At 42.0% G+C, this 72089-nt stretch overlaps 1 protein-coding gene across 1 annotated transcript; it reads right to left on the minus strand.

Moving 5' to 3' along the window:
- Window positions 1-5975: 5975 nt before the first annotated feature.
- On the minus strand, window positions 5976-31605 carry LOC308285160 (Y+L amino acid transporter 2-like; the record flags this gene model as incomplete). Its single annotated transcript, XM_080725878.1, has 7 exons — window positions 5976-6070; window positions 7521-7704; window positions 8446-8595; window positions 10230-10326; window positions 10771-10874; window positions 28022-28145; window positions 31124-31605. 7 exons carry the CDS (start codon window positions 31603-31605, stop codon window positions 5976-5978), a joined length of 1236 nt encoding a protein of 411 aa, XP_080582004.1.
- Window positions 31606-72089: the final 40484 nt, after the last annotated feature.

Raw genomic sequence — 72089 nt, forward strand, 5'->3', positions numbered from 1 at the left:
CAAACAATATTGAGACTTTTAAAGTATTTCAGAAACTTAGCTACTCATTACATTTACTCAATGCAACGTGAAAAAGATTTACGACGTTCTGAAACTACCAGTATTTATCCCACAATGCAATGCAGTAGCTATGACAACAACAACATACACAAACCTCTGGCGTAAACTCTTCTTTTAAACAATATATTTTACAGTTCTACTAACAACATCGAGAATGCTAAACAATATGTCTTGTTGGTTTAAACACTCACTTGAGGCGAGGTTACTCAGACACAGCTATATTTGTTGAATTAAACTGATAACACATCCAGTTAATATACACTGTGAGGCGTGTGTAAAAGCTCTGTTTTGCCACAAGATGGGGCACTTTCCTAACGTTCCGTGAGGTTTGAGTAAACTGTTTGATAGGCTCCAGTCCAGTCGTCCAGACCCATCATTGAACATTTATAAATACAACCTAAAAACTCTATTGCTTTTAGCTCAGTCTGCGGGCAACCATTGTTGTGGATATCTGTTTTTCCTTAGAAAAATAATCCAAGTTTACAAAATGTAAACAAGGTGCGCAGAAAAGATGCGCAGAGGTTTACTGGCCTACTAGTCTCGCGTAGTCTCGCGTGGCCAGACTGTTGACTACGCGATTTGGAAATGCTCCCGTCTGATTGGTCCAGTCGTTTGCATGATTAGCAGACAGAAATGACGGAGAAAAAAAAGCTAAAATAGAACAAAATCAAAATGCCCCTGGGTTTGTCCATCACTACTGTAATAGGGTTTGCAACTTGAGTTCCAGGACGTTTTAACTTGTTATATGTAACGTGACGTAACTTCCACCAGCACAGCACCGACCGACGCGGCATTTAAAAATCGCTCCACCTCCAACCGGCGCTATGCTCCTGATTCTGATTGGTCAAGCGCGAAGCGCCGCCCCCAATCCTTGTGATTGGCCGAGCTTTGAAAGTTGCGGCGCTCAAATAGCCTCTACGCGAGCGGAGCCGGTGTAGTCGTTACAGAGAGAGGAGAAGCGAAGCAGAGAGAGGAGAGAAGAAGTTATTAGAGAGAACACTACCGAACTAACCAAGACCAACCAACCAAACAAAACCAGCAAACCCAACCAAGTTTAACCAACAAAACCAACAGTTTCTGCAGTCATGGGTCAATGTGTTTCGGTTACCCGGCACAGGAGGACCAGACCGGAGTCACCGGACCCGTTACTACTTCGCATCGCCAGACCTCCAACCGCGGAGGAAACGGGACCAACCGACGACTCCCAACCCTCTGCTCCAGCAGCAGATGAGTCCTCCACCACCCACCACCACCAACATAACCACCCTGAAGACGAGGGTTATGGCTCTAAGACCAGCCTCAGAGTCCATCATCGTAACCAGCCGGCTAGCCCGGCTGCATCCATCCTGAAGAAGGATCGTGTCCCCACCTATGACAGAGACAATGGGCCTCATCCACGGGACGTGCGGCGAGTCCGATTTGACAGCAGAGTTGAAAGAATTCTCTTCACACCACAAGAGAGCTGCTTCGTGTTCTTTGTGGCAGACGGACTAGACAAATCAGCGGGCTACACAGCCTACACTCAGTGCTCTTCATCATCCTACAGTATGTCCGAGCACGCGGTTCTTCAGTCACTGTATGCAAGGTATTTGTGAGGCACTGGACCATCCATGTGCTATGCAGTGATGTGAGGTTCTATATGGGGCTATGTTACACAGACACACAACAGGCTTGGACAACTTTCTGAAGGCTGCCAGCAATTAAGGTGAGTAACATGGAGTCCTGGACCGTCCCTTCAGTTAGCCTGGTTGGCTGTAGGTTGTGAAGACAGTTATAGACTTTGTACAGAAACAACCTACCCATTTCATTTAATCAACAGGTGTCTTCAATCTCTTTTCCCCTCTCTTATTATTAATGACTGTTAATCATTCATTGATCAATTAATCACTGTATACAATTAAGCACTTCTTGTAAACGTTGTACAGTATGTTGTTTGTTCATGTATCTTGTGATTTTTTATTTTATTCTTGTTTTTATTATTCATTTATTCATTACATTTCATATTTCCATTCTGTATATTCTGTGACTAAAATGTTGTTTGTTCATGTGATTATTTTCTTTTCTTGTTTTTATTCATTACATTTCATTTTGCATTCTGTATATTCAGTGAATAAATTATATAATTTATAACAAAAAACATACAAAATGTATTTTGTGGCAATTCTTTCTTTTCAAAGAAATACACATTTCCACATATGCTGAGACAGCAACGTTATGTTCTAGAATAGATAGAATCATACTAACCACGTGAATAAGAATACTGTAACCTTTTCTGGGCGTTTCTGGTGACATTTATGTGTAAAAAGTAGGCAGAATTAGATGCTCACAATTGAGTCACAAGGCTTTGTGAGCTTGCAAATTGGACAAATTCAGCAAAGAGATTTTGTGTAGAGGGGACCAAGCAAAGACCCATGGGGGACCCTGATCAATGAAGCATAGGCAGGGTTCCCACGGTCATGAAATTCCTGGAAATATTTTGAAATTAGATTTTTTTTTTTTTCCAGTACTGGAAAAGTGTTTGAATTGATCAAGGGTCCTGGAAGGTCCTGGAAAAAATACCTATGCATTGTCTTTGGTTATTGATTTTTGTTAATACCTCTGAAATGACAAATTAAACATTGGCCAATTGTCAAATATTAAAGGCAGAAATTGTGAAAATAGCAGATCTACATGCTCACAACGCCTCGTTGCGAGGCGCTGTGAGCATGTAGATCGGCTATTTTCACAATAGTACTGTGTTATACAAAATTCCTCTACTCTTAGTGCTCGTCAGGGTGGGGGGGGGGGGGTCCCCAGTTCAAATATGATTACTTTGGGGGTCACGGCCTGAGGTTGAGAACCACTGGCATACACTACCTGTCTTTGGGCATTGCGCATAGGAGTAAGCAACTTGTCATTGAGTTGAATTATTGTTGAATAGTCCTGGAAATTGGGTTAAATATTCTGGAAAAGTTTTGGAAATTAATTGGTAAAAATGTGTGGGAACCCTGCATAGGGTTTAAGTGGTTAATTAGGGCTGCAACTATACCTATTTATTTACAATTAACCTGTTGATGAATTCTCTTTAGATCATTTGATTAATCTGTGATTAATAATAGAACATCAAATGGTCTGTTATTATGGGAATGGACCCAAGTGAGAAACAACATTGATGTGTTCTACTGCCACAGCAGAGGGCAGCAGTAGCCCATGCAGTGGTCACTGTCACAAGTTCATTCTACATGTGAACAGACTCATAAAGATATTTATCTGTATCTTACCATCCACTTCAATGGAGGCATATCTTTTTTTATCTGTTTATCTGGCCCAGTGGGAATGGGCCTTAAGGGTGGTTGTATTCCATTCTCTAGCCTTCTTTTATCACAACAGTTCACACATCTTGCTGCTAGTTGCTATTTATGTGCTGTTAAAAACCACACAGCCATGGAAAATAAAAATAAGTGCAATATGTGATTCATATAAAAATATGAGCAAGTTTATTAATGATAAAATAATGAAGGAAGAAACGAGAAAAGAACAGCAACAATTTTACCCATTCGATTCAGCCATCTCACACCACCATAAAAGTGCTTACATAAACTATATATTTTTTAGTAAAGAACAAACGTTGACATGGTGAGCGGGTTTTAATAACTTGTGCATGAATTGTGAGACCTGGTGATTACATGGTTACATTATTGGAGAAAATATAGAATGAAAAGAGAAACGACAGATACTGTAAGAGAATAGATAACTTTGTAATTAAGGCCAATTTTTTGTGCTATTTTCGGCATGCAATACCGTCATACGACAGATTATAAATTCTAAATATACTTCAGATGTGGGGATCAGGCTTCAACTCACCACTGTCTGTTTGGGTGGAATTTAAAAAAAAATGTTTTTTTTTAATTGTATAAATTATAAGTATTGTTGTAGGTTAATTTAAATCCTATAATATTATATAGCTGTCAAATTGAAGAAGGCAAGACCTATATTATTTCTGCGTGTGTGCATGGATTCTGTTCTTACCTAAGAACATATCACAGCTAAGAAAACAATTATGAATGTCAGAATCTTTGTGAAAAGTGGGTCTTAAGAAGAAATGTCTTGGTTGGTTGATGAGGCCCATTGGGTGACTCTCACACTGTCACACAACTTGCTCTTGTCTAACAAGTCAGTGGCTAAGGAGGTAGAGCGGTCTGAGTGGTCTTGGAATCCAAAGGTTTCAGGTTCCATTCCCGGCTCCTCCTGGATAAGTAAGGCCTGATTTACACTGCCACCCAAATCCAACCTGAATCAGATCTGTGCCACATCAAAAGTGGAATCCGATTTGTTTAAAATAGTCTAAATGCAGACAGGTCACATGAAATCCAATTTGTAGAAACCACATCCAGAGGTGGTTTCAAATCTGATTCAAATCTAATTTCTAAAGATGTGTCTCAGTCTGAATGCACTAACCTGATCTAACGTGCCAAGTCACATATCAAACTGTCCAAAACCTCACTTGCAGCGTGACCCAAGCGCCACTGATGTCATTACAGAGCGCGAGAAATGCATTTTGATTTACAAGAGCGCAAGGGTGTAATGAAAATAAAACAGTTTTGCATAAGTTTTACACTATACAGAAGAAATGGCGAGCAGCATTCAGTGGACTGATGGAGAAATTCAACACTTTCTAGCACTTTGGGGGGATGCCAGTACAATTAAGGCAATATATGAAAACATATCTGATATCTCACAGCATGGCAGAAAATGGGTTCAAAAGGTCAAAACTGCAATGTCAGAGGAAAATCATGACATGTCATGACACCTACTTTGTTACCACGGTAACCAAAGCAGATATGTCGACGCAGGGCACTTTGGGTTGAAGTTGTTAAAATCAGTCTGAACACACAGATCAGATCTGAGTCACTTGCAAATGCCGTGTGAACAGTTGGGCCAAAAGATCGGATTTGAGAACTAAATCAGATTCAGGCCAGATTTGACTGCAGTCTAAATCCAGCCTTTGTGTCCTTGAGCAGACACTGAAACCCTAACTGCTCCCGATAAGCAGGTTGGTGCCTTGCATGGTTTTGCATGTGAATTATGAATAGAGAGGTTTATGGTTGCCCTTGAGCAATGCAAGGCAGTTTAACTCCCAACTGTTCCAGCAGGGCTGAGGTCAACAACAGTGGAAAACTATAGGGTAGCAGCAGTACCCAAGAGTGAAAGTGTAAACATTGCTGACAATATGCAGAGCAAATACGGTAATAATCAAATATAACCAAATACAAATATAAACAATAGTACAGGTGGAAAAGCAATAAGAGTATTATCAGGAGATCGATAATAACTATCTATGCTTAATTTGCTAAATGTTAAAAACTAAGGTAAGCTACAATCCAGCATTCTTGACAGAAAGCCAAATGTGTTTTATATATCAAATCTTGTCAGTTACAAAATATTCACCATATTTCCTCAGATAAATATACAACTTTTTATTGTCTTTCTTTATTACTACCAGATTGCAAAGCTGGTCAATAGATAGACATCTGATGACGTCAGAATCTCCGAATTATGAGATATAATATATCTCATAATATATTATAATATAATAATAAATATACACTATCATACCATTTATATTATTATAATAAAAATGCAGTTCCCATTGGATCCCATTGCTCCACAAGGCTGGTCCACAAGGCCCACCGTAAAAGTTGGTTCGCGGCCGGTTCGCAAGAACGAACCAAGGTTCCAAGAAAGTTGCCATCCCATAGGCGGGAGAAATAACCTGAACCGGTTCTTTGCCGGTGGAAAAGGCTCCTCAGAGTTATGGGGGTCCTTGTTTGATGTCCATGCCTCCATGGGTCCATACGTGAATGGGATTCAGGCTGGTAGGGGTAGAGTAGAGGGGTGGATGTGTGGGTGGTAGTGGGAGGGTGACCAGTGGCAGCTCACTGGGTTTTGCCATCTGCTGGTTTCTCTGGCTCCACGTCCAGTTCAGTCAGACAGCAGTAGCAGATGATCTGTGTGTATTTGGCGGCGAAGGCTGGAACACAACAAGAGAAAGAGGGACAGAGAGAGAGATGGATTCAAAAACAGAGAAACAGGCCAGGGAGGAGGGGTAGGACGATCAAGAGAGGAGGAAAGAAAGCTTAAAAGTCCAGTAATAGTTGTAAAGTGATACATCACCTTAAAGTCCTATAGGACAGACTGTTTAATGGTCATAATCCAGGAACAGCCTGTGACTTTGTGGGAATGCTGGACATTATTGGTATCGTTCACAGCCAAACCCTCAAATGTATACAGTATGTACTCATGGCTCATGGGCGGACTTTATGGGGATGCAGGGGGTGCACTGCACCCCCAGGCATTTCTGAGCATTTAGGGGAAAAAAAAGTAAGTCTCTAGCCCATTCCTGTCAAGAGTTATGATTTTTTTAAAGAATTAACCAACCAATAGTCACTGGTTTCTCCCCATCACACAGAGACCAGCTGGCGACAATAAATTGATTGATTGGAATGTTATGTGATCAGAGCCTCTCTCTCTCGAAGATAGCATTGCTAAGAATGGGGGTTGTCAGACTATGAATATACCTGAACATACCTGCAATATCGAACTGTACTGTACACAAAGATTACACATATTAGGCTTGAAAAATAATTAAAAAGGGGTTTAAAATGTAAAAATATCATTTCTTTAAGTTATTATTCACTGATATTCCCTTATTACTTAAAATAAATTAAATTACAATAATTATTGTCCTGCATCAAACAAAATGTTTTGTAGACATTTAGAAAGTATAGCTGAGATTATCAAATGATTTATTCTTATTGGCATTTCTTGTAAGCTGCAACTGTGTTACCAATAATGAAAGTACCGGTAGCTATTTTACTTAATAATGAACACAATTTGTAAAATGACACTGCTCTAACCACACATAATTGTACTTGCGTTTTATTTGGTACACTAGTGGTCTGGTGGACACAATGAATTACAGTAGTTGGACAGTGTGATAAGTTAGTGTTGAGGGGTTGACAATTGACATGTTGCTGCTCAAGCCTGCCCCCCCCTAGGGCAAATGGCAAAGTCCGCCTATGTCATGGGTGTAGCCATAATCATCTTTCCCTGGGTGTGATTGTGTGAAATATTGTCCCATTTAAATGCTGTATAAATGTGTGAATCACGTCTGCGGTCCAAATAGCACACTGACCGCTCAACAAAGTTCAACAAATAAGTTGAACAATGCTCAAACCTAGGCCTGTCAGCTGTCACAATTATTACATAATCGTCGCATTGCATTTATTTGAGATAATTACAATTATTTTCTACATGTTTGTTTAATCATCTGAATCAATTCCGTGAATATAACAAAACAAACAAAACTAGTAGATTTAGCAGATCTACAAGCTGAAAACATCAATTCAACAAACAATCATTTTTGTGACAATTAATCATCAGGTAAAACGACAATGGTGACGACCAGACTCAAAGCTTACCGTTCAGCCTGCCTATGAAGCTGGGCCGTCTGTCCTCCGGCAGGTAGATGGTGACGTAGTAGACGGGCACACCGGACAGGGCGATGCCGATGCCGATCAGGGAGTTGATGGTGTCCCCGTATAGAGGCACGATGACCAGGAACAGACTGCACACGCAGTACACCAACGGGAAGAACAGGGTGAGCTGTGGATAGGAGCAGGAGATCACACTGTTATAGTCCAGTACACCAACGGGAAGAACAGGGTGAGCTGTGGATAGGAGCAGGAGATCACACTGTTATAGTTCGTGGCAGGAAACACTGTGTGTTTGCAGCTGCGCGTGTGTGTGCGTGCAGGGGTGTTGCACCAAATTCTGGGCCCTGGGTACAAGGATTCACTGCGGGCCCCCCATGAATGTTCTTCAGAGGGGGAGGGGTTTAACCCATTTAGACTGGGAACGCATTATTACGCATTATTTTGTATATTGAAAATAGAAGACATATAAGCTCACAGCGCGGCACCGAGTGCCGCTCTGCGAGCTTGTAGATCTGCTATTTTTATTTATTTATTCGTGAATATTTGTGCACGTTTTTTTTTAAGAAAACTATGTTTCTATGTCAGTGGTGCTCAAACCTTTTCATGTCAAGGACCCCCAAAATGATATATATTTGGCCACGGACCACCATCTCAAAATATTTAGTTCCAGGGACCACCCCAGAAGCAAAATTATAGTTACAAATCTTAAAAAATACATATATTCAAAGATTTGCACACATTTTCACGACAAGCTGTGAGCTTGTAGATCTGCTATTTTTCAACAGCTAAAGTAAAATAATTAAGGCCCCTCCGCCTTGGGCCCTAGAAACTCAGTCCCACTTTTCCCCCCCTTGTGACACCCCTGTGTGTGTGTGTGCGCTTCATGCGTGTATGTGTGCGTGCGTGCTACCTTGACAGGCCGGTATCTGTCAGGCTGGGTGTAGCGGAGGTAGATGAGGCCGGCCACAGACAGACCCACGTACAACCAGTAGCTGAAGCTGAAGTAGTTGATGAGCTGAAACACGTCCTCCACACACAGGAAGATCAGCCCCATCAAACCCTGAAACAGACCATAAACGCACAATAAATTAATCAATCAATAGTATAGTATATCACCTTGTGATGAGGTCGATGATGTCCTCATCTACCTGGCGTACCACAAATAATACTATACTATATCGTCACTGTCGGGCAGAAACCTTGTATCTCCAAGTTTCAAATGTGTACATTTTTCGCAAAGCAAAGCCCTGCTTCATCATACAAGGCCGTCACACAAAAGTAGTGAAAACAGAAGATCTACAAGCACACAACGCCTCGCGGTGCGAGGCGTTGTGTGCTTGTAGATCGGCTGTTTTCACTAGTTTAAATCATTTTTAAAATGATAAATGCAAAACGAACGGTTTTGGACATACAAGGTTTTCACACGACAATGACGATATGTTGGCTACACAGTGACAGTAGTTGTATTATTCAACACCTACAGTAAGGTCACGTTTCCTGCAAAAATAACTGCGGTTGACAACTTCCTGGACCATTGCACAGCACTGAACCAGCATAGATCTTGTTATCAGTTTTTGCCATGGTACTGTATATTATGTGATGATCATGCTGAATGAAAGTTGACTGATGAAAAAGAACACGCATAGCTGCAAGGCTGCAACTTTAGATTTGCTACAGATTTACAGATTTGCTACTTTTGATGCTTTTGTGTGAAACTAAGTAGGGCGTTAATTTACGAGCAACGATGTAGGTATGATGGTTCTTACATTGAACAGCAGAGCGGGAATGGGTGTGTAACGTTCCATGTGGATTAGACTCAGGCTGTTTGGGAGATGGCCTTCTCTGGCACCAACGAAAAACAGTCTGGTTCAAACAATCAAGGATTAATTAGGAAGAATCACAGAGTCACATCAAGAATGTACATCGAGTATGATTTCATGCAAGATTCCATGAATTAGCACCACTGGCATGAAGTATTACTATCACAAGTACAGTAGAATGATTGTGAATGTATGATCATTGCATTGATATCACATCAGTGATTGTAATGTGTGTGTACCTTGAGGCAGCGATGATGGAAGCATTGAGTCCATCATAGCAGGACATGGCTACTGATACAGGAATGATCCACTTGAATGGACCCAGCACAGCATTTCCAAACGTCTGAGGAGTCAGGAGCACAACACCACTCATTAAGAACTCATTGATCTGTGCTAGGACTGCAAAAGATAATCCAACTAATTGTTTTATTAAGAAAAAATCGTTTAGATATTTTAATACGATAATCGATTTTGCGGGTAGGCCTACAGCACGTCACAATGCGAGTGAGCTTGTCGGTCAGTGTGTTAGGGAATTTCTAGATGATGCGGTGATATCCAAGATACATATTGTACATTGTGTGTATGCATTAATCAGACAGACTAGAGATTAGTTAGTGGGCCACTGCGTCAGGGTGCAACATGAGGACATATATGATAACATAAGCTATATATGATGATAACATATATGATAATGATATATTGTCTCTGTTGGATGGACACCTCATATGTCCAAAACTGTTACTTTTAAGGATTCAAATTCAAAAGTGTTAATTTATGAGAAAATAATTAATAAAAGTTATAAATGGATATAAGAGGTTTCTGTCCAACAGCAACGATATGGTTATGGGTGTGTAAATACTGTGATGGTTCTTACATTGAACAGCAGAGCAGGAATGGGTGTGTAACGTTCCATGTGGATTAGACTCAGGCTGTTTGGGAGATGGCCTTCTCTGGCTCCAACGAAAAACAGTCTGGGGGCACAACGTGGTTCAAACAATCAAAGGATTTTAGAAAGAATCAATGATCATCAGTTCATTGTCACCACTTCAGCCCTATATACATTCCGGCCATTTGAAAATAGCCGATCTACAAGCTCACTGTGAGTTTGTAGATCTGTTATTTTCAAAGCATTTTATGGGATATTCTGCTAAATGGATTGAGGATTGATTTTGGGGTTTGTATTGTAAAGTACAACTTGATGACATCACACATTGTACTTTACAATACAAACCCCAAAATCAATCCTCCAGTTCTAGGCAACACAGAAGGGGGGGAACTTTTTTCTATTTCCACACAACTCCTCTAAGGTATATTAATGACATATTTCAATATTGAAAATGGGTGGTCTTCCCCTTTAAGGACAAAATGTGAGTACTTTTTTATACCACTGCATAGTGATTGTAATGTGTGTGTACCTTGAGGCAGCGATGATGGAAGCATTGAGTCCACCATAGCAGGACATGGCTACTGATACAGGAATGATCCACTTGAATGGACCCAGCACAGCATTCCCAAACGTCTGAGGAGTCAGGAGCACAACACCACTCATTAAGAACTCATTGATCTGTGCTAGGGCTGCAACAGATATTCCAACTAATTGTTTAAATTCATTATAAGAAATAATCGTTTAGAACTTTAGATATTATAATACAATACAAGTCTCCCGATTTTCTTCAGAATATGTATGACACCATGTACTATGTGTGCTACAGGTTGTGGGATTTTAATTTCTTGGGACACTCTAGTTTAGTTTCTAGTACACTGTCTCTGTACATTCTATATGGTTACCAAATAAGTTGGATTGTTATTACAAAACATACATTAACCATTTGGTAACATGTATGTCTCTCAGCTTCTGCCTATTCCTTTTGATCACCTGTAACAATGATTATATGAATGTATGACCTGTATAAATGAATGAGATGATCAAATAAACTAAACTAAACTATGTTTTGTGTGTGTGTGTGTGTGTGTGTGTGTGTGTGTGTGTGTGTGCCTACACTCAGTGCTCCTCGTGTGTGTGTGTGTGTGTGTGTGTGTGTGTGTGTGTGTGTGTGTGTGTGTGTGTGTGTGCGTGCGTGCGTGTGTAAACAGTGTGTAGGGGGAGTGACATGTGTAGGCTTAAAGTTGCTATAAGCAGTTTTCTGCTGACAGGAGCAGGAAACATGCAATTGCTTATTGCTTAAAATAAAAATAAGCAATTGCATGTTTCCTGCTTATGTCAGCAGAAAACTGCTTATAGCAACTTTAATGGTCCAGCCTGACCGGGATCGAGCCGGATTCAATGTCATTCATTTGAGCCCATGTGGTTTGTGTCCTTACACTAACCACTGCTATTGGGTCGGACCAGGAGACTGCTTCTTTCAAGCAACGTGTACCTGTAGCAAGAAGACACCCTCACTTAATAATTACTTAATTACAGAAAGAAAGAGACACTTTGCTGCTGTTTGTCTGGACTCTTCACCTGTGACCAATCCGGTGTAGTTCAACAACCCTGCATGTCCAGAGTTTGAACTCCCACTGGCATAATAGGACCCAGGATCACTGAATCACTCAAGCCTCTCCACCACGGCAAGGTCACAGCAAGAGGAGAGGAAGTGGCCCTTAAAAGGGCCTTTGGTTTAAGAGGACTTTTTTTTTCTTCTTTTTTTTATCTCCATGTTGAGGGAAGCTAAAGCCAATGAAGTCACACATGACGCTTGATTTTCTCTGCTTGATTTTTCGTCGCTTGCACAATGTAGGCTACACTGATATATGTGGCTGTGACCAGTGAACTTAAACTTTTCAATCAGCAGCGCAGATGCTCATTGCAAATTCCATCAATTCCTCATTGAAGTGATCATAAAGTGATCATAATGATATCAAAGTGGGAGCAGGCCTGCAATAATAGGACCCAGGATCACTGAATCACTCAAGCCTCTCCACCACGGCAAGGTCACAGCAAGAGGAGAGGAAGTGGCCCTTATAAGGGCCTTTGGTTTAAGAGGACTTTTTTTTTCTTTTTTTTTATCTCCATGTTGAGGGAAGCTAAAGCCAATGAAGTCACACATGACGCTTGATTTTCTCTGCTTGATTTTTCGTTGCTTGCACAATGTAGGCTACACTGATATATGTGGCTGTGACCAGTGAACTTAAACTTTTCAATCAGCAGCGCAGATGCTCATTGCAAATTCCATCAATTCCTCATTGAAGTGATCATAAAGTGATCATAATGATATCAAAGTGGGAGCAGGCCTGCGCCCACTCGGACATGTTGTACATCATTTCATCATCATCATCTCGTGGACAGGTGCTCATATCCGTGGGCTCGTCTTCATCTGGACAGGCGCTCCAAACCGTTGGTGCGTCTTCATCATCATTATCTTGGGGAAAGGCGCTCACATCCGTGGGTGTGACTTTATCATCATCATCATCATCATCTCGTGGACAGGTGGTCACATCCGTGGGCTCGTCTTCATCTGGACAGCCAGGACAGGCGCTCCAATACGCGTCTTCATCAACATCATCTCGTGGACAGGCGCTCACATCCGTGGGCTCGTCTTCATCTGGACAGCCAGGAAAGGCGCTCCAATCCACTTCATCATCATTATCTTGGGGAAAGGCGCTCACATCCGTGGGTGTGATTTTATCATCATCATCATCTTGTGGACAGGCGCTCACATCCGTGGGCTCGTCTTCATCTGGACAGCCAGGAAAGGCGCTCCAATCCGCTTCATCAACATCATCTCGTGGACAGGCGCTCACATCCGTGGGCAGGTCTTCATCATCATTATCTCGTGGACAGCCATGTCTTTGCCGTGGGGGTCGCAGTTGAGTGTTGAGGCATGACTGAATCAGGGCTTTGCCCGCCTCACCAGAGATCACGGGCTGGAGCTTGTCAGAGGCAAACTCGTAGACACGTCCCGTTTCGCTGGCCACCAGCAAGAGGACCTGGGTTCCCGTCAGCATGGAGAGCTCCTTGACCTTTTTCATCACACTGATCCTACGCTTGCTGAAGGTCTGGCGTCGCCTCACCGTGTCCTTGATGAATTCAATGTCTATCTTCACGAGGCCACGTGACTTCTTCTCCTTGGGTTTTTGCAGTGGGACAGACTTCTTCTGCCCTGCCTCACGCTTCTTCACCCCTCCTCTCATCCTCCTCTTGCTGCTGCCGTCTCCAGGTGAACCCATGGAGTCATATTCATCTGCTGTACAGGTGGATTTGTTATCTGAGTCGCTGCATGAAGGTCTATCTCTGAGTCTGGACATCTTGACTGTGTTCATAAGAAATGCACAAAGACACACCAATGTGACACAAGTGATCACTGTTACCTGTGTGGCTGGGATCTCCTTTTATAGGGCCGAATTCTGCCACGTCACAATCTGTGACAAAGTTCTGATTTGTTGATGATGACCATACATGGTGTTTGGTTACACGCGTAGCCATAGCAACCGTAGTAGCAACGCGCGGCGCGACGCAACAGCTGTTTCCGAGTTCAACACAAATGTAAACAAACTTCACGTTACGTGGCAGCTGCCTCCGCTTCAGCCTTCAGCCAATCACAAGCGGCGGCCGATAAACGTCACCGGTGCCCGAAATTCCATAACAACATACACTACTAGTTATTGACAAACAATATTGAGACTTTTAAAGTATTTCAGAAACTTAGCTACTCATTACATTTACTCAATGCAACGTGAAAAAGATTTACGACGTTCTGAAACTACCAATATTTATCCCACAATGCAATGCAGTAGCTATGACAACAACAACATGTACACAAACCTCTGGCACCGCTAGCGGGGCTATTGTATGCGGTCTTAGTGATCATTACATGATCTACTGTACGCGTAAAATACACAAACCCAAGGCTAGTGGTCACAAAACAGTGGTAGCTAGAAGCCTCAAAAACTACTCCAGTGAGGCATTAAATCACACACTAGCGAATACTGACTTTTCTTCTGAACTGAATTGTACAAATGTCGAAGGAGCATGGTGTGGTTTTAAAACCAAATTGACCAATGCTCTAGACGACGTGGCCCCCTTGCAAACCACCAGGGTTAAAGCCCGCCAAGAGCCATGGTATAACTCAGATATAGCCGAATCAGCTAAACTCAGAGACAAAAAGTACGATGAAAAACGTAAGTGTTGCAAAAAGCTTAGGAAAAAATTCAACCCTGACCTCAAGATCCAAATCAAACATCTTACTGCTCAGTGCAAGAAACTCAGAAACCAGACGATCGCACTATGTAGATCCGCCCAAAAAGACTACATCGACACCAAAATCGACGAATACAAAAATAAACCACGAGACCTATGGAAGTTGCTTAACAACCAATTAGGCTTAAAATCTAAAAACATATGCCACAGCATAAACATCAAAACGGACGCCGCTCTCATTTCTGACAAATGTGAAGTAGCTACCCATCTTAACAAAACCTTTACCACCATGGCCCATTCACTGGTTGAAAGACTGGTCGCCCCATCTGGGCGGTATGGTATAAATTTTGTTAAGAAATACTACAATAAACTGGGTGTCATAAAAGACAGTTTTAAACTTGCCACAGTGACAACTGATGAAGTGTTTAAAAAACTGAGCGCCCTACCTCAGCACAAGGCCACTGGCCTTGATAAAATTCCAGCTAGATTTCTCAGAGATTCAGCCGCCACCATTGCTCCAATCATTACCCACATAATTAACCTTTCCATCGAACAGGGTCATGTCCCACAGGACTTCAAACTAGCAAAAGTAACCCCCCTGCATAAAAAAGGTAGCAAACTAGACCCTGGAAACTACCGTCCCGTTTCCATTCTCAGCTCCATATCCAAAGTCATGGAGAAAATAGTCTACGAACAGATTGCAAGATATCTCGATGAGAATAATCTGATTTACGAGTTCCAATCTGGATTCAGAAAATCTCATTCCACCGACACATGCCTTCTCTATTTGACTGACCAAATCAAACGCGAAGCGGATGACGGCAAATATAGCGGCATGGTCATGATGGACCTCCAGAAGGCATTTGATACCGTAAATCATTCTATTCTGATTGAGAAACTAAAAGCCATCGGTCTTGACAGCGCAGCAGTGAGTTGGATGCAATCTTACCTGGTGGGGAGGGAACAGGTGGTGGAGATTAACGGTACCATGTCCCCCCCCCTCCCAGTAAGCTGTGGTGTTCCTCAAGGTAGCATACTGGGGCCTCTGTTGTTCCTAATATACGTGAACGACATGGCATCTGCTTGTGACTGCAACCTGTTCCTGTTCGCGGATGACTCGGCTCTCCTAGTCTCGGGCAAGGACCACTTGCAGGTTGAGAAGACACTTAACTCTGAACTAAGTAAGATCTGCACATGGCTTAACGACAACAAATTATCAATTCACCTGGGAAAAACGGAGTCCATCCTCTTTGGAACAAATCATAACCTCAAAAAGGTCGATAACTTCACAATCAAAGTGGGTGACAAGGTCATAACACGAAAAAACGAAATCTCTTACTTAGGATGTATCCTGGAAGCTAATCTTTCCAGTGAAAAGATGACTTCTAAAGTAATAAATAAAATCAACCAACGAACTCGTTTCCTACAGAGGATAGCCCCGATGGTCAATTTTAACACACTGAAGACCATAGCTGGTGCAATAATCCAGCCCCTCTTTGACTACGGAGTCCACGTATGGTATCGTGACGCCCCACAAGCCCTGAAAACTAAACTCCAAACAGCCCAAAATAAACTAATTAGGGTCCTGCTTAGCCTTCCCTATCAGACTCACCTCACCGCTACTCACCAATTAAGAGTGGGGTGGCTCAGAGTAGATGACAGAGTACAGCAGCTTGCAATGGGCCTGGTGTACAAGATACACTACACCACTATGATACCCAAGTACCTGTCAAAATACTTTATAAACATTAAGGATGTCCATAATTACAACACCAGAGGCAGCGCCACAGATCACTTTCAACCCAGAGTCAAAACCAACAAAGGGTCAAACTCTTTTTTCTGCTATACCACCAAAATGTGGAAAGCCTTACCGAAGGCCATAAAGGAGTGTGGATCACTTGCATCCTTTAAAATTGCCCTGAAAAGCCACTTACAGGCAGCAGCCGTTCGCAACTGGTAATAATGAACCTAGCCCCAACCCTACCCTCCCCTGCCCCTTCTTTGTATATACTGTTTGTTTAAGAATTACTGTCTTTGTTTTGTTTTTCTTTACATATCTACTGCATAGTACTGTGTTCTATCTGTCTGTCATTCAATGTTATATGAGATACTTAAATGGTTTCCAGTGGAAATAAGCTTAGTCTTTTCATGGATCTCCTTTTAGTAGACCTTGTACCAGTGAACTGTACCGTCATGAAACTGTACCTTTTCCTATGCAAACTTCTAATAAAGTCTTCAATCAATCAATCAATGGCGTAAACTCTTCTTTTAAACAATATATTTTACAGTTCTACTAACAACATCGAGAATGCTAAACAATATGTTTTGTTGGTTTAAACACTCACTTGAGGCGAGATTACTCAGACACAGCTATATTTGTTGAATTAAACTGATAACACATCCAGTTAATATACAGTGAGGCGTGTGTAATAGCTCTGTTTTGCCACAAGATGGGCACTTTCCTAACGTTCCGTGAGGTTTGAGTAAACTGTCTGATACGCTCCAGTCCAGTCGTCCAGACCCATCATTGAACATTTATAAATACAACCTAAAACTCTCTTGCTTTTAGCTCAGTCTGCGGGCAACCATTGTTGTGGATAACTGTTTTTCCTTGGAAAAATAATATAGGCTACAAAATGTAAACAAGGTGCGCAGAAAAGATGCGCAGAGGTTTGCTGTCCTACTAGTCTCGCGTGACTGTTGACTCCGCGATTTGGAAATGCTCCCGTCTGATTGGTCCAGTCGTTTGCACGATTAGCAGACAGAAATGACGGAGAAAAAAAAGCTAAAATAGAACAAAATACCCCTGGGTTTGTCCATCACATAGGCCTACTGTAATAGGGTTTGTAACTTGAGTTCCAGGACGTTTTAACGTGTTATATGTAACGTGACGTAACTTCCACCAGCACAGCACCGACCGACGCGGCATTTAAAAATCGCTCCGCCTCCAACCGGCGCTACGCTCCTGAGTCTGATTGGTCAAGCGCGAAGCGCCGCCCCCAATCGTCCTTGTGATTGGCCGAGCTTTGAAAGTTGCGGCGCTCAAATAGCCTCTACGCGAGCGGAGCCGGTGTAGTCGTTACAGAGAGAGGAGAGAGAAGAGAAGCGAAGCAGAGAGAGGAGAGAAGAAGTTATTTGAGAGAACACTACCGAACTAACCAAGACCAACCAACCAAACAAAACCAGCCAACCAAACCAAGTTTAACCAACACACAACCAACAGTTTCTGCCGTCATGGGTCAATGTGTTTCGGTCACCCGGCACAGGAGGACCAGACCGGAGTCACCGGACCCGTTACTACTTCGCATCGCCAGACCTCCAACCGCGGAGGAAACGGGACCAACCGACGACTCCCTTCAACCCTCTGCTCCAGCAGCAGATGAGTCCTCCACCACCACCCACCAACAGAACCACCCTGAAGACGAGGGTTATGGCTCTAAGACCAGCCTCAGAGTCCATCATCGTAACCAGCCGGCTGCATCCATCATGAAGAAGGATCGTGTCCCCACCAGAGACAATGGGTCTCATCCACGAGACGTGCGGCGAGTCCGATTTGACAGCAGAGTTGAAATAATTCTCTTCACACCACAAGAGAGCGGGTTCGTGTACTTTGTGGCAGACGGACTAGACAAATCAGCGGGCTACACAGCCTACACTCAGTGCTCCTCATCATCCTACAGTGCGTCCGAGCACGCGGTTCTTCAGTCACTGTATGCAAGGTATTTGTGAGGCACTAGCTGGACCATCCATGCCTTATCATTCAGGTGACTAACGTCAGAATGTTGTCCAAGCCTGTTGTGGGTAACAGCCCCATAGAACCTCACCCTCTGCTGCATACTGTTGTGCTATGCAGTGGGGTGAGGTTCTATATGGGGCTATGTTACACATAACAGGCTTGGACAACTTTCTGAAGGCTGCCAGCAATTAAGGTGAGTAACCTGGTGGACATTAGCCTTCATTAGCCTGGTTGGCTGTAGGTTGTGAAGACAGTTATAGACTTTGTACAGAAACAACCTACCTATTTCATTTAATCAACAGGTGTCTTCAATCTCTTTTTCCCCTCTTATTATAATGACTGTTAATCATTGATCAATTAATCACTGATCATTCATCAATTAATCACTACAATTAAGCACTTCTTGTAAACTTTGTACAGTATGTTGTTTGTTCATGTATCTTGTGATTTTTTTTTATTTTCTTGTTATTATTCATTTATTCATTACATTTCATATTTCCATTCTGTATATTCTGTGAATAAAATGTTGTTTGTTCATGTGATTCTTTTTTATTTTATTCTTGTTTTTATTCATTTATTTATTACATTTCAATTTTGCATTTTGTATTCAGTGAATAAATTATAATTGATAAAACATACAAAAGGTATTTAGTGGCAATTCTTTCTTTTCAAAGACATAGGCTCTACATATTTTCCACACATGCTGAGACAGCAACGATATGTTCTAGAATAGATAGAATCATACTAACCACGTGAATAAGAATACTGTAACCTTTTCTGGGCATTTCTGGTGACATTTATGTGTAAAAAGTAGGCAAAATTAGATGCTCACACAGAGTCACAATGCTTTGTGAGCTTGCAAACTGGCCAAATTCAGCAAAGAGATTTTGTGTAGAGGGGACCAAGCAAAGACCCATGGGGGACCCTGATCAATGAAGCATAGGCAGGGTTCCCACGGTCATGAAATTCCTGGAAATATTTTGAAATTAGAAAAATATTTTTCCAGTACTGGAAAAGTTTTTGAATTGATCAAGGGTCCTGGAAGGTCCTGGAAAAAATACCTATGCATTGTCTTTGGTTATTGATTTTGTTAATACCTCTGAAATGACAAATTAAACATTGGCCAAATTATCAAATATTTTAAAGGCAGAAATTGTGAAAGTAGCAGATCTACATGCTCACAACGCCTCGCGTTACGAGGCGTTGTGAGCATGTAGATCGGCTATTTTCACAATAGAACTGTGTTATACAAAATTCCTCTACTCTTAGTGCTCGTCAGGGTGGGGAGTCCCCAGTTCAAATATGATTATTTCGGGGGTCACGGCCTGAGGTTGAGAACCACTGGCATACACTACCTGTCTTTAGGCATTGCGCATAGGAGTAAGCGACTTGTCATTGAGTTGAATTATTGTTATATAGTCCTGGAAATCGGGTTAAATCTGGAAGGGTTTTGGAAATTAATTGGTAAAAATGTGAGGGAACCCTGCATAGGGTTTAAGTGGTTAATTAGGGCTGCAACTACCTATTTATTTACAATTAACCTGTTGACGAATTCGCTTTAGATCATTTGATTAATCTGTGATTAATAATAGAACATCAAATCATGGTCTGTTATTATGGGAATGGACCCAAGTGAGAAACAACATTGATATGTTCTACTGCCACAGCAGAGGGCAGCAGTAGCCCATGCAGTGGTCACTGTCACAAGTTCATTCTACATGTGAACAGACTATAGGGGAGTTGGCCGGGCATCAGTCCCTACTCCCTACCATTTATTTCCCAGATGGACATTTAGGACATTCTATAAGTGTATAAACACAGAGACTGTTAAAAGTTCATTGGATAAAAGGAAAAGCATAGGTCATAGCAGTAGGCGTGATTTACTGGTGCCACTAAAACATCATCCATTCATTTATTCCCCATATACTCTTACAAAAATATTTATACACATTATTTTAAGCCTAGAATCAAGCCATCCAGGATCCTGGTGAACCATGAACATAAAACCTTTGATCATGTGAAAAGAAAAAAACGCAAAACAAAGGGTATTTATTAAATGTAGGCTCGTATATCATATAATTAAATTTAAATATTCAAATCTTTTCTTGTTTTCTTCACAGAATCAAAGGTTTTATGGTCATGATTCACCAGGATCACCTAGAATTTTTAAGTCTATATGGGAAAAATGAATGGATGTTTTTTCTAGTGGCACCAGTAAGCTATGCCCTATGGTCCAAGAGTATATTGATATACAATCCATGCTTAGAGCGACATCATGTTGGCCAGTGGCAAAACTAGACAGGTCAGTGCCCCAATGCGGGATTGTCCAGGTGTTCCCCCAACCCCCACCCCTACTGGTGCTGTCTGCGCGATTCAAACTCATGTCAAGCAGTTAAACCATTGCTGCTTTTCCCCCCTTTCAACAATAGCCACACAGAAACACTGCAGAAAACAATAAAACAATACAGATATTTTTTATCTGTATCTTACCATCCACCACTTGAATGGAGGCAGATATTTTTTTAACCGTTTATCTGGCCCAGTGGGAATGGGTGGTTGTATTCCATTCTCTAGCCTTCTTTTATCACAACAGTTCACACATCTTGCTGCTAGTTGCTATTTATGTGCTGTTAAAAACCACACAGCCATGGAAAATAAAAATAAGTGCAATATGTGATTCATATAAAAATATGAGCAAGTTTATTAATGATAAAATAATGAAGGAAGAAACGAGAAAAGAACAGCAACAATTTTACCCATTCGATTCAGCCATCTCACACCACCATAAAAGTGCTTACATAAACTATATATTTTTTAGTAAAGAACAAACGTTGACATGGTGAGCGGGTTTTAATAACTTGTGCATGAATTGTGAGACCTGGTGATTACATGGTTACATTATTGGAGAAAATATAGAATGAAAAGAGAAACTACAGATACTGTAAGAGAATAGATAACTTTGTAATTAAGGCCAATTCTTTTGTGCTATTTTCGGCATGCAATACCGTCATACGACAGATTATAAATTCTAAATATACTTCAGATGTGGGGATCAGGCTTCAATTCACCTATTATATAGCTGTCGAATTGAAGAAAAGGCAAGACCTATATTATTTCTGCGTGTGTGCATGGATTCTGTTCTTACCTAAGAACATATCACAGCTAAGAAAACAATGATGAATGTCAGAATCTTTGTGAAAAGTGGGTCTTAAAAAGAAATGTCTTGGTTGGTTGATGAGGCCCATTGGGTGACTCACACTGTCACAAAACTTGCTCTTGTCTAACGAGTCAGTGGCTCAGGAGGTAGAGCGGTCTGAGTGGCCGTCTTGGAATCCAAAGGTTCCAGGTTCCATTCCCGGCTCCTCCTGGATAAAGGCCTGATTTACACTGCCACCCAAATCCAACCTGAATCAGATCTGTGCCACATCAAAAGTGGAATCCGATTTGTTTAAAATAGTCTAAATGCAGACAGGTCACATGAAATCCAATTTGTAGAAACCACATCCAGAGGTGGTTTCAAATCTGATTCAAATCTAACTTCTAAAGATGTGTCTCAGTCTGAATGCACTAACCTGATCTAACAAGCCAAGTCACATTTCAAACTGTCCAAAACCTCACTTGCAGCGTGACCCGAGCGCCGCTGATGTCATTACAGAGCGCGAGAAATGCATTTTGATTTACAAGAGCGCAAGGGTGTAATGAAAATAAAACAGTTTTGCATAAGTTTTACACTACAGAAGAAATGGCGAGCAGCATTCAGTGGACTGATGGAGAAATTCAACACTTTCTAGCACTTTGGGGGGATGCCTCAGTAGGCTACATGAGAAATGTACAGGAACAATTAAGGCAATATATGAAGACATATCTCACAGCATGGCAGAAAATGGGTTCAAAAGGTCAAAACTGCAATATCAGAGGAAAATCGGAAAATGTACAAAGAACACATAGAGAGAAAAGTCATTACACCTACGTTGTTACCACGGTAACCAAAGCAGATATGTCGACGCAGGGCACTTTGGGTTGAAGTTGTTAAAAATCAGTCTGAACACACAGATCAGATCTGAGTCACTTGAAAATGCTGTGTGAACAGTTGGGCCAAAAGATCGGATTTGAGAACCAAATCAGATTCAGGCTAGATTTGACTGCAGTCTAAATCCAGCCTTTGTGTCCTTGAGCAGACACTGAAACCCTAACTGCTCCCGATAAGCAGGTTGGTGCCTTGCATGGTTTTGCATGTGAATTATGAATAGAGAGGTTTATGGTTGCCCTTGAGCAATGCAAGGCAGTTTAACTCCCAACTGTTCCAGCAGGGCTGAGGTCAACAACAGTGGAAAACTATAGGGTAGCAGCAGTACCCAAGAGTGAAAGTGTAAACATTGCTGACAATATGCAGAGCAAATACGGTAATAATCAAATATAACCAAATACAAATATAAACAATAGTACAGGTGGAAAAGCAATAAGAGTATTATCAGGAGATCGATAATAACTTATCTATGCTTAATTTGCTAAATGTTATTTGCTAAACTTTTTATTGTCTTTCTTTATTACTACCAGATTGCAAAGCTGGTCAATAGATAGACATCTGATGACGTCAGAATCTCCGAATTATGAGATATAATATATCTCATAATATATTATTATCATACCATTTATATTATTATAATAAAAATGCAGTTCCCATTGGATCCCATTGCTCCACAAGGCTGGTCCACAAGGCCCACCGTAAAAGTTGGTTCACGGCCGGTTCGCAAGAACGAACCAAGGTTCCAAGAAAGTTGCCATCCCATAGGCGGGAGAAATAACCCAAACCGGTTCTTTGCCAGTGGAAAAGGCTCCTCAGAGTTATGGGGGTCCTTGTTTGATGTCCATGCCTCCATGGGTCCATACGTGAATGGGATTCAGGCTGGCAGGGGTAGAGGGGTGGATGTGTGGGTGGTAGTGGGAGGGTGACCAGTGGCAGCTCACTGGGTTTTGCCGTCTGCTGGTTTCTCTGGCTCCACGTCCAGTTCAGTCAGACAGCAGTAGCAGATGATCTGGGTGTATTTGGTGGCGAAGGCTGGAACACAACAAGAGACAGAGAGAGAGAGAGAGAAAGAGAGAGAGAGAGAGAGAGAGATGGATGGATTCAAAAACAGAGAAACAGGCCAGGGAGGAGGTGTAGGACGATCGAGAAAGAAGGAGAGAAGGCTTAAAAGTCCAGTAATAGTTGTAAAGTGATACATCACATTAAGTCCCATAGGACCTATTGTCTAATGGTTATAATCCAGGAACAGCCTGTGACTTTGTGGGAATGCTGGACATTATTGGTATCGTTCACAGCCAAACCCTCAAATGTCTACAGTATGTACTCATGGCTGTAGCCATAATCATCTTTACCTGGGTGTGATTGTGTGAAATATTGTCCCATTTAAATGCTGTATAAATGTGTGAATCACGTCTGCGGTCCAAATAGCACACTGACCGCTCAACAAAGTTCAACAAATAAGTTGAACAATGCTCAAACCTAGGCCTGTCAGCTGTCACAATTATTACATAATCGTCACATTGCATTTATTTGAGATAATTACAATTATTTTCTACATATTTTTTTAATCATCTGAATCAATTCCATGAATATAACAAAACAAACAAAACTAGTAGATTTAGCAGATCTACAAGCTGAAAACATCAATTCAACAAACAATAATTTTTGTGACAATTAATCATCAAGTAAAACGACCAGACTCAAAGCTTACCGTTCAGCCTGCCTATGAAGCTGGGCCGTCTGTCCTCCGGCAGGTAGATGGTGACGTAGTAGACGGGCACACCGGACAGGGCGATGCCGATGCCGATCAGGGAGTTGATGGTGTCCCTGTATAGAGGCACGATGACCAGGAACAGACTGCACATGCAGTACACCAACGGGAAGAACAGGGTGAGCTGTGGATAGGAGCAGGAGATCACACTGTTATAGTCCGTGGCAGGAAACACTGTGTGTGTGCAGCTGCGCGTGTGTGTGCGTGCAGGGGTGTTGCACCAAATTCTGGGCCCTGGGTACAAGGATTCACTGCGGGCCCCCCATGAATGTTCTTCAGAGGGGGAGGGGTTTAACCCATTTAGACTGGGAACGCATTATTACGCATTATTTTGTATATTGAAAATAGAAGACATATAAGCTCACAGCTCGGCACCGAGTGCCGCTCTGCGAGCTTGTAGATCTGCTATTTTTATTTATTTATTCGTGAATATTTGTGCACGTTTTTTTTTTTTTAAGAAAACTGTTTCTATGTCAGTGATGCTCAAACCTTTTCATGTCAAGGACCCCCAAAATGATATGTATTTGGCCACGGACCACCATCTCAAAATATTTAGTTCCAGGGACCACCCCAGAAGCAAAATTATAGTTACAAATCTTAAAAAATACATATATTCAAAGATTTGCACACATTTTCACGACTCCTCAAAAATAGATCTACAAGTTTGCTGTGAGCTTGTAGATCTGCTATTTTTCAACAGCTAAAGTAAAATAATTAAGGCCCCTCCACCTTGGGCCCTAGAAACTCAGTCCCACTTTTCCCCCCCTTGTAACACCCCTGTGTGTGTGTGCGCTTCATGCGTGTATGTGTGCGTGCGTGCTACCTTGACAGGCCGGTATCTGTCAGGCTGGGTGTAGCGGAGGTAGATGAGGCCGGCCACAGACAGACCCACGTACAACCAGTAGCTGAAGCTGAAGTAGTTGATGAGCTGAAACACGTCCTCCACACACAGGAAGATCAGCCCCATCAAACCCTGAAACAGACCAGAAACGCACAATAAATTAATCAATCAATCAATAGTATAGTATATCACCTTGTGATGAGGTCGATGATGTCCTCATCTACCTGGCGTACCACAAATAATACTATACTATATCGTCACTGTCGGGCAGAGAACTCGAATCTCCAAGTTTCAAATGTGTACATTTTTCGCAAAGCAAAGCCCTGCTTCATCATACAAGGCCGTCACACAAAAGTCGTGAAAACAGAAGATCTACAAGCACACGCGAGGCGTTGTGTGCTTGTAGATCGGCTGTTTTCACTAGTTTAAATCATTTTTAAAATGATAAATGCAAAACAAACGGTTTTGGACATACAAGGTTTTCACACGACAATGACGATATGTTGGCTACACAGTGACAGTGGTTGTATTATTCAACACCTACAGTAAGGTCACATATGCAAAAATAACTGTGGTTGACTACTTCCTTGACCATTGCACAGCACTGAACCAGCATAGATCTTGTTATCAGTTTTTGCCATGGTACTGTATATTATGTGATGATCATGTTGAATGAAAGTTGACTGATGAAAAAGAACATGCATAGCTGCAAGGCTGCAACTTTAGATTTGCTACAGATTTATAGATTTGCTACTTTTGATGCTTTTGTGTGAAACTAAGTAGGGCGTTAATTTACGAGCAACGATGTAGGTATGATGGTTCTTACATTGAACAGCAGAGCGGGAATGGGTGTGTAACGTTCCATGTGGATTAGACTCAGGCTGTTTGGGAGATGGCCTTCTCTGGCTCCAACGAAAAACAGTCTGGGGGCACAACGTGGTTCAAACAATCAAGGATTAATTAGGAAGAATCACAGAGTCACATCAAGAATGTACATCGAGTATGATTTCATGCAAGATTCCATGAATTAGCACCACTGGCATGAAGTATTACTATCACGAGTACAGTAGAATGATTGTGAATGTATGATCATTGCATTGATATCACATCAGTGATTGTAATGTGTGTGTACCTTGAGGCAGCGATGATGGAAGCATTGAGTCCACCCATAGCAGGACATGGCTACTGATACAGGAATGATCCACTTGAATGGACCCAGCACAGCATTCCCAAACGTCTGAGGAGTCAGGAGCACAACACCACTCATTAATAACTCATTGATCTGTGCTAGGACTGCAAAAGATAATCCAACTAATTGTTTTATTAAGAAAAAATCGTTTAGATATTTTAATACGATAATCGATTTTGCGGGTAGGCCTACAGCACGTCACAATGCGAGTGAGCTTTTCGATCAGTTATTTGTGCTACACATATTTGTTGTATGACGAATCAGAGTAATAGATTTAGTTGATTATTAAAAAAAAACATCAGTTCCAATTTCTTTACGTATTCGATTAATTGAAAAAAATTAATGGTTAGAATAGAGATAATAATCAATAGCTTCAGAACCAAATCTACACTTCAGTTCAGAGAGAATGCAAATACAATAAAAAAACTAATTCATCAGTAACAAATTGTCATATTACTTCACAAGTTTACACCAGGTATAAACGAGTGGGTAACTGATATTCCCCCCAAGTATAGCAGTACATTCCAAATAAAAAACAAGTATAAGAGTGAAAGTTAGAGTAAAAATGTCAAATATAAAGTGTGTAACAGAGTCGCACATACAGTATGTTCTTTTTCACAATGAATGCTAACAGATGGAAGCATTTGAACCTTGTGGTAGCCAAGTCAGACAACATGTCTGTCTTGAGAGACTCTTAATTGTGCAAATAAAAGACATATCAAATAGCAGCAGATAGCAATCCTACTCTAATTATTCAGGGAATTTCAAAATCCATTTCTATGTTGAAAAGACCATAATGTTCTCATATGGTCTGATCACAGCTTTACACATTGGACAAGAGAGGAGGTTTCCACATTTAAAGTAAGTGATACTATGCTGACTTGGCCATCTAGTGGCCACAATAGGTACAGGTGTGGAAATGTACAAAATGTGAGGCTCTAACATGTAGCTACTAGCTACAGTAGACTCAGCACCTACAGTATTGTGTCTGTCCTTTAGTCTGCTTGTTTGTTCAGCATTTGACTATCGCCTGCCTGACGGTCAGTGGTGGTCAAAGTACTCAACCTCAGTACTTGAGTCAAAGTATAGATACTCATGGTCAAATATGACTCAACTACAGGTGAAAATTACATGCTTTTACAGTACTTTGTACTGCTGTTAGCAGTGTGAACACAACAGATTGCATGAGAGGTTGTCTCTTATGATCCACTTAGCCTTTTACATTCATGCCCTCTCATTTGTGTATTTGGATGAGCTCATCAAATGGGCCTGAACTTGTGAGGAGGTGATCTTTCCCTGAGAACCAAAGAGCGCTCCTATATTTGGCCAAGCATGTAGGTCAGATAGTGACCCGTGGACAGTGACAAAGTACTATAGTCAGGGTTCCCACACATTTTTACCAATGAATTTCCAAAACCTTTCCAGAATATTTAACCCAATTTCCAAGACTATATTGTAACAATAATTCCGCTCAATAACAAGTCGCTTACTCCTATACGCAATGCCTAAAGAGAGGTAGTGTATGCCAGTGGTTCTCAACCTTTTCAGGCCGTGATAATAATCAGAAATAATCATATTTTAACTGGGGACCCTGGCACCCTGACGAGCACTAAGTTGAGGAATTTTGTATAACACGGTTCTATTGTGAAAATAGCCGATCTACATGCTCACAACGCCTCATGTAGATCTGCTATTTTCACAATTTCTGCCTCTAATATTTGACAATTTGGCCAATGTTTAATTTGTCATTTCATAGGTATTAACAAAATCAATAACCAAAGACAATGCATAGCTATTATTTCCAGGACCTTCCAGGACCCTTGATCAATTCCAAAACTTTTCCAGTACTGGAAAAATATTTTTCTAATTTCAAAATATTTCCAGGAATTTCATGACCGTGGGAACCCTGTATAGTACTATGTGACGTTACCACAGCATGTGGGTCATGATGAAGGAAATTACCACGGCCACGGCGTCACTGGCCAGCAGAGACGGCATGTCCAGGACAACATAGTAGGCCACGTTGGTCAACAGGTAGATGATGGTCACTATAGGCATGGAGATGGCAATAGCCAGTGGCAGATTCCTAAAGGTGACAAAAAGAAGCAGAATGTTCTTAATTTACCAGAACAAAAAAAAAACTATAGCCATGATTTAATACATCTCTATGACAGAGGCAATGCTCACTAAACTGTCTATAATACTATTTATTATTGTGTTTTTATTTAGTTGTTTGCGGATCGACAAGCTTTCGAGCTTGCAGATTTGCCACTTTTAATGCTTTTGTGTGACACTGTATTATGATCAAGCACTGTGTTAATTTATGAGAAAATAATTAATAAAAGTTATAAATGGAGATAAGAGGTGTCTGTCCGACAGCAACGATATGGTTATGGGTGTGTAAATACTGTGATGGTTCTTACATTGAACAGCAGAGCAGGAATGGGTGTGTAACGTTCCATGTGGATTAGACTCAGGCTGTTTGTGAGATGGCCTTCTCTGGCTCCAACGAAAAACAGTCTGGGGGCACAACGTGGTTCAAACAATCAAAGGATTTTAGAAAGAATCAATGATCATCAGTTCATTGTCACCACTTCAGCCCTATATACATTCCGGCCATTTGAAAATAGCCGATCTACAAGCTCACTGTGAGTTTGTAGATCTGTTATTTTCAAAGCATTTTATGAGATATTCTGCTAAATGAATACTTTTACTTTAAGTATATTTTTAGGGGAATACCGGTACTTTTGTTTTTGTACTTTCACTCAAGTACATTTTGAATCCCAGACTTTTATTTGCAACAGAGTATTTCTACATTGTGGTATTGCTACTTTTACTTAAAGGGGAAGACCACCCATTTTCAATATTGAAATATGTCATTAATATACCTTAGAGGAGTTGTGTGGAAATAGAAAAAAGTTCCCCCCCTCCCTGTGTTGCCTAGAACTGGAGGATTGATTTTGGGGTTTGTATTGTAAAGTACAACTTGATGACATCACACATTGTACTTTACAATACAAACCCCAAAATCAATCCTCCAGTTCTAGGCAACACAGAAGGGGGGGAACTTTTTTCTATTTCCACACAACTCCTCTAAGGTATATTAATGACATATTTCAATATTGAAAATGGGTGGTTGTAATGAGCTCCGAGTTACTAGATACCCCTTCACCTATTAGGGGACCCCCCGACGCCGTCCGGAACCCTCCTCAGGTCCTAAGCCCAAGAAGTTACCAGATCTTTTTTAACACTAACACTACACTACACCTTTAAGTTCACAAACAATTTCTCATTTGTGTAAACCCATTAAGTGTATTAAGTTCACAAACAGTTTCCCATTTGTGTAAACCTATGTAGGTGTACTAAGTTCACAAATAGTTTCCCATTTGTGTAAACCTATGTAAGTTCACAAACAGGTTTAATAACCTTCCTTGTTTGTGTAAACCTACTATTACACATATACATATACTTATTTACATATTTACATTACATATACTTATTTACATATTTACATTAATACACTTCTCTGAATGAAAGCTGAGCTATCAATGAGACCCTCTTTAACTGGTGAATATTATTACTTTCTACAGCGACTATTTATTTTAGAGACCAAGATATGCACCTTACTTTAGAAATGTAGACCTTAGGTCTGAATGGAGAATGCAAACCACAAAGACCATGTAAAGTATGAGTCTGACACCTAGCTCTCACCAGGGGCTCGGGAGCGACGCCGCTTGACTTATTAGTACAAACCGTCCAGTGTGAACATCAGTTCATCCGGTTTAAGGGGTTTGGAGATTTGTACTTATATTCTGCCAAGCTCGCCCACCAACTCAGCACGCGCTGAGTTGGCTTCTGAGAAGGTGAAAAGACTTTTACCTAAGAAAACACTCTTGTTGATTCTTACCAAAAGCCTCACTCAGTCCCACAGCCAGGAGATGATTCGAGTGCCTGAAGGTGTTCAAAACCTTCCTCCCATGAGTGCAGCCTTCCCCGTAGGGAAGGAGAGAAAGTCAAACCTTTAAAAAGTTGTAAACTCTTAAAAAATGAGTTCAGACAGACACCAGATAAAAGTGAATAATAAAAAGCTTTACTGGTAAAAACAGTTACAAAATATAAAACCACCAATACAGTAATTGGCAATGAAATAATGAAGAAGTACAATATAAGTACTTGACTAAAAACAGAGAATCTAACAGAGTCAAAGTCTCTCTAAGTACAGGAACAAGTGGTGCAGAAATTGCACTAAGTACAAAAAGGTCCATCCCCGACCCCTAACGGGCCGGGGATAGCTGCAACAACTCAACTCTACAAAAAGACAAGAACAACTAACAACACTCAGACTACAACTAACAGGAGACACGAAGCAGCCTCCTTTATACAGTAGTCCGTTGCAGTCACAGTGACGTGATTTACACACAGAACATATTTTAGCACACACACGTTTGCACGCTCTCACGCACTTCTGCATGCACTAACACGCACATCCTTTCATAATCGAGACGGTGAAGGTCAGGCTAGACTCCCCCATCCATGCCAGGTTGGGGAGTCGTCCGTTCTCACATCAGAAGCTTCTGGGAAACACCTAGGATGTCATATCTCATGTTGACGTGATAAGAGATAACAGCACGGCCCGAACGTTAGGGAGGGACGGGCACCTGTCTCACTCACGCTCAGTCCAAGGTTGGTTTCCCAGACAGAGAGAAGATAACAGCTTGTTAGCGTGGCCAGCTGCATTTGATGAGTCATCTCCAGTCCAAGGCCATCTTGGAGCTGGATGCCTCTCTCTCTCCACTCAGCAGACACAGTGCACAGGGTTCCAAAAGACAGGGTGCCATACACCTGGGGTCACAGGCGGGACCCCTAACACCCCCTCTGGCACCCTGGATCCTCTCATCCGCAGCCACCACGGAGTCAGGTGGGTAGAGTGAAGTGTCTCGGGCGATCTTCCGAATCCCAAGTTGGGGCTCCTCCAACTTCCCTCAGATCATCCGGGGTCCTAAGACAGCCCCCAGACAGCCGAAACGGTTCTGGCCAGCCGCCTGTGTCTCGACGGTAGCCCACACCATGCCGTGCTGGGAACGCACCTGTTCCTCCGTGACTTTAAAGATGGACACACAGGCGGGGTTGATGGAGCTCCAGTTGTCTCCGACCAGGCGTGTGAGGATCACAGATCTCTTGATGGAAGCGGCTTTCATCACCCAGTAGTCATCCCAGGGGGGCATCATGAACGGCTCCCTCCGGGGCAGGTGTCCTCTCCGGATACCCACGATCTCCTCCCAATTCTGGGGGAACTTAAGATCATCATCTCTGAGTTTATGGCCATTGGTGCCATAAAACTGCAGTCTTGGCATATTAGAGTCCTCATCGTCAGACAGAGACTCTAATGCAGGCATGATTGCACTCCCAGACCCCATCAGAGGGTCCAGGAAGCTCAACAGGCTCATCCATAGGTGCCGGAGTGACAGAGCCACTCCGGTTCTCCTCCGGCGGGTCCTCAGTGAGCAAGCCAGGCTCCACAGGGTCCGTACCGAAGAGGACGTCATCTTCCATGTCCCACCGGCGAATGATCTGGTCGTGTTTCTCCTTCTATGCAGTACATATAGTGCATATGGTTTCAAAGGACAGGGGGCCATATTCTTGGGGTCACAGGCAGGACCCCTAACACCCCCTCTGGCATTTGCATTCGGCCAGGGCAATGCCCAACCATGAGCAAGAACATCTGACCACAGCTTCAGCGGCCATAACAGGATAGGCTGCCAGGACGATGCACAGTCCATACAGGACGTAGCACCGCGGGCAAACCAATGCTCAACATCCCCTGGGCCCCTCCTTGGGCCCAAAGGTAAAGGCCTCGCCACCAGGGCGAAGGAGAGGCTTGCGTGAAGCCTTCCCTGGCCAACTTCACCACACCATCGGATACGCCTAACCGGCGCTGGCACTCTTTCCAACTCCACTGTCCCCAGGTGGCGGGGACCGTCCTGGCGCTACACAGATCAACACTTCATGTCTGGCACACTCCAAGGCAAAGGGCATCTCCTTACGAGAACAACAGTTACCTGTCCCATGCCTTGGCGCAACCTCTCCATGCCTAACTAGGGGTGTACAACCCGAAGCTTCGGCCATTTCTCAGTGCTCACCTGGTCTTGCGAACTTGGTCAATATGTACTATTACCGAGTTCTCCAACCTAAGCTGAGCCAATGTGGGCTCGCCCTGCCGACCGCTCCCTGAGGTAGCATTATCTAAGAGGTAGTTATTGAGGTAGTTATTTGCGGCGGTGGGATTGGCGAGTCCACGCCCATATAACTTAGGTTGGTCGCAAAGTCGTTAAAATATTATTAGATGTTCTCAACTGCTATTTTATCTAGTTCCTGATGGAGATGTTTTTACCGAACTGGCCGTCGGCTGTACACACCGACCTCCACTTCACTATGTTCAAAATCTCCGACGCTCTGGGGAGTTTTGTGAATAAAAAACACTTAAGCCTTGATAATATTAACTATCCTTTACTTCTGTAGTAAATAACTATACTCCAAGGGTCTCTCGGCTATTCTTTATGTGGCAGTGGACACGAATTTAATCAATCAATTATGCCTATAATTAATCAATTACTAATCAATAATAGTATGCCTATAATTAATCAATTACTAATCAATAATATTATGCCTATAATAAATTAATTACTAATCAATAATCAATAATCAATCAATGCCCACCCAGGGACGCCATGTAATGAGCTCCGAGTTACTAGATACCCCTTCACCTATTAGGGGACCCCCCGACGCCGTCCGGAACCCTCCTCAGGTCCTAAGCCCAAGAAGTTACCAGATCTTTTTTAACACTAACACTACACTACACCTTTAAGTTCACAAACAATTTCTCATTTGTGTAAACCCATTAAGTGTATTAAGTTCACAAACAGTTTCCCATTTGTGTAAACCTATGTAGGTGTACTAAGTTCACAAATAGTTTCCCATTTGTGTAAACCTATGTAAGTTCACAAACAGGTTTAATAACCTTCCTTGTTTGTGTAAACCTACTATTACACATATACATATACTTATTTACATATTTACATTACATATACTTATTTACATATTTACATTAATACACTTCTCTGAATGAAAGCTGAGCTATCAATGAGACCCTCTTTAACTGGTGAATATTATTACTTTCTACAGCGACTATTTATTTTAGAGACCAAGATATGCACCTTACTTTAGAAATGTAGACCTTAGGTCTGAATGGAGAATGCAAACCACAAAGACCATGTAAAGTATGAGTCTGACACCTAGCTCTCACCAGGGGCTCGGGAGCGACGCCGCTTGACTTATTAGTACAAACCGTCCAGTGTGAACATCAGTTCATCCGGTTTAAGGGGTTTGGAGATTTGTACTTATATTCTGCCAAGCTCGCCCACCAACTCAGCACGCGCTGAGTTGGCTTCTGAGAAGGTGAAAAGACTTTTACCTAAGAAAACACTCTTGTTGATTCTTACCAAAAGCCTCACTCAGTCCCACAGCCAGGAGATGATTCGAGTGCCTGAAGGTGTTCAAAACCTTCCTCCCATGAGTGCAGCCTTCCCCGTAGGGAAGGAGAGAAAGTCAAACCTTTAAAAAGTTGTAAACTCTTAAAAAATGAGTTCAGACAGACACCAGATAAAAGTGAATAATAAAAAGCTTTACTGGTAAAAACAGTTACAAAATATAAAACCACCAATACAGTAATTGGCAATGAAATAATGAAGAAGTACAATATAAGTACTTGACTAAAAACAGAGAATCTAACAGAGTCAAAGTCTCTCTAAGTACAGGAACAAGTGGTGCAGAAATTGCACTAAGTACAAAAAGGTCCATCCCCGACCCCTAACGGGCCGGGGATAGCTGCAACAACTCAACTCTACAAAAAGACAAGAACAACTAACAACACTCAGACTACAACTAACAGGAGACACGAAGCAGCCTCCTTTATACAGTAGTCCGTTGCAGTCACAGTGACGTGATTTACACACAGAACATATTTTAGCACACACACGTTTGCACGCTCTCACGCACTTCTGCATGCACTAACACGCACATCCTTTCATAATCGAGACGGTGAAGGTCAGGCTAGACTCCCCCATCCATGCCAGGTTGGGGAGTCGTCCGTTCTCACATCAGAAGCTTCTGGGAAACACCTAGGATGTCATATCTCATGTTGACGTGATAAGAGATAACAGCACGGCCCGAACGTTAGGGAGGGACGGGCACCTGTCTCACTCACGCTCAGTCCAAGGTTGGTTTCCCAGACAGAGAGAAGATAACAGCTTGTTAGCGTGGCCAGCTGCATTTGATGAGTCATCTCCAGTCCAAGGCCATCTTGGAGCTGGATGCCTCTCTCTCTCCACTCAGCAGACACAGTGCACAGGGTTCCAAAAGACAGGGTGCCATACACCTGGGGTCACAGGCGGGACCCCTAACAGTGGTCTTCCCCTTTAAGGACAAAATGTGAGTACTTTTTTATACCACTGCATAGTGATTGTAATGTGTGTGTACCTTGAGGCAGCGATGATGGAAGCATTGAGTCCACCATAGCAGGACATGGCTACTGATACAGGAATGATCCACTTGAATGGACCCAGCACAGCATTCCCAAACGTCTGAGGAGTCAGGAGCACAACACCACTCATTAAGAACTCATTGATCTGTGCTAGGGCTGCAACAGATATTCCAACTAATTGTTTAAATTCATTATAAGAAATAATCGTTTAGAACTTTAGATATTATAATACAATACAAGTCTCCCGATTTTCTTCAGAATATGTATGACACCATGTACTATGTGTGCTACAGGTTGTGGGATTTTAATTTCTTGGGACACTCTAGTTTACTCTAGTACACTGTCTCTGTACATTCTATATGGTTACCAAATAAGTTGGATTGTTATTACAAAACATACATTAACCATTTGGTAACATGTATGTCTCTCAGCTTCTGCCTATTCCTTTTGATCACCTGTAACAATGATTATATGAATGTATGACCTGTATAAATGAATGAGATGATCAAATAAACTAAACTAAACTAAACTATGTTTTGTGTGTGTGTGTGTGTGTGTGTGTGTGTGTGTGTGCCTACACTCAGTGCTCCTCGTGTGTGTGTGTGTGTGTGTGTGTGTGTGTGTGTGTGTGTGTGTGTGTGTGTGTGTGTGTGTGTGTGTGTGTGTGTGTGTGTGCGCGCGTGCGTGCGTGTGTAAACAGTGTGTAGGGGGAGTGACATGTGTAGGCTTAAAGTTGCTATAAGCAGTTTTCTGCTGACAGGAGCAGGAAACATGCAATTGCTTATTGCTTAAAATAAAAATAAGCAATTGCATGTTTCCTGCTTATGTCAGCAGAAAACTGCTTATAGCAACTTTAATGGTCCAGCCTGACCGGGATCGAGCCGGATTCAATGTCATTCATTTGAGCCCATGTGGTTTGTGTCCTTACACTAACCACTGCTATTGGGTCGGACCAGGAGACTGCTTCTTTCAAGCAATGTGTAGCTGTAGCAAGAAGACACCCTCACTTAATGACTTAATTACAGAAAGAAAGAAACACTTTGCTGCTGTTTGTCTGGACTCTTCACCTGTGACCAATCCGGTGTAGTTCAACAACCCTGCATGTCCAGAGTTTGAACTCCCACTGGCATAATAGGACCCAGGATCACTGAATCACTCAAGCCTCTCCACCACGGCAAGGTCACAGCAAGAGGAGAGGAAGTGGCCCTTAAAAGGGCCTTTGGTTTAAGAGGACTTTTTTTTTCTTTTCTTTTTTATCTCCATGTTGAGGGAAGCCAAAGCCAATGAAGTCACACATGACGCTTGATTTTCTCTGCTTGATTTTTCGTCGCTTGCACAATGTAGGCTACACTGATATATGTGGCTGTGACCAGTGAACTTAAACTTTTCAATCAGCAGCGCAGATGCTCATTGCAAATTCCATCAATTCCTCATTGAAGTGATCATAAAGTGATCATAATGATATCAAAGTGGGAGCAGGCCTGCGCCCACTCGGACATGTTGTACATCATTTCATCATCATCATCATCTCGTGGACAGGTGCTCATATCCGTGGGCTCGTCTTCATCTGGACAGGCGCTCCAAACCGTTGGTGCGTCTTCATCATCATTATCTTGGGGAAAGGCGCTCACATCCGTGGGTGTGACTTTATCATCATCATCATCATCATCTCGTGGACAGGTGGTCACATCCGTGGGCTCGTCTTCATCTGGACAGCCAGGACAGGCGCTCCAATACGCGTCTTCATCAACATCATCTCGTGGACAGGCGCTCACATCCGTGGGCTCGTCTTCATCTGGACAGCCAGGAAAGGCGCTCCAATCCGCTTCATCATCATTATCTTGGGGAAAGGCGCTCACATCCGTGGGTGTGATTTTATCATCATCATCATCTTGTGGACAGGCGCTCACATCCGTGGGCTCGTCTTCATCTGGACAGCCAGGAAAGGCGCTCCAATCCGCTTCATCAACATCATCTCGTGGACAGGCGCTCACATCCGTGGGCAGGTCTTCATCATCATTATCTCGTGGACAGCCATGTCTTTGCCGTGGGGGTCGCAGTTGAGTGTTGAGGCATGACTGAATCAGGGCTTTGCCCGCCTCACCAGAGATCACGGGCTGGAGCTTGTCAGAGGCAAACTCGTAGACACGTCCCGTTTCGCTGGCCACCAGCAAGAGGACCTGGGTTCCCGTCAGCATGGAGAGCTCCTTGACCTTTTTCATCACACTGATCCTACGCTTGCTGAAGGTCTGGCGTCGCCTCATCGTGTCCTTGATGAATTCAATGTCTATCTTCACGCGGCCATGTGACTTCTTCTCCTTGGGTTTTTGCAGTGGGACAGACTTCTTCTGCCCTGCCTCACGCTTCTTCACCCCTCCTCTCATCCTCCTCTTGCTGCTGCCGTCTCCAGGTGAACCCATGGAGTCATATTCATCTGCTGTACAGGTGGATTTGTTATCTGAGTCGCTGCATGAAGGTCTATCTCTGAGTCTGGACATCTTGACTGTGTTCATAAGAAATGCACAAAGACACACCAATTTGACACAAGTGATCACTGTTACCTGTGTGGCTGGGATCTCCTTTTATAGGGCCGAATTCTGCCACGTCACAATCTGTGACAAAGTTCTGATTTGTTGATGATGACCATACATGGTGTTTGGTTACACGCGTAGCCATAGCAACCGTAGTAGCAACGCGCGGCGCGACGCAACAGCTGTTTCCGAGTTCAACACAAATGTAAACAAACTTCACGTGACGTGGCAGCTGCCTCCGCTTCAGCCTTCAGCCAATCACAAGCGGCGGCCGATAAACGTCACCGGTGCCCGAAATTCCATAACAGCATACACTACTAGTTATTGACAAACAATATTGAGACTTTTAAAGTATTTCAGAAACTTAGCTACTCATTACATTTACTCAATGCAACGTGAAAAAGATTTACGACGTTCTGAAACTACCAGTATTTATCCCACAATGCAATGCAGTAGCTATGACAACAACAACATGTACACAAACCTCTGGCGTAAACTCTTCTTTTAAACAATATATTTTACAGTTCTACTAACAACATCGAGAATGCTAAACAATATGTCTTGTTGGTTTAAACACTCACTTGAGGCGAGATTACTCAGACACAGCTATATTTGTTGAATTAAACTGATAACACATCCAGTTAATATACACTGTGAGGCGTGTGTAATAGCTCTGTTTTGCCACAAGATGGGGCACTTTCCTAACGTTCCGTGAGGTTTGAGTAAACTGTCTGATAGGCTCCAGTCCAGTCGTCCAGACCCATCATTGAACATTTATAAATACAACCTAAAACTCTCTTGCTTTTAGCTCAGTCTGTGGGCAACCATTGTTGTGGATAACTGTTTTTCCTTGGAAAAATAATATAGGCTACAAAATGTAAACAAGGTGCGCAGAAAAGATGCGCAGAGGTTTGCTGTCCTACTAGTCTCGCGTGACTGTTGACTCCGCGATTTGGAAATGCTCCCGTCTGATTGGTCCAGTCGTTTGCACGATTAGCAGACAGAAATGACGGAGAAAAAAAAGCTAAAATAGAACAAAATACCCCTGGGTTTGTCCATCACATAGCCATAGGCCTACTGTAATAGGGTTTGTAACTTGAGTTCCAGGACGTTTTAACGTGTTATATGTAACGTAACGTAACTTCCACCAGCACAGCACCGACCGACGCGGCATTTAAAAATCGCTCCGCCTCCAACCGGCGCTACGCTCCTGATTCTGATTGGTCAAGCGCGAAGCGCCGCCCCCAATCCTTGTGATTGGCCGAGCTTTGAAAGTTGCGGCGCTCAAATAGCCTCTACGCGAGCGGAGCCGGTGTAGTCGTTACAGAGAGAGGAGAAAGAAGAGAAGCGAAGCAGAGAGAGGAGAGAAGAAGTTATTAGAGAGAACACTACCGAACTAACCAAGACCAACCAACCAAACAAAACCAGCCAACCAAACCAAGTTTAACCAACAAAACCAACAGTTTCTGCAGTCATGGGTCAATGTGTTTCGGTCACCCGGCACAGGAGGACCAGACCGGAGTCACCGGACCCGTTACTACTTCGCATCGCCAGACCTCCAACCGCGGAGGAAACGGGACCAACCGACGACTCCCTTCAACCCCCTGCTACAGCAGCAGATGAGTCCTCCACCACCCACCACCACCACCAACAGAACCACCCCGAAGACGAGGGTTATGGCTCTAAGACCAGCCTCAGAGTCCATCATCGTAACCAGCCGGCTCGCCAGGCTGCATCCATCCTGAAGAAGGATCGTGTCCCCACCTATGACAGCGACAATGGGCCTCATCCACGGGACGTGCGGCGAGTCCGATTTGACAGCAGAGTTGAAAGAATTCTCTTCACACCACAAGAGAGCTGCTTCGTGTTCTTTGTGGCAGACGGACTAGACAAATCAGCGGGCTACACAGCCTACACTCAGTGCTCCTCATCATCCTACAGTGCGTCCGAGCACGCGGTTCTTCAGTCACTGTATGCAAGGTATTTGTGAGGCACTGGACCATCCATGTGCTATGCAGTGAGGTGAGGTTCTATATGGGGCTATGTTACACAGACACACAACAGGCTTGGACAACTTTCTGAAGGCTGCCAGCAATTAAGGTGAGTAACATGGAGTCCTGGACCGTCCCTTCAGTTAGCCTGGTTGGCTGTAGGTTGTGAAGACAGTTATAGACTTTGTACAGAAACAACCTACCCATTTCATTTAATCAACAGGTGTCTTCAATCTCTTTTCCCCTCTCTTATTATTAATGACTGTTAATCATTCATTGATCAATTAATCACTGATCATTCATCAATTACTCACTGTATACAATTAAGCACTTCTTGTAAACGTTGTACAGTATGTTGTTTGTTCATGTATCTTGTGTGATTTATTTTATTTCATTCTTTTTTATTATTCATTTATTCATTCGGCTACATTTCATATTTCCATTCTGTATATTCTGTGAATAAAATGTTGTTTGTTCATGTGATTTTTTATTTTATTCTTATTTTTATTAATTTATTCATTACTTTTCAATTTTGCATTCTGTATATTCAGTGAATAAATTATAATTGATAACAAAAAACATACAAAAGGTATTTAGTGGCAATTCTTTTCAAAGAAATACATATTTTCCACACATGCTCATTAGACAGCAATGATATGTTCTAGAATAGATAGAATCATACTAACCACGTGAATAAGAATACTGTAACCTTTTCTGGGCATTTCTGGTGACATTTATGTGTAAAAAGTAGGCAAAATTAGATGCTCAGAAAGAGTCACAATGCTTTGTGAGCTTGCAAATTGCCAATTTGCAAAGAGATTTTGTGTAGAGGGGACCAAGCAAAGACCCATGGGGGACCCTGATCAATGAAGCATAGGCAGGGTTCCCACGGTCAGGAAATTCCTGGAAATATTTTGAAATTAGAAAAATATTTTTCCAGTACTGGAAAAGTTTTTGAATTGATCAAGGGTCCTGGAAAAAAATACCTATGCATTGTCTTTGGTTATTGATTTTGTTAATACCTCTGAAATGACAAATTAAACATTGGCCAAATTGTCAAATATTTAAGGCAGAAATTATGAAAATAGCAGATCTACATGCTCACAACGCCGTTGTGAGCATGTAGATCGGCTATTTTCACAATAGAACTGTGTTGTACAAAATTCCTCTACTCTTAGTGCTCTTCAGGGTGGGGGGTCCCCAGTTCAAATATGATTATTTCGGGGGTCACGGCCTGAGGTTGAGAACCACTGGCCTACCTGTCTTTGGGCATTGCGCATAGGAGTAAGTCATTGAGCTGAATTATTGTTATATAGTCCTGGAAATCGGGTTAAATATTCTGGAAAGGTTTTGGAAATTAATTGGTAAAAATGTGAGGGAACCCTGCATAGGGTTTAAGTGGTTAATTAGGGCTGCAACTACCTATTTATTTACAATTAACCTGTTGACGAATTTGCTTTAGATCATTTGATTAATAATAGAACATCAAATGGTCTGTTATTATGGGAATGGACCCAAGTGAGAAACAACATTGATATGTTCTACTGCCACAGCAGAGGGCAGCAGTAGCCCATGCAGTGGTCACTGACTGTCACAAGTTCATTCTACATGTGAACAGGCAACAGACTATAGGGGAGTTGGCTGGGCATCTATCAGTCTTTACTCCCTACCATTTAGATAGACATTTGATGTGCTGCAATCTGCAATGCACCATTCAAGTGTATAAACACAGAGACTGTTAAAAGTTCATTGGATAAAAGGAAAAGCATAGGGCATAGCAGTAGGCGTGATTTACTGGTGCCACTACTAAAACATCGTCCATTCATTTTTTTCCCATATACTCTTACAAAAATATTTATATAAATGATGTTAAGCCTAGAATCAAGCCATCCAGGATCCTGGTGAACCATTAACATAAAACCTTTGATCATGTGAAAAGATAAAAACGCTAAACAAAGGATATTTATTAAATGTAGGCTAGTATATCATATAATTACATTTAAATATTCAAATCGTTTCTTATTTTCTTCACAGAATCAAAGGTTTTATGGTTATGATTCACCAGGATCTTGGATGGCTTGATTCTAGGCTTAACATAATTGATATCATTTTTGTATTTATTTTTTAATTGAAGTCTATGGGAAAAATGAATGGATGATTTTTTTTGTGGCACCAGTAAGCTATGCCCTATGGTCTAAGAGTACATTGATATGCAATCCATGCTTAGAGCGACATCATGTTGGCCAGTGGCGAAACTAGCCAGGTCAGTGCCCCAATGCGGGATTGTCCAGGTGTTCCCCCAACCCCCACCCCTGCTGGTGCTGTCTGCGCAATTCAAACTCATCTCAAGCAGTTAAACCATTGCTGCTTTCCCCCCCTTTCAACCCTTTTCTCAAGCTCTCCCTATTGACGTGCCATTCAACAATAGCCACACAGAAACACTGCCGAAAACAATAAAACAATACAGATATTTTTTATCTGTATCTTACCATCCACTTGAATGGTGGTGGTGGTGGCAGATATTTTTGTATCTGTTTATCTGGCCCAGTGGGAATGGGCCTTAAGGGTGGTTGTATTCCATTCTCTAGCCTTCTTTTATCACAACAGTTCACACATCTTGCTGCTATTTGCTATTTATGTGCTGTTAAAAACCACACAGCCATGGAAGTGCAATATGTGATTCATATAAAAATATGAGCAAGTTTATTAATGATAAAATAATGAAGGAAGAAACGAGCAACAATTTTACCCATTCGATTCAGCCATCTCACACGACCATAAAAGTGCTTACATAAACTATATATTTTTTTAGTAAAGAACAAACGTTGACATGGTGAGCGGGTTTTCATAACTTTTGCATAAATTGTGAGACCTGGTGATTACATGTTTACATTATTGGAGAAAATATAGAATGAAAAGAGAAACGACAGATACTGTAAGAGATTCGAGAATAGATAACTTTGTAATTAAGGCCAATTTTTTGTGCTATTTTCGGCATGCAATACCGTCATACGACAGATTATAAATTCTAAATATACTTCAGATGTGGGGATCAGGCTTCAACTCACCACTGTCTGTTTGGGTGGAATTAAAAAAAAATGTTTTTTTTTAATTGTATAAATTATAAGTATTGTTGTAGGTTAATTTAAATCCTATAATATTATATAGCTGTCGAATTGAAGAAGGCAAGACCTATATTATTTCTGCGTGTGTGCATGGATTCTGTTCTTACCTAAGAACATATCACAGCTAAGAAAACAATGATGAATGTCAGAATCTTTGTGAAAAGTGGGTCTTAAAAAGAAATGTCTTGGTTGGTTGATGAGGCCCATTGGGTGACTCTCACTCTGTCATACAACTTGCTCTTGTCTAACAAGTCAGTGGCTCAGGAGGTAGAGCAGTCTGAGTGGCCGTCTTGGAATCCAAAGGTTCCAGGTTCCATTCCCGGCTCCTTCTGGATAGGCCTGATTTACACTGCCACCCAAATCCAACCTGAATCAAATCTGTGCCACATCAAAAGTGGAATCCGATTTGTTTAAAATAGTCTAAATGCAGACAGGTCACATGCAGGTCACATGAAATCCAATTTGTAGAAACCACATCCAGAGGTGGTTTCAAATCTGATTCAAATCTAACTTCTAAAGATGTGTCTCAGTCTGAATGCACTAACCTGATCCAACGTGCCAAGTCACATTTCAAACTGTCCAAAACCTCACTTGCAGCGTGACCCGAGCGCCGCTGATGTCATTACAGAGCGCGAGAAATGCATTTTGATTTACAAGAGCGCAAGGGTGTAATGAAAATAAAACAGTTCTGCATAAGTTTTACACTACAGAAGAAATGGCGAGCAGCATTCAGTGGACTGAACGCTTTCTAGCACTTTGGGGGGATGCCCCAGTAGGCTACATGAGAAATGTACAGGAACAATTAAGGCAATATATGAAGACATATCTCACAGCATGGCAGAAAATGGGTTCAAAAGGTCAAAACTGCAATGTCAGAGGAAAATTTAAAAATGTACAAACACATAGAGAGAGAGAAAAGTCATGACACCTACGTTGTTACCACGGTAACCAAAGCAGATATGTCGACGCAGGGCACTTTGGGTTGAAGTTGTTAAAATCAGTCTGAACACACAGATCAGATCTGAGTAAACTTGCAAATGCTGTGTGAACAGTTGGGCCAAAAGATCGGATTTGAGAACTAAATCAGATTCAGGCTAGATTTGACTGCAGTCTAAATCCAGCCTTTGTGTCCTTGAGCAGACACTGAAACCCTAACTGCTCCCGATAAGCAGGTTGGTGCCTTGCATGGTTTTGCATGTGAAGTACATTATATATAAATGCAATCCATTTATGAATAGAGAAGTTTATGGTTGCCCGTGAGCAATGCAAGGCAGTTTAACTCCCAACTGTTCCAGCAGAGCTGAGGTCAACAACAGTGGAAAACTATAGGGTAGCTGCAGTACCCAAGAGTGAAAGTGTAAACATTGCTGAAAATGTGCAGAGCAAATAATAATCTAATATAACCAAATACAAATTCAAACAATAGTACAGGTGGAAAAGCAATAAGAGTATTATCAGGAGATCGATAATAACTATCTATGCTTAATTTGCTAAATGTTAAAACTAAGGTAAGCTACAATCCAGCATTCTTGACAGAAAGCCAAATGTGTTTTATATATCAAATCTTGTCAGTTACAAAATATTCACCATATTTCCTCAGATAAATATACAACTTTTTATTGTCTTTCTTTATTACTACCAGATTGCAAAGCTGGTCAATAGATAGACATCTGATGACGTCAGAATCTCCGAATTATGAGATATAATATATCTCATAATATATTATATTATAATAATAAATATACACTATCATACCATTTATATTATTATAATAAAAATGCAGTTGCCATTGGATCCCATTGCTCCACAAGGCTGGTCCACAAGGCCCACCGTAAAAGTTGGTTCGCGGCCGGTTCGCAAGAACAAACCAAGGTTCCAAGAAAGTTGCCATCCCATAGGCGGGAGAAATAACCCGAACCGGTTCTTTGCCAGTGGAAAAGGCTCCTCAGAGTTATGGGGGTCCTTGTTTGATGTCCATGCCTCCATGGGTCCATACGTGAATGGGATTCAGGCTGGCAGGGGTAGAGGGGTGGATGTGTGGGTGATAGTGGGAGGGTGACCAGTGGCAGCTCACTGGGTTTTGCCGTTTGCTGGTTTCTCTGGCTCCACGTCCAGTTCAGTCAGACAGCAGTAGCAGATGATCTGGGTGTATTTGGTGGCGAAGGCTGGAACACAACGAGAGAAAGAGGGACAGAGAGAGATGGATTCAAAAACAGAGAAACAGGCCAGGGAGGATGGGTAGGACGATCAAGAGAGGAGGAAAGAAAGCTTAAAAGTCCAGTAATAGTTGTAAAGTGATACATCACCTTAAAGTCCCATAGGACAGACTGTTTGATTGATTGATTGATTGATTGATTGATTGATTGTTTAATGGTCATAATCCAGGAACAGCCTGTGACTTTGTGGGAATGCTGGACATTATTGGTATCGTTCACAGCCAAACCCTCAAATGTCTACAGTATGTACTCATGGCTGTAGCCATAATCATCTTTCCCTGGGTGTGATTGTGTGAAATATTGTCCCATTTAAATGCTGTATAAATGTGTGAATCACGTCCGCGGTCCAAATAGCACACTGACCGCTCAACAAAGTTCAACAAATAAGTTGAACAATGCTCAAACCTAGGCCTGTCAGCTGTCACAATTATTACATAATCGTCACGTTGCATTTATTTGAGATAATTACAATTATTTTCTACATGTTTGTTTAATCATCTGAATCAATTCCATGAATATAACAAAACAAACAAAACTAGTAGATTTAGCAGATCTACAAGCTGAAAACATCAATTCAACAAACAATCATTTTTGTGACAATTAATCATCAAGTAAAACGACAATGGTGACGACCAGACTCAAAGCTTACCGTTCAGCCTGCCTATGAAGCTGGGCCGTCTGTCCTCCGGCAGGTAGATGGTGACATAGTAGACGGGCACGCCGGACAGGGCGATGCCGATGCCGATCAGGGAGTTGATGGTGTCCCCGTACAGAGGCACGATGACCAGGAACAGACTGCACACGCAGTACACCAACGGGAAGAACAGGGTGAGCTGTGGACAGGAGCAGGAGATCACACTGTTATAGTCCAGTACACCAACGGGAAGAACAGGGTGAGCTGTGGATAGGAGCAGGAGATCACACTGTTATAGTCCGTGGCAGGAAACACTGTGTGTGTGCAGCTGCGCGTGTGTGTGCGTGCAGGGGTGTTGCACCAAATTCTGGGCCCTGGGTACAAGGATTCACTGCGGGCCCCCCATGAATGTTCTTCAGAGGGGGAGGGGTTTAACCCATTTAGACTGGGAACGCATTATTACGCATTTTTTTGTATATTGAAAAGAAGACATATAAGCTCACAGCGCGGCACCGAGTGCCGCTCTGCGAGCTTGTAGATCTGCTATTTTTATTTATTTATTCGTGAATATTTGTGCACGTTTTTTTTTTTAAAGAAAACTATGTTTCTATGTCAGTGGTGCTCAAACCTTTTCATGTCAAGGACCCCCAAAATGATATGTATTTGGCCACGGACCACCATCTCAAAATATTTAGTTCCAGGGACCACCCCAGAAGCAAAATTATAGTTACAAATCTTAAAAAATACATATATTCAAAGATTTGCACACATTTTCACGACTCCTCAAAAATAGATCTACAAGTTTGCTGTGAGCTTGTAGATCTGCTATTTTTCAACAGCTAAAGTAAAATAATTAAGGCCCCTCCACCTTGGGCCCTAGAAACTCAGTCCCACTTTTCCCCCCCTTGTGACACCCTGTGTGTGTGTGCGTTTCATGCGTGTATGTGTGCGTGCTACCTTGACAGGCCGGTATCTGTCAGGCTGGGTGTAGCGGAGGTAGATGAGGCCAGCCACAGACAGACCCACATATAACCAGTAGCTGAAGCTGAAGTAGTTGATGAGCTGAAACACGTCCTCCACACACAGGAAGATCAGCCCCATCAAACCCTGAAACAGACCAGAAACGCACAATCAATTAATCAATCAATCAATCAATAGTATAGTATATCACCTTGTGATGAGGTCGATGATGTCCTCATCTACCTGGCGTACCACAAATAATACTATACTATATCGTCAATGTCGGGCAGAGACCTCGTATCTCCAAGTTTCAAATGTGTACATTTTTCGCAAAGCAAAGCCCTGCTTCATCATACAAGGCCGTCACAAAAAAGTAGTGAAAACAGCCGATCTACAAGCACACAACGCCTCGCGGTGCGAGGCGTTGTGTGCTTGTAGATCGGCTGTTTTCACTAGTTTAAATCATTTTTAAAATGATAAATGCAAAACGAACGGTTTTGGACATACAAGGTTTTCACATGACAATGACGATATGTTGGCTACACAGTGACAGTGGTTGTATTACTCAACACCTACAGTAAGGTCACGTATCCTGCAAAAATAACTGTGGTTGACTACTTCCTTGACCATTGCACAGCACTGAACCTGCATAGATCTTGTTATCAGTTTTTGCCATGGTACTGTATATTATGTGATGATCATGTTGAATGAAAGTTGACTGATGAAAAAGAACATGCATAGCTGCAAGGCTGCAACTTTAGATTTGCTACAGATTTATAGATTTTCTACTTTTGATGCTTTTGTGTGAAACTAAAGGTCTTTGCACACTGCTGCGTTTTTCGTTGCGAAATGCGTTTTTCAGGGCAAGGAGAGAGAAAGATGAAGGGGACCGAGTGGTGTGCGAAACGGGCGGCAGTGTGCAAACGTGACTGACATAACGTGAGGTTGATTTCTTTATTTGCGCGCTCCGAAATTCACTCCGATATTTGGTCCCGAAAAACGCAGCAGTGTGCAAAGACCTTAAGTAGGGCGTTAATTTACAAGCAATGATATAGGTGTGGTGGTTCTTACATTGAACAGCAGAGCGGGAATGGGTGTGTAACGTTCCATGTGGATTAGACTCAGGCTGTTTGGGAGATGGCCTTCTCTGGCTCCAACGAAAAACAGTCTGGATGCACAATGTAGTTCAAACAACAATTAGGAAGAATCACAGATAGAGTCACATCAAAGATGTACACCAAGTATGATTTCATGCAAGATTCCATGAATTAGCACCAATGGCATGAAGTATTACTATCACAAGTAGAATGATTGTGAATGTATGATCATTGCTATGATTTAGCATCAGTGATTGTACTGTGTGTACCTTGAGGCAGCGATGATGGAAGCATTGAGTCCACCATAGCAGGACATGGCTACTGATACAGGAATGATCCACTTGAATGGACCCAGCACAGCATTCCCAAACGTCTGAGGAGTCAGGAGCACAACTCCAGTCATTAAGAACTCATTGATCTGTGCTAGAGTTGCAACAGATAATCCATTAAGAAATAATCGTTTAGATATTTTAATACGATAATCGATTTTGCGGGTACAGCACGTCACAATGCAAGGTGTTGTGAGCTTGCAGATCAGCTATTTGTGCTACACATATTTGTTGTTTGACATCAGTTCCAATTTCTTAACGTATTCGATTAATTGAAAAAAGTAATGGATAGAATAGAGATAGTTATCAATAGTTTCAGCCCTAATCTGTACAACATATGAACAAGCTTCACCAAATCTACACTTCAGTTCAGAGAGAATGCAAATACAATAAAAAACAAATTCATGTAAATGTCACAAATCACTTCCCAAGTTTACACCAGATATAAAAAAGTGGGTAACTGCTATTCCCCCCAAGTATAGCAGTTACATTTCAAATAAAGTACAAGAGTGAAAGTAAGAGTAAAAATGTCAAATATAAAGTGTGTAACAGAGTTCCGCACAGAAGTTTCTTTTTCACAATGAATGCTACTGTACACAGACGGAAGCATTTGAAACTTGTAGCCAAGTCAGACATGTCTGTCTTGAGAGACTCTTAATTGTGCAAATAAAATACGTGTCAAATAGCAGCAGATACCAATCCTACTCTAATTATTCAGGGAATTTCAGAATCCATTTCTATGTTGAAAAGACCATAATGTTCTCATATGGTCTGATCACAGCTTTACACATTGGACGAGAGAGGAGGTTTCCACATTTAAAGTAAGCGATACTATGCTGACTTGGCCATCTAGTGGCCACAATAGGTACAGGTGTGGAAATGTACAAAATGTGAGGCTGTGTAGCTACAGTACTAGCTACAGTAGACTCAGAACCTACATTATTGAGTCTGTCCTTTAGTCTGCTTGTTTGTTCAGCATTTGACTATCGCCTGCCTGACGGTCAGTGGTGGTCAAAGTACTCCACCTCAGTACTTGAGTCAAAGTATAGATACTCATGGTCAAATATGACTCAACTACAGGTGAAAATTACATGCTTTTACAGTACTTTGTACTGCTGTTAGCAGTGTGAACACAACAGATTGCATGTGAGGTTGTTGCATGTGAAGTTGATCCACTTAGCCTTTTACATTCATGCCCTCTCATTTGTGTATTTGGATGAGCTCATCAAATGGGCCTGAACTTGTGAGGAGGTGATCTTTCCCTGAGAACCAAAGAGCGCTCCTATATTTGGCCAAGCATGTAGGTCAGATAGTGACCCGTGGACAGTGACAAAGTACTATAGTCAGTAGGGGTGTAACGATACATTTTAATAGCGATTCGATACATATCACGATACATGGTTGACGATACGATACATGGACGATATTGGTTAATTCATGGTGATACGATACGATTCGATTCAATGATTTAAAATCGATATAGTAACTATTTAGCAAAGAAATTAAATATGTGTGAAAGGTGTGGATAGTGCAGGTTTTTAAGGGAAACATTTACTATTATGGTTATAAATAAGTAAACACAGTGATTATCCGCCAAATACATGGTCATTGTATATTGACAAACCTGCACCTTGACTTGAACCCAGAGATTACACACATTTATCGATAGACCAGAGTAGCTATATGGAAAGGAAAAGTAATTAAACCACTCCTTTTAAAATTTTCTTCTTAAAAATGCTAAATACAATGCACAAGTAGGTAGTATCGATACAATCGATTCTTTGCACTGCCGATTCGATACGATACAAAATAAAACGATTCGATTCGATTTTAGCTGTTTTCATTTCGATATACTTCGATTTTTTAAGTTAAAAACGATATTTCGGTACAGTTACTATATCGTTACACCCCTAATAGTCAGGATTCCCACACATTTTTACCAATGAATTTCCAAAACCTTTCCAGAATATTTAACCCAATTTCCAAGACTATATTGTAACAATAATTCCGCTCAATAACAAGTCGCTTACTCCTATACGCAATGCCTAAAGAGAGGTAGTGTATGCCAGTGGTTCTCAACCTTTTCAGGCCGGGATAATAATCAGAAATAATCATATTTTAACTGGGGACCCTGGCACCCTGACAAGCACTAAGTTGAGGAATTTTGTATAACACGGTTCTATTGTGAAAATAGCCGATCTACATGCTCACAATGCCTCGTGAGGGCTTGTGAGCATGTAGATCTGCTATTTTCACAATTTCTGCCTCTAATATTTGCCAATTTGACCAATGTTTAATTTGTCATTTCATAGGTATTAACAAAATCAATAACCAAAGACAATGCATAGCTATTATTTCCAGGACCTTCCAGGACCCTTGATCAATTCCAAAACTTTTCCAGTACTGGAAAAATATTTTTCTAATTTCAAAATATTTCCAGGAATTTCATGACCGTGGGAACCCTGTATAGTACTATGTGACGTTACCACAGCATGTGGGTCATGATGAAGGAACTTACCACGGCCACGGCGTCACTGGCCAGCAGAGACGGCATGTCCAGGACAACATAGTAGGCCACGTTGGTCAACAGGTAGATGATGGTCACTATAGGCATGGAGATGGCAATAGCCAGTGGCAGATTCCTAAAGGTGACAAAAAGAAGCAGAATGTTCTTAATTTACCAGAACAAAAAAAAAAACTATAGCCATGATTTAATACATCTCTATGACAGAGGCAATGCTCACTAAACTGTCTATAATACTATTTATTATTGTGTTTTTATTTAGTTGTTTGTGTTAGGGAATTTCTAGATGATGCAGTGATATGCAAGATACATACTGTACATTGTGTGTATGCATTGGTCAGACAGACTAGAGATTAGTTAGTGGGCCACTGCGTCATTGCTGTCAACTTAAGAAGGGTGCAACATGAGGACATAGGCTATATGATAACATAAGCTATACAGTATATGATGATAACATATATGATAATGATATATTGTCTCTGTTGGATGGACACCTCATATGTCCAAAACTGTTACTTTTAAGGATTCAAATTCAAAAGTAGCAGATCGACAAGCTTTCGAGCTTGCATATGTGCCACTTTTAATGCTTTTGTGTGACACTGTATTATGATCAAGCACTGTGTTAATTTATGAGAAAATAATTACTAAAAGTTATAAATGGATATAAGAGGTTTCTGGCCGAGAGCAACGATATGGTTATGGGTGTGTAAATACTGTGATGGTTCTTACATTGAACAGCAGAGCAGGAATGGGTGTGTAACGTTCCATGTGGATTAGACTCAGGCTGTTTGGGAGATGGCCTTCTCTGGCTCCAACGAAAAACAGTCTGGGGGCACAACGTGGTTCAAACAATCAAAGGATTTTAGAAAGAATCAATGATCATCAGTTCATTGTCACCACTTCAGCCCTATATACATTCCGGCCATTTGAAAATAGCCGATCTACAAGCTCACTGTGAGTTTGTAGATCTGTTATTTTCAAAGCATTTTATGAGATATTCTGCTAAATGAATACTTTTACTTTAAGTATATTTTTAGGGGAATACCGGTACTTTTGTTTTTGTACTTTCACTCAAGTACATTTTGAATCCCGGACTTTTATTTGCAACAGAGTATTTCTACATTGTGGTATTGCTACTTTTACTTAAAGGGGAAGACCACCCATTTTCAATATTGAAATATGTCATTAATATACCTTAGAGGAGTTGTGTGGAAATAGAAAAAAGTTCCCCCCCTTCTGTGTTGCCTAGAACTGGAGGATTGATTTTGGGGTTTGTATTGTAAAGTACAACTTGATGACATCACACATTGTACTTTACAATACAAACCCCAAAATCAATCCTCCAGTTCTAGGCAACACAGAAGGGGGGGAACTTTTTTCTATTTCCACACAACTCCTCTAAGGTATATTAATGACATATTTCAATATTGAAAATGGGTGGTCTTCCCCTTTAAGGACAAAATGTGAGTACCTTTTTATACCACTGCATAGTGATTGTAATGTGTGTGTACCTTGAGGCAGCGATGATGGAAGCATTGAGTCCACCATAGCAGGACATGGCTACTGATACAGGAATGATCCACTTGAATGGACCCAGCACAGCATTCCCAAACGTCTGAGGAGTCAGGAGCACAACACCACTCATTAAGAACTCATTGATCTGTGCTAGGGCTGCAACAGATATTCCAACTAATTGTTTAAATTCATTATAAGAAATAATCGTTTAGAACTTTAGATATTATAATACAATACAAGTCTCCCGATTTTCTTCAGAATATGTATGACACCATGTACTATGTGTGCTACAGGTTGTGGGATTTTAATTTCTTGGGACACTCTAGTTTACTCTAGTACACTGTCTCTGTACATTCTATATGGTTACCAAATAAGTTGGATTGTTATTACAAAACATACATTAACCATTTGGTAACATGTATGTCTCTCAGCTTCTGCCTATTCCTTTTGATCACCTGTAACAATGATTATATGAATGTATGACCTGTATAAATGAATGAGATGATCAAATAAACTAAACTAAACTATGTTTTGTAATAACAATCCAAGTTGTGGCAACTGAGAAAAACACATTTTGTATTACCTATCAAATTAAGTAATACAAATAAGGCGTTACTGTGTCAAAAGGCAATCTATACAATAAAATGTTTGAAAATAGCCGATTTACAAGCTCGCAACGTGTGTGTGTGTGTGTGTGTGTGTGTGTGCGTGCGTGCGTGTGTAAACAGTGTGTAGGGGGAGTGACATGTGTAGGCTTAAAGTTGCTATAAGCAGTTTTCTGCTGACAGGAGCAGGAAACATGCAATTGCTTATTGCTTAAAATAAAAATAAGCAATTGCATGTTTCCTGCTTATGTCAGCAGAAAACTGCTTATAGCAACTTTAATGGTCCAGCCTGACCGGGATCGAGCCGGATTCAATGTCATTCATTTGAGCCCATGTGGTTTGTGTCCTTACACTAACCACTGCTATTGGGTCGGACCAGGAGACTGCTTCTTTCAAGCAACGTGTAGCTGTAGCAAGAAGACACCCTCACTTAATAATTACTTAATTACAGAAAGAAAGAGACACTTTGCTGCTGTTCGTCTGGACTCTTCACCTGTGACCAATCCGGTGTAGTTCAACAACCCTGCATGTCCAGAGTTTGAACTCCCACTGGCATAATAGGACCCAGGATCACTGAATCACTCAAGCCTCTCCACCACGGCAAGGTCACAGCAAGAGGAGAGGAAGTGGCCCTTAAAAGGGCCTTTGGTTTAAGAGGACTTTTTTTTTTCTTTTTTTTTTATCTCCATGTTGAGGGAAGCCAAAGCCAATGAAGTCACACATGACGCTTGATTTTCTCTGCTTGATTTTTCGTCGCTTGCACAATGTAGGCTACACTGATAGTATGTGGCTGTGACCAGTGAACTTAAACTTTTCAATCAGCAGCGCAGATGCTCATTGCAAATTCCATCAATTCCTCATTGAAGTGATCATAAAGTGATCATAATGATATCAAAGTGGGAGCAGGCCTGCGCCCACTCGGACATGTTGTACATCATTTCATCATCATCATCTCGTGGACAGGTGCTCATATCCGTGGGCTCGTCTTCATCTGGACAGGCGCTCCAAACCGTTGGTGCGTCTTCATCATCATTATCTTGGGGAAAGGCGCTCACATCCGTGGGTGTGACTTTATCATCATCATCATCATCATCATCTCGTGGACAGGTGGTCACATCAGTGGGCTCGTCTTCATCTGGACAGCCAGGACAGGCGCTCCAATACGCGTCTTTATCAACATCATCTCGTGGACAGGCACTCATATCCGTGGGCTCGTCTTCATCTGGACAGCCAGCAAAGGCGCTCCAATCCGCTTCATCATCATTATCTTGGGGAAAGGCGCTCACATCCGTGGCTGTGATTTTATCATCATCATCATCTTGTGGACAGGCGCTCACATCCGTGGGCTCGTCTTCATCTGGACAGCCAGGAAAGGCGCTCCAATCCGCTTCATCAACATCATCTCGTGGACAATCATCATCTTGTGGACAGGCGCTCACATCCGTGGGCTCGTCTTCATCTGGACAGCCAGGAAAGGCGCTCCAATCCGCTTCATCAACATCATCTCGTGGACAGGCGCTCACATCCGTGGGCAGGTCTTCATCATCATTATCTCGCAGTTGAGTGTTGAGGCATGACTGAATCAGGGCTTTGACCGCCTCACCAGAGATCACGGGCTGGAGCTTGTCAGAGGCAAACTCGTAGACACGTCCCGTTTCGCTGGCCACCAGCAAGAGGACCTGGGTTCCTGTCAGCATGGAGAGCTCCTTGACCTTTTTCATCATATTGATCCTACGCTTGCTGAAGGTCTGGCGTCGCCTCACCGTGTCCTTGATGAATTCAATGTCTATCTTCACGCGGCCACGTGACTTCTTCTCCTTGGGTTTTTGCAGTGGGACAGACTTCTTCTGCCCTGCCTCACGCTTCTTCACCCCTCCTCTCATCCTCCTCTTGCTGCTGCCGTCTCCAGATGAATCCATGGAGTCATATTCATCTGCTGTACAGGTGGATTTGTTGTCTGAGTCGCTGCATGAAGGACTATCTCTGAGTCTGGACATCTTGACTGTGTTCATAAGAAATGCACAAAGACACGCCAATGTGACACAAGTGATCACTGTTACCTGTGTGGCTGGGATCTCCTTTTATAGGGCCGAATTCTGCCACGTCACAATCTGTGACAAAGTTCTGATTTGTTGATGATGACCATACATGGTGTTTGGTTACACGCGTAGCCATAGCAACCGTAGTAGCAACGCGCGGCGCGACGCAACAGCTGTTTCCGAGTTCAACACAAATGTAAACAAACTTCACGTGACGTGGCAGCTGCCTCCGCTTCAGCCTTCAGCCAATCACAAGCGGCGGCCGATAAACGTCACCACAGTGCCCGAAATTCCATAACAACATACACTACTATTGACAAACAATATTGAGACTTTTAAAGTATTTCAGAAACTTATCTACTCATTACATTTACTCAATGCAATGTGAAAAAGATTTACGACGTTCTGAAACTACCAGTATTTATCCCACAATGCAATGCAGTAGCTATGACAACATGTACACAAACCTCTGGCGTAAACTCTTCTTTTAAACAATATATTTTACAGTTCTACTAACAACATCGAGAATGCTAAACAATATGTCTTGTTGGTTTAAACACTCACTTGAGGCGAGATTACTCAGACACAGCTATATTTGTTGAATTAAACTGATAACACATCCAGTTAATATACACTGTGAGGCGTGTGTAAAAGCTCTGTTTTGCCACAAGATGGGGCACTTTCCTAACGTTCCGTGAGGTTTGAGTAAACTGTTTGATAGGCTCCAGTCCAGTCGTCCAGACCCATCATTGAACATTTATAAATACAACCTAAAACTCTCTTGCTTTTAGCTCAGTCTGCGGGCAACTAATGTTGTGGATAACTGTTTTTCCCTGGAAAAATAATATAGGCTACAAAATGTAAACAAGGTGCGCAGAAAAGATGCAGAGGTTTGCTGTCCTACTAGTCTCGCGTGGCCAGACCTCCGCGATTTGGAAATGCTCCCGTCTGATTGGTCCAGTCGTTTGCACGATTAGCAGACAGAAATGACAGAGAAAAAAAGCTAAAATGGAACAAAATACCCCTGCGTTTGTCCATCACATAGGCCTACTGTAATAGGGTTTGTAACTTGAGTTCCAGGACGTTTTAACGTGTTACGTAACGTAACTTCCACCAGCACAGCACCGACCGACGCGGCATTTAAAAATCCAACCGGCGCTACGCTCCTGATTCTGATTGGTCAAGCGCGAAGCGCCGCCCCCAATCCTTGTGATTGGCCGAGCTTTGAAAGTTGCGGCGCTCAAATAGCCTCTACGCGAGCGGAGCCGGTGTAGTCGTTAGAGAGGAGAGAGAAGAGAAGCGAAGCAGAGAGAGGAGAGAAGAAGTTATTAGAGAGAACACTACCGAACTAACCAAGACCAACCAACCAAACAAAACCAGCCAACCAAACCAAGTTTAACCAACACAACCAACAGTTTCTGCCGTCATGGGTCAATGTGTTTCGGTTACCCGGCACAGGAGGGCCAGACCGGAGTCACCGGACCCGTTACTACTTCGCATCGCCAGACCTCCAACCGCGGAGGAAACGGGACCAACCGACGACTCCCTTCAACCCTCTGCTCCAGCAGCAGATGAGTCCTCCACCACCCACCACCAACAGAACCACCCTGAAGACGAGGGTTATGGCTCTAAGACCAGCCTCAGAGTCCATCATCGTAACCAGCCGGCTCTCCGGGCATCCATCCTGAAGAAGGATCGTGTCCCCACCAGAGACAATGGGCCTCATCCACGGGACGTGCGGCGAGTCCGATTTGACAGCAGAGTTGAAAGAATTCTCTTCACACCACAAGAGAGCTGCTTCGTGTTCTTTGTGGCAGACGGACTAGATAAATCAGCGGGCTACACACAGCCTACACTCAGTGCTCCTCATCATCCTACAGTGCGTCCGAGCACGCGGTTCTTCAGTCACTGTATGCAAGGTATTTGTGAGGCACTGGACCATCCATGTGCTATGCAGTGAGGTGAGGTTCTATATGGGGCTATGTTACACAGACAAACAGGCTTGGACAACTTTCTGAAGGCTGCCAGCAATTAAGGTGAGTAACATGGAGTCCTGGACCGTCCCTTCAGGCCTGGTTGGCTGTAGGTTGTGAAGACAGTTATAGACTTTGTACAGAAACAACCTACCTATTTCATTTAATCAACATGCATGTCTTCAATCTCCTTTTCCCCTCTCTTATTATTAATGACTGTTAATCATTCATTGATCAATTAATCACTGATCATTCATCAATTAATCACTGTATACAATTAAGCACTTCTTGTAAACGTTGTACAGTATGTTGTTTGTTCATGTATCTTGTGATTTTTTATTTTATTCTTGTTTTTATTATTCATTTATTCATTACATTTCATATTTCCATTCTGTATATTCTGTGACTAAAATGTTGTTTGTTCATGTGATTATTTTCTTTTCTTGTTTTTATTCATTACATTTCATTTTGCATTCTGTATATTCAGTGAATAAATTATATAATTTATAACAACAGTGGCAATTCTTTCTTTTCAAAGAAATACATATTTCCACATATGCTGAGAGTCTCAGCATATGCTTGCTGTCTCAGCCTGAGACAGCAACGATATGTTCTAGAATAGATAGAATCATACTGACCACGTGAATAAGAATACTGTAACCTTTTCTGGGCGTTTCTGGTGACATTTATGTGTAAAAAGTAGGCAGAATTAGATGCTCACAATTGAGTCACAAGGCTTTGTGAGCTTGCAAATCTATACTATAATTTTGCGAATGTCTGTCTGAGTGAGTGAGTGTCTGTCTGTATGAAACAGCGTTTCTCCTCGGTGGCTGGAGCAATTGATCTGAAATCGCATCACCATCAGCATATGAACACACCTGACATAACTGTGAAGCCCGTTTGTCACTTTCACAAATCGTATGCTGTATAATAGCATTTTTATGGTGTATCTATATCTATTTAGCCTACAGTACCTTTTGTGACCACACATGTTAAGGGAGGGGCGCTGTTGTTCAGGCCATGCACAATCACACACAAACACACACACACACACACACACACACACACACACACACACACACACACACACACACGGGGGGGGGGGGGGGGGGGGAGTGTGTGCGGCGGGCGGGGGGGGGGGGGGGGGGGTTCTGGCCCTGTTACAGATGTTGTCCAAAAATCATGCAGATCGGTACACAGTATCTCTGTAGCCGTTAAATGGAACGGGTATTTCTTACATTGATGCTCCTACATATTAGCATGCAAGCACCAGTTAAAGTTACTTTCCATCCCTCATATACGGTGTGCACAGTGCACATCCCATAACCCACACACTGCACATCATTTCGGAGCTCATATCTTTGAACGGGTAAGGGCTAGTTGGACAAATTCAGCAAAGAGATTTTGTGTAGAGGGGACCAAGCAAAGACCCATGGGGGACCCTGATCAATGAAGCATAGGCAGGGTTCCCACGGTCATGAAATTCCTGGAAATATTTTGAAATTAGATTTTTTTTCCATTACTGAAAAAGTGTTTGAATTGATCAAGGGTCCTGGAAGGTTCTGGAAAAAATACCTATGCATTGTCTTTGGTTATTGATTTTGTTAATACCTCTGAAATGACAAATTAAACATTGGCCAATTGTCAAATATTAAAGGCAGAAATTGTGAAAATAGCAGATCTACATGCTCACAACGCGAGGCGCTGTGAGCATGTAGATCGGCTATTTTCACAATAGTACTGTGTTATACAAAATTCCTCTACTCTTAGTGCTCGTCAGGGTGGGGGGTCCCCAGTTCAAATATGATTACTTTGGGGGTCACGGCCTGAGGTTGAGAACCACTGGCATACACTACCTGTCTTTGGGCATTGCGCATAGGAGTAAGCAACTTGTCATTGAGTTGAATTATTGTTTAATAGTCCTGGAAATTGGGTTAAATATTCTGGAAAAGTTTTGGAAATTAATTGGTAAAAATGTGTGGGAACCCTGCATAGGGTTTAAGTGGTTAATTAGGGCTGCAACTATACCTATTTATTTACAATTAACCTGTTGTTGAATTCGCTTTAGATCATTTGATTAATCTGTGATTAAATAATAGAACATCAAATGGTCTGTTATTATGGGAATGGACCCAAGTGAGAAACAACATTGATATGTTCTACTGCCACAGCAGAGGGCAGCAGTAGCCCATGCAGTGGTCACTGTCACAAGTTCATTCTACATGTGAACAGACTATAGGGGAGTTGGCTGGGCATCAGTCCCTACTCCCTACCATTTATTTCCCAGATGGACATTTAGGACATTCTATAAGTGTATAAACACAGAGACTGTTAAAAGTTCATTGGATAAAAGGAAAAGCATAGGTCATAGCAGTAGGCGTGATTTACTGGTGCCACTAAAACATCATCCATTCATTTATTCCCCATATACTCTTACAAAAATATTTATATACATTATTTTAAGCCTAGAATCAAGCCATCCAGGATCCTGGTGAACCATGAACATAAAACCTTTGATCATGTGAAAAGAAAAAAACGCAAAACAAAGGGTATTTATTAAATGTAGGCTCGTATATCATATAATTAAATTTAAATATTCAAATCTTTTCTTGTTTTCTTCACAGAATCAAAGGTTTTATGGTCATGATTCACCAGGATCACCTAGAATTTTTAAGTCTATATGGGAAAAATGAATGGATGTTTTTTCTAGTGGCACCAGTAAGCTATGCCCTATGGTCCAAGAGTATATTGATATACAATCCATGCTTAGAGTGACATCATGTTGGCCAGTGGCAAAACTAGACAGGTCAGTGCCCCAATGCGGGATTGTCCAGGTGTTCCCCCAACCCCCACCCCTACTGGTGCTGTCTGCGCGATTCAAACTCATGTCAAGCAGTTAAACCATTGCTGCTTTTCCCCCCTTTCAACAATAGCCACACAGAAACACTGCAGAAAACAATAAAACAATACAGATATTTTTTATCTGTATCTTACCATCCACCACTTGAATGGAGGCAGATATTTTTTTAACCGTTTATCTGGCCCAGTGGGAATGGGTGGTTGTATTCCATTCTCTAGCCTTCTTTTATCACAACAGTTCACACATCTTGCTGCTAGTTGCTATTTATGTGCTGTTAAAAACCACACAGCCATGGAAAATAAAAATAAGTGCAATATGTGATTCATATAAAAATATGAGCAAGTTTATTAATGATAAAATAATGAAGGAAGAAACGAGAAAAGAACAGCAACAATTTTACCCATTCGATTCAGCCATCTCACACCACCATAAAAGTGCTTACATAAACTATATATTTTTTAGTAAAGAACAAACGTTGACATGGTGAGCGGGTTTTAATAACTTGTGCATGAATTGTGAGACCTGGTGATTACATGGTTACATTATTGGAGAAAATATAGAATGAAAAGAGAAACTACAGATACTGTAAGAGAATAGATAACTTTGTAATTAAGGCCAATTCTTTTGTGCTATTTTCGGCATGCAATACCGTCATACGACAGATTATAAATTCTAAATATACTTCAGATGTGGGGATCAGGCTTCAATTCACCTATTATATAGCTGTCGAATTGAAGAAAAGGCAAGACCTATATTATTTCTGCGTGTGTGCATGGATTCTGTTCTTACCTAAGAACATATCACAGCTAAGAAAACAATGATGAATGTCAGAATCTTTGTGAAAAGTGGGTCTTAAAAAGAAATGTCTTGGTTGGTTGATGAGGCCCATTGGGTGACTCTCACACTGTCACAAAACTTGCTCTTGTCTAACGAGTCAGTGGCTCAGGAGGTAGAGCGGTCTGAGTGGTCTTGGAATCCAAAGGTTTCAGGTTCCATTCCCGGCTCCTCCTGGATAAGTAAGGCCTGATTTACACTGCCACCCAAATCCAACCTGAATCAGATCTGTGCCACATCAAAAGTGGAATCCGATTTGTTTAAAATAGTCTAAATGCAGACAGGTCACATGCAGGTCACATGAAATCCTATTTGTAGAAACCACATCCAGAGGTGGTTTCAAATCTGATTCAAATCTAATTTCTAAAGATGTGTCTCAGTCTGAATGCACTAACCTGATCTAACAAGCCAAGTCACATATCAAACTGTCCAAAACCTCACTTGCAGCGTGACCCGAGCGCCACTGATGTCATTACAGAGCGCGAGAAATGCATTTTGATTTACAAGAGCGCAAGGGTGTAATGAAAATAAAACAGTTCTGCAAAATTTTACACTACAGAAGAAATGGCAAGCAGCATTCAGTGGACTGACGGAGAAACGCTTTCTAGCACTTTGGGGGGATGCCAGTACAATTAAGGCAATATATGAAAACATATCTCACGGCATGGCAGAAAATGGGTTCAAAAGGTCAAAACTGCAATGTCAGAGGAAAATCATGACATGTCATGATGACACCTACTTTGTTACCAAGCAGATACGTCGACGCAGGGCACTTTGGGTTGAAGTTGTTAAAATCAGTCTGAACACACAGATCAGATCTGAGTCACTTGCAAATGCCGTGTGAACAGTTGGGCCAAAAGATCGGATTTGAGAACTAAATCAGATTCAGGCTAGATTTGACTGCAGTCTAAATCCAGCCTTTGTGTCCTTGAGCAGACACTGAAACCCTAACTGCTCCCGATAAGCAGGTTGGTGCCTTGCATGGTTTTGCATGTGAATTATGAATAGAGAAGTTTATGGTTGCCCTTGAGCAATGCAAGGCAGTTTAACTCCCAACTGTTCCAGCAGAGCTGAGGTCAACAACAGTGGAAAACTATAGGGTAGCTGCAGTACCCAAGAGTGAAAGTGTAAACATTGCTGACAATATGCAGAGCAAATAATAATCAAATATAACCAAATACAAATTCAAACAATAGTACAGGTGGAAAAGCAATAAGAGTATTATCAGGAGATCGATAATAACTATCTATGCTTAATTTGCTAAATGTTAAAACAAAGGTAAGCTACAACAATCCAGCATTCTTGACAGAAAGCCAAATGTGTTTTATATATCAAATCTTGTCAGTTACAAAATATTCACCATATTTCCTCAGATAAATATACAACTTTTTATTGTCTTTCTTTATTACTACCAGATTGCAAAGCTGGTCAATAGATAGACATCTGATGACGCCAGAATCTCCGAATTATGAGATATAATATATCTCATAATATATTATATTATAATAATAAATATACACTATCATACCATTTATATTATTATAATAAAAATGCAGTTCCCATTGGATCCCATTGCTCCACAAGGCTGGTCCACAAGGCCCACCGTAAAAGTTGGTTCGCGGCCGGTTCGCAAGAACGAACCAAGGTTCCAAGAAAGTTGCCATCCCATAGGCGGGAGAAATAACCCGAACCGGTTCTTTGCCAGTGGAAAAGGCTCCTCAGAGTTATGGGGGTCCTTGTTTGATGTCCATGCCTCCATGGGTCCATACGTGAATGGGATTCAGGCTGGCAGGGGTAGAGGGGTGGATGTGTGGGTGGGTGACCCGTGGCAGCTCACTGGGTTTTGCCGTCTGCTGGTTTCTCTGGCTCCACGTCCAGTTCAGTCAGACAGCAGTAGCAGATGATCTGGGTGTATTTGGTGGCGAAGGCTGGAACACAACAAGAGAAAGAGGGACAGAGAGAGATGGATTCAAAAACAGAGAAACAGGCCAGGGAGGAGGGGTAGGACGATCAAGAGAGGAGGAAAGAAAGCTTAAAAGTCCAGTAATAGTTGTAAAGTGATACATCACCTTAAAGTCCCATAGGACAGACTGTTTAATGGTCATAATCCAGAAACAGCCTGTGACTTTGTGGGAATGCTGGACATTAACGGTATCGTTCACAGCCAAAGTTGCCAAACCCTCAAATGTCTACAGTATGTACTCATGGCTGTAGCCATAATCATCCTTCCCTGGGTGTGATTGTGTGAAATATTGTCCCATTTAAATGCTGTATAAATGTGTGAATCACGTCTGCGGTCCAAATAGCAGACTGACCGCTCAACAAAGTTCAACAAATACGTTGAACAATGCTCAAACCTAGGCCTGTCAGCTGTCACAATTATTACATAATAATCGTCACATTGCATTTATTTGAGATAATTACAATTATTTTCTACATGTTTGTTTAATCATCTGAATCAATTCCACGAATACAACAAAACAAACAAAACTAGTAGATTTAGCAGATCTACAAGCTGAAAACATCAATTCAACAAACAAACAATCATTTTTGTGACAATTAATCATCAAGTGAAACGACAATGGTGACGACCAGACTCAAAGCTTACCGTTCAGCCTGCCTATGAAGCTGGGCCGTCTGTCCTCCGGCAGGTAGATGGTGACGTAGTAGACGGGCACGCCGGACAGGGCGATGCCGATGCCGATCAGGGAGTTGATGGTGTCCCCGTACAGAGGCACGATGACCAGGAACAGACTGCACACGCAGTACACCAACGGGAAGAACAGGGTGAGCTGTGGACAGGAGCAGGAGATCACACTGTTATAGTCCAGTACACCAACGGGAAGAACAGGGTGAGCTGTGGACAGGAGCAGGAGATCACACTGTTATAGTCCAGTACACCAACGGGAAGAACAGGGTGAGCTGTGGATAGGAGCAGGAGATCACACTGTTATAGTCCAGTACACCAACGGGAAGAACAGGGTGAGCTGTGGATAGGAGCAGGAGATCACACTGTTATAGTCCAGTACACCAACGGGAAGAACAGGGTGAGCTGTGGATAGGAGCAGGAGATCACACTGTTATAGTCCAGTACACAAACGGGAAGAACAGGGTGAGCTGTGGACAGGAGCAGGAGATCACACTGTTATAGTCCAGTACACCAACGGGAAGAACAGGGTGAGCTGTGGACAGGAGCAGGAGATCACACTGTTATAGTCCAGTACACCAACGGGAAGAACAGGGTGAGCTGTGGATAGGAGCAGGAGATCACACTGTTATAGTCCAGTACACCAACGGGAAGAACAGGGTGAGCTGTGGATAGGAGCAGGAGATCACACTGTTATAGTCCAGTACACCAACGGGAAGAACAGGGTGAGCTGTGGATAGGAGCAGGAGATCACACTGTTATAGTCCAGTACACCAACGGGAAGAACAGGGTGAGCTGTGGACAGGAGCAGGAGATCACACTGTTATAGTCTGTGGCAGGAAACACTGTGTGTGTGCAGCTACGCGTGTGTGTGCGTGCAGGGGTGTTGCACCAAATTCTGGGCCCTGGGTACAAGGATTCACTGCGGGCCCCCCATGAATGTTCTTCAGAGGGGGAGGGGTTTAACCCATTTAGACTGGGAACGCATTATTACGCATTATTTTGTATATTGAAAATAGAAGACATATAAGCTCACAGCGCGGCACCGAGTGCCGCTCTGCGAGCTTGTAGATCTGCTATTTTTATTTATTTATTCGTGAATATTTGTGCACGTTTTATTTTTAAGAAAACTATGTTTCTATGTCAGTGGTGCTCAAACCTTTTCATGTCAAGGACCCCCAAAATGATATGTATTTGGCCACGGACCACCATCTCAAAATATTTAGTTCCAGGGACCACCCCAGAAGCAAAATTATAGTTACAAATCTTAAAAAATACATATATTCAAAGATTTGCACACATTTTCACGACTCCTCAAAAATAGATCTACAAGTTTGCTGTGAGCTTGTAGATCTGCTATTTTTCAACAGCTGAAGTAAAATAATTAAGGCCCCTCCACCTTGGGCCCTAGAAACTCAGTCCCACTTCCCCCCCCCTTGTGACACCCCTGTGTGTGTGTGCGCTTCATGCATGTATGTGTGCATGCGTGCTACCTTGACAGGCCTGTATCTGTCAGGCTGGGTGTAGCGGAGGTAGATGAGGCCGGCCACAGACAGACCCACATACAACCAGTAGCTGAAGCTGAAGTAGTTGATGAGCTGAAACACGTCCTCCACACACAGGAAGATCAGCCCCATCAAACCCTGAAACAGACCAGAAACGCACAATAAATTAATCAATCAATCAATAGTATAGTATATCACCTTGTGATGAGGTCGATGATGTCCTCATCTACCTGGCGTACCACAAATAATACTATACTATATTGTCACTGTCGGGCAGAAACCTCGTATCTCCAAGTTTCAGATGTGTACATTTAGTGGTTGCTAGGCTAAAAAGGTGGTTGCTATGGTACACCGGTGGTTGCTATGGTAAAGAAGTGGTTGCTAGGGTCTATTAGCTAACTCTATGTCTATTAGTCAGTTGCTATGGTCTAATACAGTGTTTCTCAAACCTTTAAATTTCAACTCTTTGACTCAATTTCTCACTGTATATTTTACAAAGGTGGCTTATCAAAGGGCTGGGCACTTAAACAAAGGCAGACCAAATATCTGTTGTGCATTTAACATATTAGGCCCTGTTTGAATCATTATAATGATTATTACTATCATGATTATTATAAGATGAAGTGGTGGTAAAAAGTACTCACAATGTTTTTACTTAGAATACTCCTCCTCTGCAGGAGAGAATATGAGACTGATGAGAGAATTGTGGGCATCTATGCAGAGAGAACCTAGAACTAGTAGCTTTCTGAAGCAACAGATGAACTACTGTGAGTTTCTGCAGAGAAGCAGAGAGATGTATCCTCATATACCCGTATTCCAACCTGGATGTGACGCAGACCATTCGGAGGAGGTAGAGGATGACCTTCTTTCAGAGAAGGAGACAGTCGTTGACCTGCCTTCAAAGAATACATGAAAGAAGAAGAAGAAGAAGACGACAGGGTGATTTCTTTTTGAGCGGTGCTAACCGGTCCTACATCTGGTTTTGTGTTATGTACCTGTCCGTCCGTATGTCTGTCCCGCAAAGAGCCTGAAATTGGCCAAACTTTGCGGAATAAAAAAATAAAAAATAAATAGAACAGAGAGAATATAAGAAAGAACAACAATCAACATGCATCGTCAGCCCTCACCACAAAGAGACCGGTCAGAGATACTGTGGCTGGCCCCACCTGCAAACCCCATCACCGCAGAGGGGCCCCGTGGCTTTGACGCAGAACTTCCTGGAACCATCACCACTACCTCAAAGGGCCCCACGGAGGAGCCGATACCGGGGGACACGTGGCGACACGAAGCGCACAACATGAGTAACATCCCAACTTTCACGCACACTGACTTGCAGATAGAAAGCTATCCAGGAGCAAAGTTCCAGCATGCCGTGGAGCTACTGCTACTAAAGAAAGTGAAACCCACCCCCCCAGGTTGAAACAGTCGTGCTATCATTCGGAATCAACGAGCGCTCCCGGCGTACAACAACAACAGCACAAAAAGGCCATGGAAATGGCAGTGGCGATGATGCCCAAAACATCTTTCCCAGCGGCAAAAATCATCCTCCCTGGTCACCTTCTCTGAGGGCCTGGAGCAGCGTGAGAAGAGGATCATGTGTGACCTGAACGCCGCCATCACAGCCCAGAACCACCTCCCCCAACTCCAAGAGCAGGACTCCTTCTGGGCCCTGCTTTAATATCGTCGTTGTCAAGCAGAAACCTCGTATCTCCAAGTTTCAAATGTATACGTTCTCTCTTAAAGTAAAGCCCTGCTTCATCATACAAGGCGGTCGCACAAAAGTAGTGAAACAGCAGATCTACAAGCACACAACGCCTCGCACCGCGAGGCGTTGTGTGCTTGTAGATCGGCTGTTTTCACTAGTTTAAATCATTTTTAAAAGGATAAATGCAAAAGGAACGTTTTGGACATAGCCTACAGGATTTGTTGACAGAGTTAATACGTGTAGACCAGAAATACTAAAGTGAAATAATATAAAACTGACTGAGGAATATAATGTAGAATAAAGAATTCACAGGAAGGCTTCAGCTGCTGTTGGAACTCAGTCAAAAATGTTAACTGAGGCAGGTTTATTCACTCATTAAATACAAAAGTCACATAATGTCATTGTAACAAGCAATTCCGGACATGCACTTCAAAATGATTCATACAATATGTGAGCACATATCATAAACATATATCTTACACCAGGGGTCTTCAACATTTTCAGGCCAGGGACCCCTTAGTTGAGAGAGAGATGAAGCAGGGACCCCCACAACCTGTTCATAGATTCCATATACCGTAGTTTCATTGTTTGACAGCACGATCATCAGTATATTTTGGATTCATGTTAATGTGTGTTCAGATATTTAACAGTCAATACTTAACTTGACCTTTCACTCGGTACTTAGTCTGCTCTTTTCCCCCTCCAAAGCTCTTTGTCAAAAATAGCCGATCTACAAGCTCACAATGCCTCGCGCTGCGAGGCGTTGTGATCTTGTAGATTGGCTATTTTTGGCTATAGTTCTCAGAATATGGATGCTAGGGTTCAAGTGGTTAATATAAAAAATAAAAAAAAAGTTTCTATCACACAAAGATTTAGAGGACCCCCTGTAGTAACTCTGAGGACCCCCTAGGGGTCCCGGACACCCTGTTGAAGACCCCTGTCTTACACAATACAATTGAGATCATTATGTCAACAGTCTGTAATAATGTAACATGAATAATGATCAAATCAATACAAGGCAAACGACTTGAACTACTGGTTAATAGCAAGTCTTTATCGTCCCACAGATAGATGGATACCTTTATTATCCCAAGGGGGGAAATCAGTCGCCCCGAGGCAGCATAGCTCTGGTCTAGAGTGTCAGCGATTCTCACTGACGCTCTGACAGGCGGCTGACTTTTAAGACTAGACCCAGATTTTCCCAGCCCCTACAAGGGCTCAACTTCAGTCAAAATAAATTAAACTACTTTGCTACTCACCTAACCAAAGGTAGTTTTGCGTAGTTGAAAGTCTATTCTCCGTGGTGGGAAACATCTCAGCACCCCAGTGACCCCACCCACTCTGTAAATATAAGACGCATCCAACTCGACCGTCGCTTATTTCCGGGTTGTGTCTGCGGTGGCTCGAAGTGGGTGCATTTTATTCATGACAAAAATAATGTATTTTACAGAGTGGGTGGGGTGCTGAGAGATTTCCCCACCGTGGAGAATAGACTTTCAATGACGCAGAGCTACCTTTGGTTAGGCGAGTAGCTAAGTAGTTTAGTTTATTTTGACTGAAGTTGAGACCTCGTAGGGGCTGAGAAATCCTGGTCTAGTCTGTGAGTCACCCGCCTGTCAGAGTGTCAGTGAGAATCGCTGACGCTCTGGACCAGAGCTAGAGGCAGCACAGCCGTTTAAAATTATTTACAAAGTTACAGAGAAGTATGAAAAGAAAAATTTGCAGGGTACACCAAACAAAAAGAGAGGAATATAAAGTGTCAAAACAGTCAACGCTCATAAGTTTAATAGCAATACTTTACAGTCTGTTCCAAAGACTATCAGAAAGTGTGGGTGTGGGAAGTCCGATAATCTTAGAGCCAATACGAGTAATACTGAAACGTTTGTTTTTGTTAAACGTGGTCAATAGTATATTCTACTCTTAACGCCTTCAACTTGGCCTTCCTATTTTTGGCATATCATTGTAGGCAAACCTTTTAAAGAATGTTCTAAAATAGCTACAATAGCTGATATACAGGGTCACAAAACGTTGCAACTAGACAAGTCACAACTGGGATTTACCACAATGTAGAAATACTGTTACAAGTAAGTATAGTATTCAAAAACTTAAGTGCAAAAGTATTGGCATCAAAACATACTTAAAGTACCAAAAGTAAAAGTACTCAGAATGTCCCATTTCAAGTTTTCAAAATGTATAAAAATAGCAGATTATAAGCTCACAACGTATGTGCTGTGAAGCATTGTGAGCTTGTAGATCAGCTGTTTTCAAACAGCTGAAATATAGAGCTTAAATGGTTAATGTACATTTAGTAATACAAACCTAAAAAGTAACTATTAACTTATGTTTTAAAGTAGTTAAGTAGTAGTGGAGTCAAAGTATGATACTTTCCTCAGAGATGTAGAGGAGTAGAAGTAAAAGTATTGAAAATACTCCACTAAAGTAGAAATACCTAAAAACTATATTTAAGGACAATACTTGAGTAAATGTACTTAGTAACTGTACACAACTGGGAGATGGGAGATCAGATCTAGGGTCATGTTTCTCACTGCCACTATGTATGAAGTACTTATGCCAATAATATATCATTAAGTCTAATGAACTAGTAACCAATTCTTCTGACATCATAACCTTTTATGCACATACATGGAGACCCCTGTCTGAAGAACCAGCCGTTAGTGTGGTATGTGGCCTCCATCTATGGGCATTCCCATATGAAGTCCTGTTAGATATGGGCATAATATTGATGACGCCAGGGAACTCCATATATGGGCATAAAAGGGATTCTGTTAGTGTGTCATCACAGTGAAGCCAGAGCGTGATGTCAGAGCGACAAACCCATAGAGACAGTGTCAGGCGTGACAGAGATACATACAATCAAATTCAGAACTGAATGGTTAAGCATTAAATGAAAAGGAAACTTTATACTCTATGTCTATGCAAAATGACATTGACCCATGAACCTTCAGATTATTCAACCTTCAAAAGATCCAACCTGAAATGTAGCCGATTGCCTTTGAACCAATAAAATTAAAGAAAATTAAGACTGAACGGCCCTCACAAAAAATAAAGTCCAAAAAGTAAAAAGGAGCTTAGAAGTACCCAAGTGTGCAGTCGGAGCAGTGGTGAGTTCTCCTAAGGAAACAGGCAGGTTAAGCAGTGGGTTCTCCAGTCATGATGAGCAGTCCTCTTTCCTCACAATGTCCACTTTAAAGAGAAGAGTCACACAGAAAAGTGATGTTAGTGAATGAATAAAGGACAACATGTCGCTGACAGAAAGGCAAAAACCATCTGAACCCATTTAGTCTTCTTTTACATCAATAACAAACATTGTACCCAGGGTTTAACACACAATACAAATTAGGACTCAAAAATGCAAATCACACATCACTCCATAAAATTAAGAATAAAAAAATATCTTATAAAGCAGCATATTAAAAATATCATAGACTGTTTACATTTTGACCACACTGTGTTGGTCAAAGCCAAAGATTGGCCAAAGATTAAACATCAACATGATAATCAAACTCCGGCAATTTTAACTGGCCCTCCAGCTTAATGTCCTCAAAGTTCACACATCCAACAAGCTTTAAACTGAGCAGATTGGACCTTGCTGTCCAGAGATCTGAAAAAATCTTGAAAAGCGGCCATTGAAATTGCAGATTGATTTTTTTACCAGTGGCTCTGCCCGACTAATTAGCATACCCAGAACGTCATTGTAGACCTAATACTGTACAAATCAAATTAAAGAGATTTACTGTAGCGCTAAATAACAATTGCATCAGCCACATTGCTAAAGAGTAGCTAAAGAGTCTGGGTAATCTATTTTAATTAGATGGTTTGATTTGATTAGATTTTCCTTAGCCATAACTATCCATTTTCACACAATTGAAAGAGAGATGTGCTCAGCTATCTTTAATGTTATCATAGCAAGCAGACCGATATCAACCCAGACAAAGTTTTTGTGTTTGTGTGGAATATGCCATTATTAAAAAGAGAGAACATTTAGCAAATTACATTGATTACAAATTGTGTCACTGACAAAATATAAATGGAATTCCAAGCCATAAAATAATGCACATTGCACTTGTCTTAAGTTATGTGGAAATAAAGCAAAAATAAAAGATAAGTTATCAAGCAATGTCATTTTATCAACTGGCCCATGGCCCCTTGACATTAATGTGGCCCACTGGTTCAGAGGTTTGAGTATCCCTGCTCTACAGTATGTACCCAGCGTGTGACGATGATGATGATGCATGCTGACCTGTCTGCTATAGTAGGACTATACAGAATGTAGCCGGTTATGATGATCTCTGGTGGTAGGCGTGGGATCTCTCCATCCAGATGAAACCTGCACTTTCAGCCATCGCCTTGAGAGAACGGAGAGGATCTGGAGCCTGTAGCACAACAGACAGAGAGGAAGGAAAGACTATGGTTAAGTGGATAGTGCTACTGTGTAGCTGCATGCTCAGTATGTTGAGCAAGGCACGAACAATGCCAGGCTTATGGGATGCATTACCAAGGGACTTCTATTGCATGAAAAAAGAAAAGAACATTGCTTACCGTTGAGGGCTTTGGCCTGGCTGAGCTCGCGAGAGGTGTTCAGGTCTCCTCCATGGTTCGGACTGTGTTTGAAAGGGTTGATGTCTCTGTTCAGACCCTCAATCGTCTCCATCATCTGACTCTTCCTCCCTCAGTGCAGTGATTCCTTCGTCAGTCCAGGACTTCCTCCTTTCATTGAGCACAAGAGTGTCTGTGTACTGAAACATTTTGCTGCAGTCGGGTGGAAACCTTGTATGTCCAAAATGTAATATCTTAACAGTTTATCAACATCATACAATATTACAAGAGTGTCGCACAAATGTTGTGAAAATATCCTATCAACAAGCTCACAACGCAACGCAGCTTGTTGTAAGCTTTGATAGGATATTTTCACTACGTTTGTGCGACACTCTTGTAATAGTGTATGATGAAGTAAAACTAAATGTTATAATATGGAGATACAAGGTTTCTGCCCGACAGCAACAATGGAGGGTATGCGCATGCGGCATGCCATCATCATCATACCTGGAAGTTATGCGGGAACGCCTACTGAGTGGCAAAAAACTTTCTGGGCTTGACGGCCGATAAATCCAAACAGAAAAGTCCTATCTGATTGCATTTATATAATAGTTCTTACATTAAAGTCTTTGGTAGCTTCTTCTGGGTCCAGGAGATTCAATGTAATGCTCAAGGCTTCCCAGGAGGGGACACACACTACTGTGCACATGTGTTGTTGTGGCTGGCATCTGCTTGGAAGTCTGGAATGATCTGATTTTGTAATGATTTTTGTAACATGTTTGTTTTAAGGGATGAGTTAACCTCATGCCCAACCCCCAATATGGAGGACTATGGATTGTCCTTAGTGAGAAGCTTCTCCACGAACGGCAACGTGACAACCCAGGGAGAAGACCGATTTAGTCATTGCCAATTCCCATTTTTCCCCAAGTATCTTGGAGTCCCTTTTGCTGCAACCTACCCTCACATGTGGAGGTATAACTACTATGTGCATCAAGGTTATTATAGGTAAATTACATTAGCTAAATAACAAAAACTAGAAGCTTTTATATCTCAACCCCTGACAAAGATCCCATATTACAATAAAAACGAAAACTAGGATTTCTGGGTTCGTAGGCGCAAGTGTTATCAATCAGATAAAGAGGCAGGAAACGTAACAGCCAAAATGTCTACCGTCACGTTCTGCCCTTCAGTAAGGATGACTAGCAAAGGCAGCTAGTCATCAACAAGGCAGCATTATCCTGTCAGCTTTTTCACAAAACATATAAATAAACCAAGATTCCCACATTAAAAACGAATTACAACTAAACTGAGGTAAAAAATATGGAGTCGAAACTAAATACAAACTGGGGGCACCAGCTGGCCTACTGGTCCAGGCGCGTACCACTTAGGCATTGATCCTGACGGCATCACCGGTTCAATTCCTGATCCGGATGACCTTTGCCGCATGTCACTCCCCGTCTCTCCCCCCCATTTCCTGTCAGTCTACTGTCCTATCCAATAAAGGCATAACAGCCCCCCACCCCCCAAAATATAAAAAATAAACTAAATAAAAACTAATGAAGTATTCAGAACTATAATAATCTTGATATACATCCTGCAGTGCAGCAAAAAGGACATGATCACTTGTTCCTCACTAGCTTCCCACCCGACATGGCCAATTGTGTTTGTTGAAGCGCCCAGCTCAGCTGGAGATACCTGGATATTGAACCCAGGTAACTGCGGTGTTGGAAGAGTGTTGATCTACTCTACCACACCCAGACGCCCCAGAATGTTTAGATTGTGTGTTTGTGTGATATACCGTATAATACAGTACATACAAACACAATATAGATATAGACAGACAG

This window comes from Nannobrachium achirus (genome assembly GCF_963921795.1).
Source record: "Nannobrachium achirus genome assembly, chromosome: 5".
In the NCBI taxonomy this organism is placed as follows: domain Eukaryota; kingdom Metazoa; phylum Chordata; class Actinopteri; order Myctophiformes; family Myctophidae; genus Nannobrachium; species Nannobrachium achirus.